This window comes from Apodemus sylvaticus, chromosome 3 (assembly GCF_947179515.1).
Source record: "Apodemus sylvaticus chromosome 3, mApoSyl1.1, whole genome shotgun sequence".
In the NCBI taxonomy this organism is placed as follows: domain Eukaryota; kingdom Metazoa; phylum Chordata; class Mammalia; order Rodentia; family Muridae; genus Apodemus; species Apodemus sylvaticus.
In genome coordinates, this window is record NC_067474.1 from 116,022,377 (window position 1) to 116,093,867 (window position 71,491).

The window sequence follows — 71,491 nt, forward strand, 5'->3', positions numbered from 1 at the left end:
TGAGTTCTAGAACAGCCAGAGCTACATAATAGAGAATCTTGTCTCCAAAAATTAAACCAAGAAAACCCACAAAGAAACAAAGAATTAAATCTTGCTGAGAGAGGACATACGTGCCTAGACTCTCAGCATGTAGGAGTAGATGTAGAAGAATCGGGAACTTAAGATCATCCTAGGCTATACCTGGTGTTCAGGATTATCTTGGACGACTTGACCCAAAGTTTCAAAAACAAACAAACAAACAAAAACAGCCAACCAATTAACCAAAGAATTAAATCTTTTCTAAATATTTGATACCTCAGAATTGAGTGAAACTGAGTCTATAAAGAAATCAAAATGGCTGCTCTGTGGGTGGGAAGGGAAAACAAGGACAGGGGACACTTGTCCAGCTAAATGGGAACAAGATGGGGGTGGGGGGTGAGGTTGTAAGCTAGGGTGGGGCTTGTCAGCAGGGACTGTCATATTTTAACAGAGCACACGTGTCCCTCTTGCCAGAGATAAGGAGAATGACTCTCCCTTAGCAAGCAGAAACTTTCTTCATGCACCTGAGAGAATGGTGGTTTTTGTCTAAATGCACTACATTGGGGAAAAAACTTTCTTGGCGACCACACAAGGACATAGACAGATCTGTCTTTCAGAGATGATGAACATTTTGATTTATACTAACCCGTTTTGAGAATATCACTTCATATTAGTGCTGGGAACTAAACTGAAGTCTTAATGCTTACACCAGAGGCACCTCATAAACTGATCGATCTCCCCATTCCCCAGAGAGAAAGTAACAGTTAACATTTCTTACATGACTTAATTGGAGAGCTAAGGTTCTTTTCTGCTGGACTTTAATCTAAATTTAAAGTTGTTCTGGGTGAAAGTTGTTCAGTGCCTCTGGACACCGAGAAACAAAAGCTAAGGCTTGTATCTCATCAAGAGGACACAAAGCCTGTGGCTTCCGACACTGTTCAATGTATATGAGGAAAGAAACTGATGTAGCCATTCAGATTAGAGGGGAGAAAGATGATGCAAGACACCACAGAGGAGAGAGTCATGGGGACAGGTGTCTTTGGGAGTGAGAAAGATAATTTTAAGTTTCTTAATATGGTTCTGTTTAGGCAAATGAGCGTTTTGTTTTTTTTTTTTTCAGGAAAGGTAACTTTAATGTGAAGATCAGAACCTGGAACCTGGATGTTCCCCCATCTGGTGGCTTCCTTGATGTATTAAGCTGCTCTGTAGCTTCAAGGTCAGCAAAGCTGGTTTGTGACGTTAGAAAAAGAGAGCAGGGATGTATACTCAGAATTCACAGTCGAAAAAATGAGTGAACTAGCTGGGTATGATGGCCCAGACCTTTAATCCCACCACTCCTATTTCAGAGGCAGGAGGATCTCTGTGAGTTGGACACCAATCTGGTCTGCATACTGAGTCCAGGCCATCCAGGGCTACATCGAGACCCTGTTTCAAAAAACAACAAAAAGAAAATTTTCTACTGGACTTTTACAATTTTACTTAAGGTTTTTATTTTATGTGGATGGGTGTTTTGCTTGCATTTATGCTTGGGTAGCACATGCATTCCTGGTACCTGCGGTGGCCAGCCCCCTTGGAACTTGGGTTATAGATGGCTGTGAGCTAATGTGGCTATAGGTGGTCTTCTGAAAGAGCAGGCAGCTCTTAACTGCTACTGAGCCATCTCTCTGCCCTAATACTGACCTTCGTGTATGTGCGTACACGTGCACTCACAGAAATATATATGTCAGAGAGAGACAGAGACAGAGACACTCACTTATGTAGCCCTGGCTGGCTTTGAAGGCACTCTGCAGACCAGGCTGGCCTTGAACTCAGAGATCTACTTGGTACTTTTCTCCCTTTGCTAGGATTAAGGTTGTGAGCCACTATGCCCAACCCTACTGGGCTCTTCAAAGAGATAAAGTTAGATTTGTGCTTTAAAAAAAAAAATCACGTCAAGGTGAACAACTCCAGGTTGTTTTCTCCAGAAGGCACTTCTGTTTGCCACCTGTCTTTTTTGAGGTCCCTAGGGACAAACTGTCAAGTTCCCTAGCAACAGGACAATGGTCCCTGTGGTGACCCATCAGAGCCTTCCTGCTGAATGAAGGACCCACAGAGGGTGACTCCCTTTGCATTTTGGGATAGGGTTTCTCATCAGTTTGGCTGGATTGGTTGGCTAATAAGCCTCCGGGATCCTGCTGTCTCCTCTTCCTAGCTCCTTTACGACACAGGTGCTGGGGAGTGAACTCAAGTCCTCATGCTTTGGTGGCACACACTTTGCAAGTGATCCACCTTCTGGCCCTCAGCAAGATGCTTTAACAAGCTCTCCAGGTGGTTCTGACGTAGGCACTTGTCTAACCATCACTGTAAAGAACTATCAGCTGTTTTATTACAGAGCATATGGCAGGAACACAAAAGATTTAAACCCCCTCACAGTACGAACCCTTTCTCTTTGTCCTTCAGCAAAAGGCTCATCGAAGGAGCTCACAGTAAGGTCTACAGCACACTGTGATATTTTAGGAAACGAGTCTATGGAACAAACGTTGGCACAAGGGCTTGGTGGCCTGAGTGTGTTGTCTTGCCAAGACTGTGTGTGGAATGGCAAGGAGGGAAGCTGGGTTGGCAAGATACCATATCAGGCTCTGTCTCCTGCCTCCAGCACACACTATAGCCAGGACTCTAGGATGCTCTTTCCCACAGAGTCCCCCACTGCCCTGCTTCTTACCATCTCTCAGCTATGCTCAGAATTCTACAAAGGATTCCAGCAAGGCAGTCGGACACACCAAGTAACAGAAATGGGTTTTCACTGTAGCAGTATTCCTCACAACTGCAGAGAAAATAGAAGGGTGCAGAAGAGAGACGTGCAGGTGATCCTCCAAGTACTTGGATGAGAAACTGAGGGCTTCCATGTAACTTGGAAACAGGCAGCGGGGCTTGGTGACCCGTCACTATAATCCTGGTATTGAGAAAGCTGTGGCAAGAGCATCGTGAGTTCAAGACTAGCCTGGGCTTTGAAGACAAGCCCTGTCTCAAACAAAGCAAAACAAAGGCTGAGGCACATAGGAGTATAGGTTGGTATGTGAGAAGCAAGGAAAAGAAAAGCCTCCTTTCGGTGGTGAGCAGAGAGTTGGGAGTAATAAATCCCCTGGAATGGTCCGTCCTTCTCTTCCTTCTCTACAGGGTGCTGGCTTTGGAGCCAATCAAGGTTTCCAAACGTTAGCTGCAACTATGGAGCCATTGATCTTTTGTTGTTGTATGTCAAGCAAACGGAAGAGCGCTGGGCCACAAGTTTTTTTTTTTTTTTTTTTTTTAAAGACTGGGTCTCAATAAGTAAGTAGTTCAGGCCCGCCCACAACTTTCTACTCTTGCCAGGGCCTGCTGTGAATACTGGGGTAAGCCACCCTGGTTTAAGGAACAGTCCCCGGGTGGTTTGATTCCCTCACAGGGATTAAACAACAACAACAACAACAAAGATGTCCACTCTACATTGCTAAGTACATGAACGAACAGTGTGTTTTCTAAGCCTTTCTGCATCGGTACCTGTAAAGGTTGCATAATAAAATCACACAGTCTAGAACTGGACACAGGGTAGGCGCTCAACAAGTTGTGTTTTTCCTTCCCCTTGACAATAGTCCGGGTCCCCAGGCGGTTCCTTTCCCTCTGGGCGTCTCCATCTCCGTTCGCCCCCGCAGCCTCGGCCTGGCCCCGGACACGCCGGGAGGGGAGAGGAGGGGGCGCGGCGGCGGTAGCGCGGAGCCGGCTCCCGGCTTACGTAAGAAGCATCGAGTCCCGCGCGGCCAGCGGGGCAGAGGCGGCGCCGCCCAGCGGGATCAGGGCTAAGTGTGGCCGCGCTCCTCTCCACCGAGGTGTGTGTCTCCCCGGCTGCTCGGGGCGGAGGTGGGCCCCTTCAGTTGCGGGCAGTGACCACTCTGGGGATGCGACAGTCACCGAGAAGCGGCCGGCGAGCTGCGCCCGCTCTGCCCACGTGCGGGGACCCGCAGTGGCTTCCCGGAGTCGCGCTCCTGGATTGGGCTGCAGGGAAGGACCCGGGTGGGTCTGACTGACCTCTGACCCCAAAGGACCGAGCTGGTGGGGGTGGGGGTGGGGGCTGCGACGGTTCACCCGCGCGGTGGGGCCCGAGGAGGTGGCGGAGGGCGGGGCCGAGGGGCGGGGCAGTCTTAAAAGCCTCTCCTTCCCCTGTAGGGGTGGCAGGCGAGTCTCAGCGTGCGGAGGGTGCTGAGGCAGGGGCTGCCGGGCAAAGTGCGCGGGCTGCGGTCCTGGTCACCGCCAAAGCCATGGCTTCCAAACTCCTGCGCGCGGTCATCCTCGGGCCGCCCGGCTCTGGCAAGGGCACGGTCTGCGAAAGGATCGCCCAGAACTTTGGCCTCCAGCATCTCTCCAGCGGCCACTTGTTGCGGGAGAACCTCAAGACCAGCACGGGTGAGGAGCCGAGGCTGGGGAGTGAGGGTAGAGACGAGTCTGGCGGGGTGGTAGAGCCGGGAGCGGGGCGATCACCGGCTGGGCTCGGGTCCCCTCGGCGCCGGCGCCCTGCCCCCGCCCGCGTGTGCCCGTGCGGGCTTGTACGTGCCGCGGCGCATGCAGCCGGCCGGCCGGCCGCCTGCGCGGCTTAACCGCGCCCGGAGGAGGCCGAGGCTGCTCGGCAGCGCCTTCGACTGCACTGGCCGCTCGCGCGTGGGGAGGACCCTGCACGGCAAGCCGAGGGAAACGCTAGCCGCTCGGCGGGGACCCTTACTGGCCTCTCGTGCAGTCTCCCGTAAGCAGAGCCCCTGGGTTCCCTGCTGTGGTCCTGCTCAGTCGTGGGTCGCCTAGCTCGGCGCGGAGCAGAGCACCGCGCCGCCCACCTGTGGGAATCGCGGCCGCCGGCGCGCTGGGACTCTGCTGCGCGCTCCCCCCACGGCCCCCTGCGCGCGCTCCAGCCTGGAGCCAAGTGCTGCGTAGCGCTGAAAGGCCTGAAGTCGCTGCAGGCGCCCGCGACAAACTGTCCCTGCTAACTCCCCTCCTCCACAAGCCCAGCTTGGCAGCCTGGAGACCCGGAGACTTGTTTTGAAAGATTGCATTTTGAGTTTAGCTTTACAGCAAGTGACCTTTTGAGGTCGACCCTCGGCGGATGCGGTGAAGTTAGGGGTCTAGGTCGCCCTATCATCTATTCTTTTAAGTGCCTCCCTTCCCCCCTCTTCCTCGGTTCCAAAGAAGGCGAAGTATCAGCGTGATACTGTGGGGCACAGACCATCCTGGGATGCGGATGAGTGCAATTAGCAATCCCCTGATGAAACGTGTTGCCCTGAGCTTGTTCCTTCCTTAATAATGTTCTCATTTGTATGCAACGTGGTTATGGTTTGTTATGGACTAATTGTTAATAAATCTGCATTTTAGAAGCACCTAGGATCATGAGCAGGTGGGTGGAGAACAATGTTGGAAAGCAGATTAAAAGCAACCACTTGAAGCATTTGAAAGGCTGCTTATTTCTCTGAAGCAGTTGTAAAAGCCAGCCTTTATTTGGATAATCAGGGGGTACTTTCCCTGATACCTGTATCTGAGATAGAAGCGTTTATATGTACCAGGTCTTCTAAGAGTCTAGGCAGGTAACACACCACTGAGTAACATCCAAAACTGGGTTTAAATTAAAATTTAAAATCTTATTTATTTTTTGAGTGTGGCCCTAGCATTGCTCATGTAGAGCTCAGGCCCTCTTCTGGCTTCCTGTCACGTGCCTATATACTTTGAGCCTCCTCACCGGCCTTTAGATTGAGATAGGGTCTTATTAAGTTACTTGTCATTTTTCTGACACAGTAACTGGGATTATTGGTACACTCCAACTCCCCAGTAAGATCCTTTTTCTCTGCTGGGGATCGACCTTCATGCCTGTGTGACTGCTCTGGAAACACTGTACTCCTGAGTTACATACGGGCTGCCCCTTATGTTCTTTCAGTATTTGCAATACAATTTGGGAGGGGGGTAATACAGTTAGAAGGGTTGTGCTTAGGGTTGGGATTCTTCCAGTAAGGCTACAGAGAAAGATAGTTGAGTCAAGGTAGCGAAAAACCCAGTGTCTTTCGTAACATCGTCTGCAATTTCCTTCTGGAATGAAGAGTTTTACACTGAACCTCTGTGGCTGGGCTATAGGCATTTTTTCTTTTTTTAATGGGGAGTGGAGGTAGCTGCCTTTATTGGGTCTGCTGTTTGGCTTCACTTGATTTCGAAGACCATTTACTTCTATATAGTTGGTGGCCATCTTGCTGAGCCAGTTGGGGGTCAGGTGAGCCTCTTGAGGAGATGCATATCTCCATGATGCTTCTCTCAGGTTGGAGAAGGAGGCTGTCTCCCAAGCTCTCCCACGCTTGCTGAGGAACATGAGGGCAAAGACTTCCACTATGATTGTACAAGTAGACCTGGATGCTGGAACTAGCTATGTAGGTCAGACTGGCCTCAAACTCAGAGATCCATCTGCCCCTACTTCGCGACTGCTGAGTTAAAGGCCTCTGCTTCCCTCCACGCATGGCTCTAAGATAAGGGATAGCTTATTTCTCTACTTAGGAGTCCGGAAAGCTTTTTATTTGGTTATCTTCTGTTTTCCCTTTTTAAAAAGGGCTAATTTATTATTTTACATGTCTGGATATTATATCTCTATATGAACCATGTTCATGCCTGATAATGGTCAAAAGAGGACATCAGATCCCATGAACCTGGATTCCAGATGGTTGACATATCATGGATATGAGGCGCCCGTTCCAGGTCCTTTTGAGCACCCAGTGCTCTTAACCACTGAGCCATTCCCCCCAGCTCCCATCATTATTTTAATTTTCTCCTCCACCCCTTTGGTTTTTCAAGACAGGGTTTCTCTGTAGCCTCTCTCGGTCTTTGAAGACCAGCTGGCCTCAAACTCAGATTCTCCTGCCTCTGCCTCCCAAGTGTTGGGATTAAAGTCCTACACCACCATCACCTGAAATGTTTCTATTCCTTTAAATGCCTTCATTCTGCCACCCTTTCTTTCATATTGAAAGCAACTTTTAAATGCTTTTTGGAATCACCTTTTCTCCCCCAGCCCCATAAACTAATTAAAAAACTTGACCAGGGAAAAACTAGAAATGAAAGACTGCAGTTTGTTTTGAAATTGGCTTGTTCCAGTTGGGCTTGGGTGTGATGTCACTGAATGTTTCTAGAGGTCTAAGTGAGGGACTTAGGGCCATTGTCTGTAATATAAACAAGGACACATTCTTCACTTTATTTTCCTGTCACCTGCGGATTGCTTTTAACCTTTTAGGAAAGCCAAGAAACCTTCTGAACACACAGTTCGTAGTTGACATCTGTAGGTGATGAGACCCAGCAAAGCCCAGGAAGTGGAATCTTGGTGACAATTTAAATTGGAAAGTAGCTCAGGCCATCTGCTGCAACCTGGATTTGGGCAGGCTCCTCACTGCATGGCTTGCCTCCTGCAGCCACAGTCTGGCAAAAAGCTGCCCTGCAGGAAAGGGCTGTCTGACCTCACTGCTCTGGAGAGGGAAGTCTCCTCACCGCCCTGCAGGATCCATCTCCTTCCTCTGCACTTACTATGCTGATGGTATCAGCTGTTGGTTGAATATGGTGACAGGAAAGCTGATGGCTGTCCGCTTTGTCTACTGTGTGTGCCTGATGCAGGGGTAATGAGGAAAATAATGTACCTATACCTTTTCTTTTGAGACAAGTCTGTGTGTGAACCATGTTGGCCTTTGGCTTCCCTAGTGCTAGATTACAGGCCTGTGCCAGGAGGAGCAACTTGATGATGTGCCTCTTGTTGCACTTTCTCCTCACAGCATATTCTACCTCTGAAGCTGGGAACTCCCAAACTGTAATGTACCACAAAGGGTTCATCCATGTTGTCAGTATTAAAGGTACAAGTCCAGCCAGAAATTGTGTGTTGTACCAGACGTTACCTAGCCTGCTTCAGTTAGAGTAGTGCTTACAAAGGACTGGAGCTTAGCTTCCTGATAGTTGTTTTTCCCTTGGCCTTTCTTAGGTTGCCTGGAGCTGTACAGGCTGAGGCTTATCAAATACCTTATTTGCGGGCCCGCCCCCAGGTCTTTAGCTTGTATTTTCTTAGCACACACTGTGAAGAAATAGGAAGACTTGCCTTAACGTTCATGGAGCTGATCCGTACATTCTCTTAGGGAATATTATGCTCCCTCTACCCCCACTCACAAGTGTGTGTGTGTGTGTGTGTGTGTGTGTGTGTAAGCACTTGTGCATAGATACACACACAAAGTTGGTAAGCTTTAGAACCTATCCCATGAGGCTGGAGAGATGGCTCAGAGTACAGAGCACTGGCTGTTCTTCCAGAGGACCCAGGTTCAATTCCCAGCACCCCTATGGCAGATCACAACTGTCAGAACAGTCCCCAGTTCTAGGAGATCTGACACCCTCAGATAGACGCACATACAGGTAAAATTCCAATGCTTATAAAATAAAAAGTAAATAGTTTAGAATGTATCCCATCAAAAAAAAAATTCCAATTTGGGGTGGGAATGTGGCTCAGTTGGTGGGGTGCTTGCCCAGTAGACAAAGTACTGGTGGGTTAGAGTCCTAGCATCGCATGGGTGAGTGCCTGCTGGGACACCCCTGAAATGTTAGGACAAGGAAGGTTGAAGTCTGTAGGTCTGGATGAATAGGGCTACTAAGGAAAAATATGTCCAGAAGGAACCACTACAAAGCTCCCAAAAACTCTGCTATTTTGTGATAGCTTTCTTTGCTAAGTTTTATCTGAAGGATATGAAGATCCGGTTTTAAGTGTCAGGCAGGCAGTGATATTAGAAAAACAGGCGCCTTTAAATACTGGAGTCTAGTGTCTCAAGGGTAGGAGAGTTGGAGAAGTTCCATTTGGAAGCAAGCATCTTGGACTTGACTAAAGAAAAGATGTTCAAGAAGGAACCTGTTTCTGCTCTTAATTAATATTAACTGCAGCTCTTGCCAGGGTGTTACAGATGGACTGACTAGCATTTTAAATGAGGCTATGAGCTGATCCTCTCTGAAAAGATGACCTCGTTCAAAGGGCTCAGGCTTTTGGGTACTCATTAAGTATAAATGCACACCTTATGTAAGAGTGAATTTTTCCAAGAATTGAGGATGGAGGGGTTTGGAGACCTTAGCCAGAGTTCAGTATTACACCCAAAGCAACTTTAAATGGTTAACCTTCTCTGGTTTATCCAGGGTCTTGCCTCGTCCCAAGATTTCTAAGGTATGCTACATTCCAGTTTCCCCCTTATTTGGCAAGACTTGGGATGAGACCCAGGTCAGTGAAGGGCAGGTGTTTTAAGAGTTTCTTGGGCTATGGAACTCATTCAATTGGTAGCCTGCCTAGCATGGGAGAAACCCTAGGCTTGATCCCTTGCTTTGTGTATATAGACATTTGGGTCTAGCCTTGGTTTGGGAAATCTAAAAAAACTGCGTTTGTCGAGGGACTTGATCCCCTGAGCCAACTCTCAGACCCCCAAACCCAGCTGGCCTTGAACATCTGATCTTGCTGCAGCCTGCTTCCTGGGTGCTGGCACTGTAGGCAGGGCCACCACTCCATTTTATATGGTGCTTGGGATTAAAGCCAGAGCTAGCTTTGCGTACTGCAAGCTGTGGGCCCGCTGAGGCATCTTTAAACTGTTTCCATAGGTTATTTTCATAAGCAAATAACTCAGTAAAATAACATTGGCAGTGTCATTCCCTAATTTGCAGACATTCTCTGAATACCACTGGCTTGTCCACTAATGTATTTTCTGTTCTAAGATCCAACTGAATAGTGAACATTTCATTGAGTCACTAAGTCTTCTTTGTCATCTGTAATCTCAGTTTAATTTCCCCTTTCCCTTTATGAGTTTTTTTTTTTTTTAATAGCCCATTCTGGCTTTGAACTGTGAGTTCTTCTGTCTCAGCTTCTACAATGCTCAGATTATAGGTGTGTGCCTTCATGCCTGGCTTTCAGACCTGGCTCCAGTCTCTAATATCTGGCTTTATGGAAGAATGCAAGGTTACCTTTGACTCCTTGAGTTTGTGCTGCAGTTTGAAGGTGATGTCACACATATAAGTAGTTGATGGAGGATCTCATGGACTCTGGAGACATATCCTGGATGCTCAGATTTCCTCAGGCTATACTCTTGAGACCCATGGATATACCTAGTCTTCCTTTGCTGGGCATTGGGGTTAGCATCTCCTGGTAGACGAGCAAGTAGCAGTGTTTTGCATTGAGTGTTGTGACCTGGGCAGTGTGGCTTTGAGGGGACAAAGCAGTGACAGGAGGTGGAGTCTCTGAAGGGGCCTGCTCAATTCAGGTGAATCAGGAAGCGAGCGAGGAGTCACAGAACTGCATGCCTCGTTCCAGAGACCACAGGGAAAAGATGGCTTTTGTAGTGTTTAAGAGGAGGTGTGATTGGGGAACACTTTTTTTTTTTTTTTAACAGGGTCTTGCTTTGTAGCCTAGGTTGGCCTATAACTCACAGTGTTGTCTAGGATGGCCTCAGACTCTAGTCTTGCTACATCAGTCTCGTGAGTATTGGGATTTCTTGCGTGGCCAGGGAACACCTTAAACAGTTATTATCATCTAAACAATTACTCTTGTGGAGTGCATTTGTCCCTGCAAGTGTGTGAATGTGTGTGCATTTGCTTGCCCACCGGTGTGTAGGTCAGAACAACTATCAAACTATCAAGAGGTTTTTTTTTTTTTTGGTCCCCCTTCCAACTTTATATAGGTTCTGGGGATCAAACTCAGGTTGTCAGACTTGTGTGGCAAGGACTTACCCACAGAGCTATCTTGCTACCCCGTGTTGGGGAGCACTTTCGAGGAAGTGTGTCCTAGTTGGGGTTACTGTTGCTGTGCTAAAGCACCATGACCAAAAGCGACTTGGGGAAAGGGTTCGTTTGGCTTACACTCCCACAATACTTTTCATCATCAAAGGAGATCTGGACAGGAACCTGGTGGCGGAGCAGATGTCGAAGCAAGGAGTGCTGCTTACTGGCTTTCTCAGCCTGCTTTTTCTAGAGCCCAGGACCATCGTCCCAGGGGTGGCCCTCCCCACCGTGGGCTGGGGTCTTCCATATCAATCACTAATTCAGAAAATGTCCTGTTGGCTTGCCTACAGCCACATCTTATGGAGGCGTTTTCTCAGCTGAGGCTTCCTCTTCTCCAGTGACTCTAGCTGGTGCCAAGGTGACATAGAACTAGCCAGCCCTGGGGGTTTCTTGAACTGAATTTGACAGATGATACCAGTTGTCAGGTGAGGAGAGCCGCTTAATAAATATAATTATTTATTATATTGTTATAGCCTACCTGGGGACTCTCTCTAGAGCTGTCGTCCACTAGTGTTCATGGACACACCTTTATAGATCACTGTTTTATTTTATTGTCTTTATTAATACCTGCACTGTTAGAGCAAAGGTTATTTTATCAGTACAGTGTTCTGCTCGTGCGAAGCCTAAGCGTTACAGCCGAGCTACCGCCAAATCTCAGGTGGGGCTGCGTTTGCTCTGCCCGCGCCCCTTGTCTTCAGCTCCTGTTTCTTGTTTTTAAGATACACATAAAAGTAGTGTATCCGTGCCTTTAGCTTTAGCTCTGGAGGATCTGAAACCTGCCATAGGGGTGCACTTCTCTCTCTCTCTCTCTCTCTCTCTCTCACACACACACACACACACACACACACACACACACACTTAAAAATCTTTTAAATTAGTACAGTGTAGGGTGTATCCTTTTTCTTCCATCCTTTTTTCTTTAATTTTTTATTTTTGAGAGAGGGCTGGCTGTCTTGGAACTAGTCTGTAGACTAGTCTGGTCCCAGACTCAGATCTGCCTGCCTGTCTTCCTAGTTCTGGGATTAAAGGTGTGCACCACCATGGCCCATCAATACAGTGTGGTTTATAAAACTTTAAACTTTCTAGAGTTCAAGCGATAGCAAATAATCATGAAATTGTGGTTCGAATGATTAAGAAATAGGCAGTTTATGAAGGTATATTGGCCATTTGCCAAACAAATTATTAAATGGTGTTATTTTATTCTGTATTGCTTCATATGTGATATGTAGACCGGGAAGTGTTATTTTCTTTATGAAGCCTTTTGAGCTTTCCCTATGGGCCAGGCATTCAAACATGGGCTTCCTCTGAGCAATTGATTTTTTAAAAAGCATAAGTAGGTGATAGACAGGTTTTAGGGTTACTTTCTGCACCCCCCCAACACACACCATTTAGTTCTGTTTGGCCTTTTAGACACAGTACAGAAGGTCTCATTTGTATGACCCCAAGAGGTCCATTTTGCATGGTTGATGTTACATTTTAACAGCCTCACCTCTAGACCTGAGAACTTTTGTACTAGAGAAATGACCTGGCAGCACGCATTTGCTTAGTGTGAAAAGACTACAGCATTAGTCCTGATCATCAGATTCTGAAGACGCTAACGATTAATTATTTTCTAGAGTTAGTACTTTAATCAACATGTAATTTTTTTTTTTTTATTTGCACCACTGACCAGGGGCCCTGCCTGGCACTTTGTAATTCTTGGTACTTGGTCCTAAGTTTGCAGTGAGTATAGCATCTGCCAGGGCCTGGGCTGGCTCTTTTGTTCCTATTATAATTTACCTGCCTATCTACAAAGTGGCAGATCTTGTTATATAATTCTAAAAATGAGCAAATGGCCCCAGAGGTTGGACACCTTGCCCTAGGTCAGACAGCTAGATACACTCATTCAAACCTGGGGCTTATCTTCAGCTTGAGTCACACTCTTTATCTCATGCTGCCTGCCTGACACTGGAGGATCTAGTAGAATGTGTTTGCCTCAAGTTTGTCGCCACTTGGCCTCCATTGACTGCTTTTATGTTTTGGTTGAGACAGAGTCTTGCCACATAGCCTTGGTTAGCTTGAAATTGTCCGTAGCCCAGGCTGTCTTGGACATTAGGTTCTTCTACCTCTCACCTGGTTAGAAATACTATTTTGAGACAGTATCTTGATCTGTTTGCTTGCTAAAACAAAATGTTTCACACTAGTTTAAAACATCAGAAATTTACTTTAACTTTTCTTGGAGCCAGTAGACAGAAATAGGGTCTTGCTGTGTAGTCCTTACTGGCCTGGCCTGTAACTCAGTGCATATCCCAGGCTGGCTGTGAACTGGATTTTCCTGCCCCAGCCTCTTATTATGCTCGAATCACAGTATGTGCCACCTTGCCTGGCTATTTTGTACATATCTGAAGGCTGGCAGGCTCCAGGAGCACGGCATCGGCATCGGCATGGTGAAGATCTGGGCTTCTGGGCTGGCTTTCTGAGTACTGCTCATATGCTAAAGGATGAAGGGGAGGGCTAGATGCTACTTAATGCTTTTGTTCTTGCTGTTTTTGAAAATGTATTATATATATTTGTGTGGGGTGCTGTGCACTCAGAGGTCAGAGGACAGCTTATAGGAGTGAGTTCTGCTGTGTGGGTTTCAGGGATTGAACTATAAGAGGTCCTCAGACTTAGTGGCAAGTGCCCTTCCCTTCTGAGCCATCATGTTGACTGCCTACCCTTTTGTGTTTTGACATTGTCTGACCATGGAGACCCCAGGTAAGGTTTAATCATTTGTCCTCCCCGCTCAGCTTCGCACTGAGTGCTGGGATTACAGACACCATGTCCAAACTGTAAGTTGTTTCTCTCACCCTTATACTGTAACTGAACTATTTATAGTTACACTGATAAACTTTACTATAAACTATAACAGCTATATCCCTAGCCCTTGTACCTTTGGTGATGGGAAACATAACCCTCTTCGTAAGGGAGATCATGAGCTAATACCTTTAGAAGCCTCACCTTGAAAAATTGTCATTGGCAATTATATTGAATCTTTAGGTACATTTGACAAACACAGCAGGTGGCAGAAAATCATAGCAACTTAGCTTTCCAAAAGTGTGTTGAGGTACAAAAAGTTGGGATGGCAGAGTGGCACATACTCAGGAGGCTGAAGAGGAGGATTGAGAATTTCAGGCCAGTTGGGCTGTTGTCACAGGAAATAAGTTTGGTAGACTAGAGATTTGTAGGGTTTTGTTTCAGAAACTCTACCTTCAAAACATTTTTAAATACTTCTATGAAGAAGGTAGCACCACCCCCATCCCTAAAAGGATGAAAGAGGTCTCAGAATAGAAACCATCTGCAGGGTAAGGAGGTAGAAATGAGTCTTCATCGTAACAGCGTGAGGTTTGCAGTGTTGTGGGAGCCCAGTGTTCCTTCATTAGGCGTTTGAAGCAGTTTCTGTGCCAGCGTTAGGCATGGGGAGGCATGCATGCAAACTTGTTCTCTGACCTTTCTGAACTCATGGCTTATGGTTCAAGTTGTAGGTCTCATGATGTTCCAGTGAGACCTGGTGCTGTGTGCGTGTGTGGGCGGAATATTGAAGTCACTGACCAGGTGGGCGGGGGACATTGCTCAGACTTAACTTTCCCTTGGAATGCCTTTTATTTTCTGAATCTGTTTTCAGCCTTGGCTTTGAAGCTTTTCGCACTATTCCCACCACAGGTGGCTCTTTTCTGGGACTTCTTCATACCATCTGTATCTTTAGTTCATTTTCTTCTCTTGGTAACAGGTTCCCTTTGGTTATTAATAATGACTTCAGTCATGGTCTCTCACCAAAAGTGTCATTTCTTATTTATTTATTTTTAGATTTATTTATTTTTATTTATATGAGTACACTGTAGCCATCTTTAGACACATACCAGAAGAGGGCATCAGATCCCATTACAGATGGTTGTGAGCCATTGTGTGATTGCTGGGATTTGAACTCAGGACCTCTGGAAGAGCAGTCGGTGCTCTTAACCGCTGAGCCATCTCTCCAGCCCCATTTCTTATGTTTTATATTCTGTGTTAAGTATATCAAGAAGGTAGCATACTACAGTGATGACTGGTCACTGGAAGACCACTACATCCAAGATGGGCAAGCATTGTACCACAGAGCTACAGTGAGGTCAGATTGAAGTCAGATCTTTCCGAAATGTTTGAACTAAGCTCCAAGCAGGGGGGATGGGAGGATCTTCTGTTCAAACATTGGCAGGTAGAGTGAACTTAAAATGAAAAAGGGAAGCATCCTGGCCTACGCTGTTCATGAGATGGATGGAGTAAGCTCAAGGTTTCCTGAGTGGTCAAATTCTTGTTATAAGAAATTTATTTCTGTTGCTGCTGGTAATATATAAACCAGCTAAACTGTACCTTAAAAATGTTCAAATTAAGGGTCAGGGAGACAGCTCAGTAGGTCAAAGTGCTTGCCATGCCAGCTTGGTGATGACTTGAGTTCAACTCCTGGAACCCAGGACCCCAAGCGAGAGGCTGGATGTGGTGGCTGGCTCGCATCTTTAATTCCAGCACTCCTACAGGCAGGTGGCAATCTTGCCCAGAAGCTCGGTGGGGCTCTTGTTGCACATGCACAAGAAGCAAGAGAGACCCTGCCCCAAAACAAGATGGCCGTAGAGACTCAACAACGTCTGATGTCCACACACTTCCCAGTGACCCACACCACAGAACAAAAATACTGTACAAATCAAGCTAAGTGTGGTGGCATAGGCTACAACCTCAACTGCAGAGGCAGAAGGCTGGGAATGAGTTCCAGGCCAGCCTGGTTTACAGTGAGAGGTCTCAGCTGATGTAATTTAGTAAGACTGTTTCAAAATAAATAGGTGTCGGCATAGCTCAGTAAGCTTGTCCAGCATGTATATGAGGCCAGCCTCTGTCTGCTCTTTACTGAAAAATCTACCTAAGTCCGCTGAACATGGGATCCTACATCTATAATCTCAGCATTTGGGAGGCTGAAGCAAGAGGATTATGAGTTCAAGACCAGCATGACTATGAGACCCCTTCTTGAAACAAACATCATCATCAACAACAAAACAAGTCAACAACAAAAACCCAAAAGAAAAGTGCTCCAGAGAAGGACACAAGCCACATAGTATTCAGTCTGTTTTACAGTGGTAATACCACTCAGCCCCTGATCATTAGCAGGTAGCCCATACCCGTCTCTCGTCTAGTCTCTGGTAATTATCGAGTACCTCGCATGGGTTCTGGCCTTAGATCTGCCTCTGCCTCCACAACACTGGCCTTTCTCTGTTTTATATTCTTCTTACTAGCAGTAAGGATCCACTACACAGTACCAACATGGAAACTTTGAGTTTTGGTTTTTGCTTCCTAATGGTGTAAAGTGGGGTTTGTGGAACTTGCATTCCAGTGCTGATGACTATATCTACACTAGAAAACCCACCAGTTCAGATCTTCTCCCTATGTTAAAATGGGTTCATTCAGTTCTGATTTTGGATATTTGTCTTCTTAGAGAGGGTGGCTATTACTTCTTGGTTAGAATAGCCAGCGTGGATTGATTATGTGGTCTAGTCCAAGTTTTTTTTTTTTTAAGTGGTAACTATAGATAGCTAAGATATTATCCATAGTTATCTTAGATAACAACATCCTTTTATTTTTCCAAAGGAAGGTTGCTTTTGGCTTGGCATCAACGCCAGTCCTTTAGTTTTTGGAAAATGAAGTCTGCAGCTTGGAGGAAGTACAAAATCTCTTTTCCACTGTGTTTTGTTTTGGGTTTCCAGAGTTCTTTGGGACTAAGCAGAATGCATAACAATGAACCTGGTGAGTTTTAAGTACTCATTTTCTTAAATGTCTGAGAATTGGAAGGGATTTTTGGGTCATTCTGCCCAAGTGGCCGGCCATTCTATACTTGCCTCCTCCTGCCTGTGGCAGCTGATGGCTGTCCCCACGGGTGCAGAGTGGGCTCTTCCATCCGTGTATAGGTCTGATTTTTTGGGAGAGTTCCCCATACAGTGTTGCCATCCACTTGTCTAGCTTCTGTCTTCAGTGCCACATAAACTGCATCCACTGGCTCTAAAGATAATGAAAATAGTTTCAAGGTACCTCTTTGCCAACTTAAGTTGTGTCTTTTCCTGATAAAAATAGCCTAGTTTCTTGCACTGTTGATTTTGAGATTATATATCTAGACCTACCTTCCTTCCTTCCTTCCTTCCTTCCTTCCTTCCTTCCTTCCTTCCTTCCTTCCTTCCTTCCAAAAGTGTGTATGTGTGTTCGCCTATATGCTTGATCCATGTATGTGTTGTGTGTGTTCTGTACAGTCTGTAGAAAAGCTGTGCTTTTGATTGCGAATGAGTCAATTTATTAAGAATGTTTTAGCAACATTCTTAAAAGGAATAAATAACAAGTAACAAAGAAGTAGCAGACAGGAAACAACATCAGATCAGGTGCTCATGTATGAGAGATCATCCAGAAGGTGAACTGTTTCCACCAGATGTTGCTATTGTCTATGCCACAGTAAAGTGGCTACAATGGGAAGGTGGGTGGTCCAGCTCCCCCAGGCGGTCACCTGGACGCACAGCTCAGCTGGATGCATGTCTAAGTCCTGATTTGATGGGTATAAGCTCTACATGCTCTGAATTGGGCTACACCAGGCATCTTCACTGGATATTGAGTTTGAACACTTGATCTGATGCTGTTATCTGTCTGCTAACTTGTTAATTATTCCTTTGCACATGTTTGTGTGCCCATGTGAGTGCTCCAGTGTGAGTGTGTGTATGTTTGTATGCCTTAAGTGTGTGCGCTTACCAGAGGTCAACTTTGGGTGTGTTCCTCAGGAACTATTCAGATGTTTTTGTTTTGCTTTTCTTTAAGGAAGGGTCTCACTGGGACCTGGGGCTCATCTGTTGGCTAGGCTGGCTAGCCAGTGAGCCTTGGCAATCCAGCTGTCTGCCCTCCTAGTGCTGTGATTGCAAGCACATGTTACCACACCAAGCTTTTTATGGGTATTGGAATTGAGTTGAAGCCCTCATGCTTGTGGAAAATGCTTACTGATCTATCTTATCTCCTTAGCTTATTTCTCTTTTCTTTTCTTTTCTTTTCTTTTCTTTTCTTTTCTTTTCTTTTCTTTTTTCTTTTCTCTTCTCTTCTCTTCTCTTCTCTTCTCTTCTCTTCTCTTCTCCTTTCTTTCTTTCTTTCTTTCTTTCTTTCTTTCTTTCTTTCTTTCTTTCTTTCTTTCTTTCTTTCTTTCTTTCTTTTTTGGTTCTTTAGTCAGGGTCTTACTATGTTTATCAGTTTATGGAGACACCGTTTGCCTGTGTAGACTGGAACTCCCTATGCAGCCTACTGTGGCTGGCCTTGAACAACTACGGTTACAAATATGAAATGTGTGCCACTATACCCTGCTAGATTTTAAAAAATGAAAAAACAACCCATTTACTATGACTCCGTTTTGATGGCCAGCACCACCACCAGTGGTTAAATGGGACCGTCTTAGCTGTTCAGGGCTGTTGTGTTCTACTTTCTTTCCATTTTCATGCTATTTCAAGTATCGTGAAGACTCTTCTGTCTTGTGAAGCTTTGTGAGACCCTCTGGCTCACATTTTCAGTCTTGTATTCAGGATGCAGAGACTGAAGGATCAGTGCAAGACAAGCCCAGCCTAGTCTGCAAAGTGTGTCCCAGGCCTGCCCAAGATGGATGCTAGTGAGCTGCTATCTTCCTTGCCTTCTTCCCACTTTAGCTTGTAGGACTCGAGTCATAAGACACCAGCTCTAACTTCTCTAGGGCACTTGTACCATCTACCCTTTGATTTAGGTCCCCTTTGCCAGGTCAAGAGTTAGGATGATTGTGTAGAATTGATGACAAGAACTGCAGGTGGTGGGGTATCTTCTAGTCAGATGCAGCTTAAATGTTGGGGGCATTGATTAATGGAACAAGCAACAGATTACAATTAGCCCAAAGTTATCTGTAATTGTTAGTTTATTTGAACTGTGTCTCATGTACTACATACATTATTTCTTATTTTGGTATGTGTATGTGCTTGTGTGTTTGAACCCATCTGTGTGTCTGGAAGCCAAAAACCAGCCTTGGGTGTCATTGATAACTTCAGGCTTCATCCATCTTTTTTTAAGACTTAATTTTTCTCTTGTATATGTATGAGCACCACATGTGTACATGGGGCCTTTCGAGGTCAGAGGATGAGCACCATATGTGTATATGGGGCCTTTCAAGGTCGGAGAAGGTTGCTGGATCTTCTGTTACAAATTATAGGCAGTGAACCACCATATGGGTGGGCTCTGGGACTGGAACCCAGTTCTTCTGCAAGAGCAACCAGTGCTCTCAACCACTGAGTTTTCTCTGGATCTCCTCTTTTTTGAGATAGGGTCTTACCTTATTGAAACTCCTCAATTAAGCTAACTTTGCTGGTTGTTGAGCTCCAGGAATCCTCCTGTCTCCCTAGTTCTGGGATTGCAAGTACAAGCCACCATGGTGACTTTTGTTATCACCGTACTGTGTACTAAGCTCAGTTCCTCACACTTGCATGACAAGCACTTTACTATTGACTGAGCTGTCTCCCAGCCCTGTATTGTTAGCTTTCTAAGATCCAAAGCTGTGTCTAAGTTAACTGTTTAGTAGCACTCACAGTGGTACCCATCTTGGCTCTGAACAGTTGGGCGAGGAGGCCAACCTTTGCTCACTTACAGATAGAGTGATGGTGGAGCTACCTTGGAGGGTTAAGAGTGTTGACAGGGCTGTAATTGTTAGTTTAGTGATTGTTAGTAAGGCAGGTCAGGCACTGTTTGTCAGGATATGAGAGATACTGAGAAATCTCAATGTACATCATAAAAAATTAAATCTCTGCACTGGAGAGATGGCTCAGTGTTTAAGAGCACTATCTGCTCTTCCAGAGGTCCTGAGTTCAATTCCCAGTAACCACATGGTGGCTCACAACCATCTGTAATGGGATCTGATGCCCTCTTCTGGCATGCAGGCATATAAATAAAAATAAATAAAATCTTTGTTAAAAACTATATATTAATGTAAGCGTTCATGTGAGTGCTGGGAGCTGCATCCTGACTCTCTGGAAGAGTGCTGCTGGGCAGTCTCTCCAGCCACATTTTCTCTTTTCTTTAGATTTCATTTTTTATTTATGTATGTGCATGTGTGTACATGTGTGGTTACTTCTAGAGGTCAGAAGACAGGTTACTGGATCCCATGTAGATGATGTTACAGGCAGTCATGGATTGCCTGATGTGAACACTGAGATCTTTGGTCCCTCTAGGAGTAGTAAAGGATCTTAACTACTGGGCAATCTTCCTGGGCTCAATAAAGTTTTTAAAATATTTATAATTTTTTAAAAATAATGTGTGTATGTGTGTGTGTGTGTGTGTGGGCATGTGCACATGAGTGCAGGTGCCCAAGAAGGTTAGAAAAGGGCATCAGATCCCCTGGAACTGGAGTTAACAGGCAGTTGTGATCTGCTTGACGGGAGAGCTGGGAACTGAGCTTGGATCCTCTGTAAGAGCAGTTCGTGCTCTTAACTGTTGAGCCGCCTCTTCATCCGTGGAGCGCGCCAGTGTGGTAGCTCATGTCTGTAATCCCAGCACTTAGGAAGCTGAAGCAGGAGGACCGCTGTGAGTTAGAGTCCAACTCAGCCCATATAATAATAAATTCCATGACAGCTTGGGCTACAGAGTAAGACCTTGTCTTTTAAAGAAAGAAAGGAAGGAAAGGAAGGAAGGAAAGAAAAAGAAAAACCTCCAACAATATAAGTAGTTTTACTACAGCAGTGAACAAAACACCAAGGTTTTGCCTAATTTTATGAGAGGTCTTGTTGCCCAGCCAGACCGGGACACATGGAGGGAGGGGCTGCTCATGGTTACACTGCTGGTATCTGGCATGGACAGGCCAGGGCTGAGAAGTCCTCTGTGTCAGCCCACGGGGCAGGTAGCCAGTTCTTTAGGGTGCACACATTGCACCCAGCTCAAAATGCCAGTTTGAGGTGAAGGACCCAGCATTTGAGAGGCTTAGTCAAGATGGGAGTGGGGAGTTTCGGGGCAGCCTGGGCTACGAAGCCATGCATGAGCCTTAATATGGCTCTTCTACGGCGGTCAGAGAACAACTTTGGAAGTGCTTTGCTTCCATCATGTAGGACTCTGGAGCAAGGACCATCATTGAGCCACCTCCAAGGCTCCAGAAGACCCAGCAGACTTGAGAACTGAGTTGAAGAAACACAAGTTAGGTCCTGTTTTGAATTAGAATTTTTGTAGCATTTTATTTTAGCTTTTGGCATTTCTTTTAGCATTGAAAAATATTTCAATAAATGGGCCTGCTGAGTGTGCAATCTGGCATCTGTAGTGGGCCCAGTTATAACAGAAGCCCATGATAGTCAGAAGGTTGAGATAAACCTGAACTCAAGGTCTGTGTGTGGGCTATGGAGTAAGTTTGTCACACACACAGACACACACCCCGCCCCCACCATGGAAAGTTGTAATAGGTCCCCTCATTACTGTTTGTCTGGCTAGTTAGGCTAAGGCAGAGGCTGTGACTCTTCTTGTCCTTTACTGGATAGAGGTGCTTTGAATGTCATTGCAGCACTGACTGCCCTGGCTGGTGTGCAGAGGAGCTAGCCAAGCCCAGCCTGCTCCCTCAGACTGCTCTCCCTGCTCTGCTGTGACTGAAAGGCAGTCGCAGATGGTGGACCAGCTCTGGCTGGAACTGCTGTTGGCTGCAGGATATTCTAGGGATGGAAGCCAGGAGCTCACTGGAGCTGGCAAGCAGTGTTCTGGGCCTTAAGAGAATATTTTTGTCCTTCTGGTTCTGCTGCTGTTTTACTTTTTATTGTTGTGGAAATAGTCTTCCTCTGTAGCTCAGTTTGGCCTGGAACTCACTGTGTAGCCTAGCCTGGGCTAGCTCTGAACCTCAGCCTCAGTCACTGTGACTGGCACTTTTAGTTATCTCTTAAATCTGTCTAGTGATGAGTGGTTACTGAAAAGCCAGAAGTTGTAAAACCAGCTCCTTAACACTCTGCTATGAAAGGTTCAAGTGTTAGGAAGTGCAGACCAGGAGTCTGCAAAAGCTTCATCATGGTCCTCTGAGGACCTGGTCCTGACTCATTGTAACAGTGTCTCCCCTTTGAGACAAGTTCTTGCCGTAGAGACCAGGCTGGCGTGAAATTCATTCTTCCACTTTAGCTTCCCATGTTGCTAAAATTGTAGTACCGTGCCCAACCCTATAATTTTAAAGCACATTTATTTTATTGATATCTACACAAAATCTTAAGTGTAGTTGCTTTTAGAAAGTCATAGAAAAGACAAAGAGCTAAGTAGACTAAATATCACCAAAGTGAACATAAAAATATCATCATTTATTTTATGGGTATAGCTGCTACTTTGCCTGCATGTACATCTGCACCAAGGCAGGAAGAGGGCATTGGATCCTCTGAAACTGGAGGTACAGAAGCTTGTTAGCTTCTAGCTGGGTGCTGAGAATTGAACCTGAATCTTCCGGAGAGCAGCCAGTGTCTTTAACCACTGAACCATATATTTAGCCTCTTAAGTAAACATGTGTGCACGTTTGCACATATATGTGCGTGCCAGAGCATGTGTAGAGATCAGAGGACAGTGTGTGGGACTTGTTTGACATTTTAAGAAAAGCAGTGGAATCTATTTATACTCTTGAAGTGGAGTGACTTTGACACAACTTAATTTTATTGGCTGCTTGCTTCACTTGCTGCCTTGGCTGGTGAGGAGTGTCTCCTGCCTGGGTTTTAGTCCTCTCTGGAGGCTTTTAGATGTCCTGGTTTTTATAATGAGAAAGGGAGGGAAGTCGCCGTTACAAATTTGTCACTCTCTCCATGCACTCTCTGGAGAGCAGCCCGGGCATTTCTGACCTGTGTGCCTGTGGTGTTTTTCTCCTTTCTCTGGCAGTGGAACAAGTGCGAACGTTTTGAAGTGTCTCTAAAATTAGTCTCCTTGGTAGAGCATTCAACTTCAGGTATGTGCTATTTGAAATAGCAATGTGGATTTGAAGACCAGAGACTTTAGAGTACGCTTATGGGTCGAAATCAGGGGGCTGGTGCCCTATAGGCTATTTCATGAATGAGGGAAATACCTGGGGCATCTAGGTGACCTAACACCTGTCGGAATATAAGGGAATGGATTGTCCCTCCAGGGAGCAGAATGGCAGGTAAGTGCTTCTCTAATTTTACTTAATGGATATGGATGAAGTATACATGTCTGCATGCCTGTTCCTGAGAAAACCAGAAGAGGACCTTGGGTCCTTTGGAACTGGAGTTAAGATGTTGGTAGCCAATGTGTTGTGTCCTCTGCAAGAGCACCCAGAGCTTTTAACCACTGAGCCATCTCTTCAGCACCTAGTTTGCTGGATCTTAAATCCATTGTCTTTTCCTCCTCCTTTTGCTTCTGGACCAGCTTGGTCTGAGATTTCAAGAGATTATTAAGTCAGCACAAATCCTGGTCACATGTTGAATCTCTCTGGCAAGGCATAATGGGATGTTTTATGTAGGAACTAGATGTCCTAACAGAACATTGACTATTCTCAAGTCTCCAGCATTGTCTGTTATGTTGAAACGATGCAAGTCAGGCTGACTCAGTGCTTAAGAGCACAGACTCTTCTTTCACAGGACCTGAGTTCGATTCCCTGTAATGACTGCGTGGATCACAACTGCCTATATCTGATGCTCAGCTTTAGGGGGATCTAACACCTGGTACCCATGGGCACCCAATACTCACGTGCATATCCCTCCTGCCTCACCCACATAATTAAAAAATATTTAAAAAACTCTTAAGTGGTACACGCCTGTAATGCCAGCTGTTTGGGTGATGAAGGCAGGAGGGATAAAGGCCTGCCATGGCTGTTCAAGGACAAGACTGTCCTTGTGAAGTTAATGAAGGGTAGGGGATGTAACAGCCTATGGAAGAATTCTTTAGCATGAAGCCCAAAGAAAAGACAGAACTCAGGCCCTCCCCTGTGCGGTAGCTTTAGGACCCCTTTTCAGATTTCCTGCTGCCTGGCATTCACCCCTGCTGCATGGTCCATCCTATGTTAGTCACTAGTCTCATATCTTCTTCCTTCAGAGTGCCTCGATACTGGAGTGCTTGTAGTGCCAGTCAGCCATCCCTAGCACACCGGCTAGCCATGGCCCACCCTGTCCTAGAGGTCAGAGTGTAGATGTCCTGCTCTGCTGTGGCTGGAGGCTCTGCTTCTTCTAAATTCCCTTTCCAGACTTCAGTACCTCCTGGTTTCCTACCCAAGTCCCCCACTGAACCACCCTTAACTCCCCGGCTCTACCTCCTGGTCAAAGACCCATCTGCTTCTACCTTGGGCAGCCAAACTAGAGGAAGCAGAAGAAGCTTGGACATTTAACTTTTTAGAAACTTGATTAAAATTTTAGATAAAAGTTATCTTCCCCATAAGGGTCTCTAAGAAAGGGAGGAGCATTATAGATATTTGAATCTTGTATTGTCATTTGTTATTCTGTCCGTCCATCCATCCATCCATCCATCCATCCATCCATCCATCCACCCATCCACCCACCCATCCATCCATCCACCCATCCATCCACCCATCCATCCACCCACCTATCCACCCACCTACCCACCCATCCATCCACCCATCCATCCATCCATCCATCCATCCATCCATCCATCCATCTATCTATCTATCTATCTATCTATCTATCTATCGTGTGTGAACTTGTGGGGCCCCGTTTTGTGGGGCCCAGTGTTCTGCTGTTCTGTGGGTTCCAGAGAACAAATGGAGGTTGTCGGCCTTGGTGGCAAGCACCTTTACCTTTGATACATTTGCTAGCTTGAGGCTTTGCCTTTCTCTTGTCTAGGGTAGATCTTGGATGCTTAGTTTACATTTATCACTGTAGTTATCATCTCCTTACTTCTTTTTTTTTTTTTTCTTTATATCATTGAACAATATTGATGGGCCAGGCATGGTGGTGCATGCCTATAATCCCAGCACATTGGAGGCTGAGGCAGAAGGGTCACTAACTAGTTTCAGGCCAACCCCGGGGTACATACAAGATCTTGTTTTGCTTTTTTTTTGTTTTGTTTTGTTTTTTAAGGTAATGGGAGCTAGAGATTTTTTTCTGTGTTTAAGAGTACTGGTTGCTCTTGCAGAGGACCCAGGTTTAATTCCTGGCATCCACATGGTAGCTTAAAACTACAACCCCAGTTTCAGGGGACCCCATGCTCTTTTCTAGTTTCTGGGTACTAAGGTGCACAGACATAACGTACAGGCAAAACACCCATACACATAAAATAACTTTTAAAAAGCAAAGGGACATCTGGTTCCACGAGGCTTTAAGTGACTTAGCTGAGTAGAGTTCTTCCCCTGAGAACAAGAAAAGAGTGCTTTGGTGAAGAAAGACTGTAGACCGAGAGTCAGCTATATGAGGAAGTTGGCAGGGAAGGCCTCCTTTGAAGGCTTTGCTCTAGTGAGGTGTCTACAGAAAGACTCTGGGATTCCATTATTTGGACTCCAAGAGTTGACAGGCATGTTCTATCTCTGCATTTGAAACTGCACACTAGGAACAGCAGTGTAACCACAGTTTAGCTCTTGGAAGAGGGAAAGGAAACTGTGTGTCCAGGATTAGGAAAAGACTGCTCTTAAAGACAACCATGCATATAGCCGAAACACCTGGGCATCACAGTTTTCCCTCTCGTAGAAATAGTTTCACTTAATGAAACAATCAAACAACAACAACAACAAAATACAGAAACCAAAGGGGGAAAAAAAAGAAGGAAATCGGGCATTACAAAATGTTTATTGGTTTTTATGTAAAACGTTTATAGTTTTTATGTAACTTGGGTTCAAGAGGGGAGAGGGCAGGGGTAGGATCTTGCTGTGTAGTCCAGGCCGGCCTCACTGTAACCCTACTGTCCTTAGTGAAGGAGCTATAGGTGTGTGCCACCATGCCCAGCTAACACACCCATTTGTTTCAAAAATCAAGTAGTAGACTTCACCATAGTTGGGACTGTTACTGGTCAGTCCTTAGATTTTGCTTTTGAAATTTATTTTAAAGGATATTTACTTATTTATCTGTGTGGCTATCTGCTATATGTGTGGATGCCTGCAGAAGCCAGAAGAGGGCCTCAAATTCTCTGGAGTGGAATTATTTGAGGTACTTGACATGGGTGCTGGGATCTGAATCCAGGTCCTCTGCATGGGCAGCAAGAGCCTTTAACTGTGGAGCTATCTCTCCAGCCCCAGATCCTTAGTTCTTAGAGATGACAGCTGTTGCTAAAGGGTGATTGACTGCAGGTTGTCCTGTCAGTGTGCTACAGGGCCCCTCTGTGTCTGAGGAAATCCTGTGTAAAGTCTTGACGACATCAATTCTTGCCCCCCTCCCCAGCCTGTTTTGGGAGGCTGTATGTATGCTAGGCACTTTTTTGGCTTTCAGTTTTAGTTCTCCGCCAGGTTATGAGAAAATTGAAGGACAGAGAGGGGAAAGGCCATGCCTGAGCAGCTGTGGCAGCTTGTGCCCCCCACCCCCGCCCTGTGCAGAGGCGTGGAGAACAGTGGATCTTGGAGCTGATCCACAGCCAAGATGCTTGCTGCTCAGGGGGTGGCTTGACAGCCTTCTGCCATGACCAGGAATGACTGGGTCAGATGAAAAATGAAATTCCTCTGTCCTCTGAATGGGGGCTAGTCATTAGACTGGGATCAGGTTTCAGGGATGGTGTTCCTTCTTTGATTACAGAGAAAGAGCGCCAGGAAGGAAGAAAATATAAGCCCACTTCTCAGTAGGGTTGGGCCTGGTGTGGCTACCAGAACAGATTTGCAGCTTGGGCCTGAAAACGTGCTTTTCAATACTCTGAGCCTAATAGACTTCAAGTTCTGGCTGACTTCCAGAGTACTTACCCTTATCTGTTTCCTTGTGGTCTTCTGCTGCCTGTTTTTCTTGGCTGCTGGAGAGGCAGTATGTGGTACTCTCCCATATGTTCATGGTCTGTTTTATGAGTGCACATGTTTAGGTACAGGGCCAAGAAAAGACTCAGGATGTAGATGTCTGCATTTGTGTGCCTAATGAAATTCTGTCATCTTTTTTATGACTTATTATGTTTTAAAAAAATGAGTGTTTGCACTGTTTTTGAAACCAATAGGAAAAGTCAAATAATTGATGTGCTATGGGAGGAGATGTCCTGTGTGTGTGTGTGTGTGTGTGTGAGCATATGGAGGCAAAAAGATGACTTTGGAATTAAAGGCATTTGTAAGATTCTTGATTTACCGTGTGGGTGCTGGGATCTAAATTCAAGTCCTCACATTGCCCAGCAAGTACTCTTAGCTGCTTAGTACTGGAGCTGTAGTCTCCAAGGAGTTACCTTTTCAGTTTTTTTCCTTAAAAGAAATGAGGTCAGGAATAGAGCTGAGACTTGAACTCAGGATGTCTGGCTATAAAATGTATGTTCTTTATCATTACACTAGACTCAGAATTTTCTTCATAGCTACCAAGGGATGATTTTAAAATTGTCTTTGTGGTACTAAGGAAGGAGAGCCTTGCTTGAATCAGCAAGGCTGACTGAGCCTTGGACCCTGAATGTCTGAGAAGACTCAGTTTGGGCTAAGTACCACAATGACTTATGGAATTGTTGCAATAATTTCTATCTCTAAAGGACTTGGGCTTGTTTGTTTGTCCTGCTTATTTTTTACACAGGGTCTTATTCTGTGGCCAGGCTGTCCTTAAACTCATGATGATCCTCCTGCCTCAACCTTGTGAGTGATGGAAGTGGAGGTGAGTCATTTCACGCCCAACCTGAGAGTGTGTGTGTGTGTGTGTGTGTGTGTGTGTGTGTGTATGTATGTAATCCGTGAGCCTGCTCATGTGTGCGGCCACATGAAAGTGTCATCAGGCATCTTCCTTGATTTCTAGACACCTTTATTGAGGCAGGCCTCGCAGTTGAACCCAGAGCTTGCTGATGGGGTCTAGGCTAGCCGAATTTTCCAGGGATGCCTTGTCTCTACTTTCTGAGCTCTGTAGTTACGGTCTGGCCACCACATCCACTCATTTATGTGGGTTCTTGGGATCTGAACTCTGATCCTCATAACTGCATGGTAAACACTTTATCCATGAAACCCCCAGCCTTGGACATCTTTTGTAAGTCAGGGCTTCTTGTAGCCCCAGCTAGCCTGAGGCTCTGTAGTGAAGTATGTCCTAGAGCTTTTGCTTGATCTCCTACATCCACCCTCGAAGCTGGGACTACAGGTGGGCATTGCCGTGTCTGGTTTATATAGTGTTGGGAGATAGAGCTCGGGGCAGGCTCTGCATACCAGGCAAGCACCCCACAGATGCAGCCACATCGTCAGTCCTGGACATCACTGTGTCTGTGCACTGTAAAGGGGTGTTGGTGATGGATGTGGGTGATGTTTCACAGGTGTGGCCCCCCTTGTTTTGTGTGGCAGAACCTCTCCCTAGGACCTAGGCTGGTTCATTGAATTAAACTGACTGGACCACAAGCTCTAGGGATCCTCCTGTTACCTCCTTCCTCAGCACTGAGATTACAAGCACATGTTACCATGCTTGGCTTTTTACATGGGTGGGCACCACTGAGCTTGTCTCTTCAGCCTGTTATTTGTGGCTGGTTCTGTGTGCCCTTGGGTACTGTGGAGGTCAGAGAACAGTTTGTATGAGTACCCTCTACCACAGGTCAGGCTTGGCAGTAAACCCAAGATTTTCTAAAATATTTCTTTCTAAAGATTTCAGATATTTTATATATCTGAGCACTTTTCTCCTTCCAGCCCCCATTTTGACCCTCTTCTCTAAGACTTTTTAAATGTTTTTAGTTTTTCGTCAGACAGGGTCTCACAATATTGCCTTGGCTGGCTGTAGCTTAGATTTTTTTTTTTTCAAAACCTACTTTAATTAGGGTTCTTTAACACTTCAACCTCCCCTCTAGCCCACCTAACAGAGGTAGGGAAAAAGAAAGGTTAATAGGACATGGGGATTATAGACCTGTTTAGAAGAAGTTCTTTGGGGAGATCCCAGGCCAGTTCAAAATATCAAACAAGAATCCATAGCGGCAGTCCAGTCTAATTGGCAAACACCAAACATGAATGTGGTAGCAGTGGCTGGTTTCAGAAGAAACTGAGCCCCTGCCAAATCAGCACGAGTCTGTGGAAGTAACAAGAAGCAGCCAGAATATCATGAGAAGTTTTTGGCGAGTTACTCTCTATAAAGTCATGACAAGCTAAGACCAGCCACACAGTGCAAGGTGAACCAATGCCAGAGTCTCATCACTCTGTCTGTGGGGTCACATTTATATTCTTTCTAGACATAACTGGTCCTCTTATATGTCTGCTTCAGCAAAACATCTTCTCACCTGTGTCTGCTTCAGCAAAACATCACATGACATAACTAAATTGCCAAAGAAATCAGAAATTTCTACTTGGCCTGGAACTTTGCTATGTAGACCAAGCTGGCCTGGAACTCAGAGATCCTCCACTCTCTGCCTCCTGACTGCTGGAATTAAAGGTGTTTGTCACCATGGCTGACTCACGTGTTTTCTTTAGCAAAGTAATATGAAGGGTAAACAGTTCATAGGAGCACTCAATATTTTTCAAGTACCTGAATATTCTGGAGGATACTCTAAATATTCCTGGAGAGAGCAAGAACTAGTCTTTAGGATCACAAAGCTACAGCTTAGGGATGCTCAGGCCTCTTAGACCTGTGCGTGTTGAAACTATCATGTTTTGTCATCAGATTTTACAAAAGGGATGCTACGAAAGGGGGAGCCCAATTTCTTCTAATTTTGTTCCTTTCGCATTGCATTTGGTGCTTACAGGGTGTGCAGCCTTGGGAAGGAATTGGTTCCTTGCCAAGGTCTTTCTTCACTGCATTGAATGGGCACAGAATGTTTGTCTTTTGTGACCCAGCTAGACATCAGAGGAAGTTTCTGTATGATGGTCATTTGACTAGCTTATCCTCTGAATTCAGTTTGCTCTCCCTTAGTCAGAACAAAGAGACAGACAGGCAGACACACACACACACACACACACACACACACTGTGTGTGTGGGTGTATTGTGTTATAAATGCCTGCTTCCCACCCTGGTCTTCCTGCTCTTGTCAGCCACTGTCCTGTATCTTATAGCCTTGATTTCCCATATAGTTTTGTAATATGTAATTCATTGTTAAAATAATTTTGTCTGCTTTCAAATCTTTGTATAACTGGTCAGATTCTTTAGGAAGAAAAAGAATCTTCCTTATATTAAGATTTTGTCAATAAAAGACAGGTGGGCATTGTATTACTTTTCTGTTGCTGTGATAAACACCATGACCAAGGCAGCTTATAGAAGGAAGAATTTATTTCAGCTTATGGTTCCATTGAGATAAGAGTCCATGGCAGGAATGCCTGGCAGTTAGCTATAGGCATGGTAGCAGGAACGGGAAGCTGAGAACTGATATCCTCAATCATAGGCACAAAGCAGAGTGCAGACTGAAAGTACGTAAGCCTTTGTATGTATAATGCCCATCTCCAGTGACATCACTCCTTCAGGAAGGCTGTACCCCTCAAATCTTCCCAAGTCACACCACCAAGTGTGTAGAGGTAGTGGTGGCAGAGGTGCATGCTCTGCTGCATATAGGAGGTCAGAGGGCACCGTGAGGGAATCAGTTCTCTCCACAACATAGATCCTGGCCATCTCTCAGGTTGTCAGGCCTAGTAGCCAGTGGTTTTACTGGTGGCACCATGTTGCCAGGGGTTTTGTTTTGTTTTGTTTTGTTTTGTTTTGTTTTGCTTTGTTTGGGAGGGGACAGGTTAGCCTTAGGTGGTCTGTATATACTCTGCATATACCAGGCTAACCTTGAACTTGTAGGAATCTTCTTCACTTTGCCTCACAAATATTAGGGTTATAGGTGTGTCCTACTACATCTGGTCTTTGTAATTTAATTGCAATAATTATGTTAATTTTTTTGCCCAATGATAGAAATTGCTGTGGCATTTTGCTATTGAAAATTTAAGCTTTAAGACAGGTCAAGTGTTAGGCTGGTGCAGGGTCTGGCATCCATCACATACCAGCTCAGTGAGTTCTTAGTGGAATCACAAACCACAAGACCAGCAACCATATCCAGTCCCAGACAGTACCGAGTGCCCCTACACAGTGCCTTCCCTAGATAAAGAGTCATTTTCTTTTCATTTTACAATTACTCACAGTGGGCTCTGCCCACTTGCAACTGGCTGTGTGGTATACTTGACCACAGCAATCTACTAGTTGATTGCATGAATGTGCACGACCGTAAAACCTCAAACACGTGAGCTAGCAGAACTTGGCAGCATGAATTTTGGAACAATGAACCACTTGGCTTAAAGCTCTGTAGATTTCAGTTTAAAATTTTAGCCAGGAAAGTGGAGCACATTTGTAATCCTGACACATGGGAGGTTGAAGCACACGATTTCAAGATAGAGGCCACTCTGTGTAACTTAGAGATACCCCATTTCTATCTGGCGTCACCCTCTCTGCACATGTATGGAGATAGATAGATGGATGGATGGATGGACGGACGGACAGATAGAAAGATAGAAAGAAAGAAAGTAAGTAAGTAATAGTATGTGTAATCTTTGGATTCCTTGGGAATTTGGACCAGCCTTTGTAATTCATAAAAACATGCTGGCATTAACTCTTTAATGAGGACATTTTCTTCTAAGTAACCTGACCAAGGCAGGTACAGGGCCAGTTTTGGGGATGACCTGTTTTATGACAAGGTGCTCTGTTCTAGAGGGCTTTCTTCTTGGGCTAATCCTGATGGCTGTGGGTCTTCGTGGCGGGTAGATGTTGAGAGCTGTGTCTTGCGTCAGGGCAGTAGACATGTTGCCTGTCATCCTGCGGGGGGGGGGGGGGGCGGGGGGGGCACAGCTGCCTGAAGTCTTTGGGGCATTATGCCGCACCACACTTGAACCCTTCTCTCAGTCACATACTGGAGTGAGTGCTGGAAGCCTTCCCTGGGGTTATTTTAAGCTTGATTTGAATCAAGCCAAGGGACACTCTCCCTTGCTGCTGCTGTTGCTGCTGCTGCTGCTGCCGCTTGCATCAAGCCTGGGACCCTCGCAGCCTCCTTTGCTTGTGCCATGCCATCCTGTTCCAGTGTCCCTGCCTGGCTCTGTGACCTCCACCTGCTTAGTTGATGCTCTGATGTGCCATCTTGACGTTTTTTGTTTTCCATGGAGTGCCCTGACTACACTTTGAGTTTGTGCCAGGCCCCTCAGTCTAAGTAGCTGGTCTTGGGTTTGGGGGGTGACCTTTCTAAAGATGCGTCTAAAGACGCCATGCCCTCCATATGTAGCCCCATGTCTTATGGGTATACCTTCTACCTGTGAGGCCTGAGGCTCCTCGATGCTGAGTGCCCTAATCACCTGAGGTGTGCTTCCCACGTGTCTTCTCACTTCCTTCCTCTGGGCCAAAGAATGGGCAGGGCTGTAAGATGCTCAGTGATATTGCACTTGTCTGCATGTGAGCCTCTGGGCTCACCCCCAGCACTGCCAATATCCACACACCTGCCGGCTGTATAGCTGGCCACTTGTTCTAGTCATTCTCAGTGACTAGCTCCTTTGAACGAGATGCTGTCTGGGATATGAGATAATAGCTCAGGGTCTTATGCAACCCAGTAGGTCTCCCAGGGAATGGTTGAGTCTTCTCCAGTCTTCCTGCCCTGTTCTTGTCATTGTCCATTGTCCCAGTGCCCAGACTGTGGCTTACCTCCAGTGCTTTTAAGTCTTTTGTGTCCCACCCCCCTCCTGATTTTAATCTTGGCCATTCTTTGTCTTGTATTTGTGCTTGTGATATCTCAAAGAGTTGCTTTTTGTAATCTACGAGGCATTTAAAAACAGTGCTTTGTAAAAAAAAGCAGAACACATAGTAAAAACCAACATTAAATAAATATTAAATAAAGCACCATAATAGTTACCCCTTCATTCAACTTTGCTACCGTGTCATGGATAATGAACCAGAAGGCTAAACTGCCAAGAGTATATTAAATTCTTTTCCTCCAATATTTTGGAAAACAGATCTCATATAGCACAGTTTAGCCTACAACTTGCTAGTAGGTGAGGATAACTAACACTGAATTTCTGGTCCTCCTGTCTGTATCTCCTAAGTGCTGGAATTTTAGGTTTGTGCCAATGCAGTCATCTTTGAAGCCTTCTTGAGTGTTTCTTTTTCCTCTCTTTAACAGAAGTTGGTGACATGGCAAAACAGTACCTAGAAAAAGGTCTTTTGGTTCCAGATCATGTGATCACACGCCTAATGATGTCAGAACTGGAGACCCGGAGTGCTCAGCACTGGCTGTTAGATGGTGAGTGGGTGATGGGCAGGCTGGACTTGGGCACCCTTGGTTGCTTTCTCCTTTTTTTCTTTTTACAGTTCATTAGCTGTTCCTTTCCCCTAATCTGTCATTGACTTAATATTATAATTGGCAACATGAAACCCAAGGTGGTTGGTTCATCTCAGAAATCATGAACCAGGGCAATGACAGACTTCCCTTGGACAGATAGAAAATTAAGAGGTTCCACCCCCTTGTGGAAAAAGTGTGGATTAGAAAATATGCATTTGTGAGAGAGGGTAGATACAGAGTCAGTGTAGTGGGACTCAGCTGAGTGTTTTTTGAGCTTGCAAAAAAAGGCAAAGGAAGTTCTTTTGATTTTGTGCGTGTTACTCAAATTTTATGTCACTCTTCAAATAACCAAGGAAAGCATTCTAGTGGAGAAAGACTTAAAATTCTTTTAAGAGTTTCATTATGGCCAGGTGTTGGTGGCACACGCCTGTAATCCCAGCACTCTGGGAGGCAGAGGCAGGCAGATTTCTGAGTTCGAGGCCAGCCTGGTCTACAGAGTGAGTTCCAGGACAGCCAGGGCTATACAGAGAAACTCTCCCTCAGAAAAAAACAAAAAAACAAAACAAACAAACAAAAAAAAAACCCAAAAAAACAAAAAACAAAAACAAAACAAAACAAAGAGTTTCATTATGAACTTTTGTACATAAATGTTTTGATCATATTTACTCTTCATCTGTCCTACTCCACCTTTTCCATCTAGACCTCTTTCTATTTTTCTGTTAAATTTTTGTTTTTGCATGTGCCCTAGTGGTTCTAATTAAGGAGCATGAGTGAGGGCTTATTTATAGGAAACTAGGCAACTTACCACCAGCTACACCACTGAAGAAAATGTCTCTTCCTTCTGGAGGAGTCCCACCAAACTGTCTATGTAAGTCGTCAGAGAGTGGCAGAGCCTTGTGAACCTCTCCAGGACAGGTCAAAAGTGCAGAGGCCGTGCCAAGCCTCGAAGGTAGCATTTGACGACCTTCCTCCTTCTGGCTCTGAGGCTTCTGAGGTTAGGGTTTCCACTGTTGTGATGAAACACTGCCACAAGAAGCATCTTGGGGAGGAAAGGGTTGATTTGCTTGTGCTTCCACATCACAGTTCATCATAGAAGGCAGGCAGCGTAGGAACTTGAAGGCAGGAGCTGAGGTAAAGGCTGTGGATTTACTTGCATGCTTGGTCTCCTTTCTTGAAGCACCTAGGAGCGTCAGCCCAGGGGTGGTACCATCCACAGTGGGCTGGGCCCCGGCCCTGACATCGACCACTAAGAAAATGATCTGCAGGCTTGCTTGCCTAGAGCCCACTCTCAATAGAGGCAGTTTCTCAGTTGAGATTCCTTCTTCAGTTCAGGTGATCTAGCTTGTGTCAAGTTTACAGAAATAGCCAGCACATACCCACTTTTCTGTGGTGGTTTCTGAACCTTGGTGTGTGTGGTTGCAAGTGTGGGTGGGTTGATAACACAGGTGTCCTGTTTAGGGGTGAATACTGAAGAGTCACTTCTCCTTAGCACTTGGAACACTTAACAGCTTCTACTTCAATAGTCACCCGTGGCAAACAGAAGCGTCTTTGACCAAACCGGATGGCAGCACTAATCTGTGGTCCTAAACATAAGTATTTAGAAGTCAGTTTGTCAGGCATATCATGTCCCCTTAGCAAAGCAGCAGTAATTGCTTTCCCACCGGGCTGTTGAACAAGTTTACAGTACCAGATGTGAATTCCTTCTGTAGACTGGACCTCACATCCAATCAGAAAGCAGTTGGTTATTACCCCGTAACAGTCATCCCACTGTGATTAGTTGGCATAGTTTTCCCAACAAGTTGCATGCAGGGGTCATAGCTGAATGACCCCCGTTCTTGCATTGGCATTCTAAGTGTGACCACTGTTCATTTCCCAAATATTTTTTTTGTGTATTAGGAATGACCTCTGATTTTGCTGATACCTGTCAGTTATTCCTTTAAACTTTGTTAATTTAAGGCCTCATGCCATGTAAAATAATATTTGTGTACTCTTTAGAGATCATACCCTTATTAAATTCTTTAGACGAGGTGGCTAGTGGGTATTTTGGACAGCCAGACTGCTCCCTAGCTACGTGCAACCTTAGGCAGCCCACTCATCTGACCTGTTCCTATATTTGACTCATCACGGAGGATGGAGTAGGATGGAGTTTAAGGATGAACCGACTGACTGGATGAAAATGCTTAGGAGGGCAATGCTTTAAGTAAATGCAGTGAGGTTTTGCTATGTTTGTCGGCTGGTGTACAGAGCCTGAATTTTTAGTAGGTTAACTACGTGAAGTATGAAGTTCAAAAGCAGCTTGAAAAAAAATGTGGCCAAGCTGAGTTGCAGACTCACGTATGGCCTGGGTTATGTCCTTTCCTCTTAGCTGCTGTCAGTCTTTTACATCTCAGGACTGTTCTTAGTGAAGTACATCAGTCTCCCAACAGACTTAGTCTCCCCCCCCCCCCCCACAGGCTCACCCCCACCTTTCTTCCGCAAAACCCATCTGGACATTTTCAGTTTTGATTTTTCTTCAAGGCTCTGGAGTCTGTCCATTTGGCACAGTGAGGGTGTAAGGACCGCGCAGTCCCCACCTTCTGCTTTAGAAGCCTCATGTTGCAGAGCACATGCTCGCGCTCAGCAGAGGATGTGCCTGTTGAGCGTGCTGAAGGTGATTGGATGTGCAGAGGCCTGGCTTAGAAGGAATTCTGGATGACGGATGACTCATCGTCTCGGTCCATATGGCTTTGGAGAAGCATCCTGCTAACCGTGGGTGGGAATCAGTGCAGTGGACGCAAGCCAAGGGAACAGCAAGTCGGTCAGAGAGATGGTGTGTGTTCGGCTGGGCCAGCTCCATCCTTGTTAAAATGTTGAGCCTTGTCTGCCTCCACAGCACTTAGATAGGAAACCCTTATTTAGTTTTATTCTCTTTTTGAGGTAGAGTCTCGTTAAGTAGCTCAGATGACCTCAAACTCACAGTAATCATCTTCCTTACCCCCCCCCCCACCACCACCAATTTCTAGGATTACAGATGTGAGCCACCATGACTGATTTTCAAAATATTTTAATTTGGCGCACTGGTCAGCTTTCATTGCTATAACACTAAGTAGAGTATAAACAAAAAGTTGTATTTAGTTTGAAGTTGTAGAGGCTGTGTTAGTTACTTTTCTGTTGCTGTGATAAGATACCACAACCAAAAGCAGTTTGTGGAAGAATGAGTTGGTTTGTGCTAGGGCTCCAGAGTCCATAATACCAGGGAAGACGTGGCAGCAGGCAGCTGGGGCAGGAAGCAGAGAGATCACACCTTCAGTGTCAGACACAGAGCAAGACAGCAAACAGGCAGCCGGGGCAGGAAGCCTAGAGATCACACCTCAGTGTCAGACACAGAGCAAGACAGCAAACCGGAAGTGTGTCTAGGCTTTCTGTATATCACCTTCCCAAACAGCATCCCCAACTGGGGACCAAGTGTCTCAGTGCCTGAGGTGTGGGGAGCAGCTGTTACTCAAACCACAAGATCAAACAGCAGAGCTAGGGCCCCCTTGACTGCATCCTATCATAGTAAATTGCATCTTAGTAAGGGTGCTTGAGTACACACACACACACACACACACACACACACACACACACACACACACACGGAGATGCTTCCTGTTGTGATTCAGGAAGCCAGAATGGGTAGGGTGCCTTGTTCCTTGATGTGCACACCTCATGGGAATTAGCTAGAATTCTCAAGGACCGTGTTAATCCTTTCCAAGAAAGGTTCACCACCCCCCATCTCTAAAAAGGTCACAAAATCTCATGCATTGTCACACTGGTAACTATGTTTCAGCACATAGATCTTTGGGAGATGTGCACACCTCATATCCAAATCATAGCATTAGTTTTTGTGGAAAAAAAAAAACACCTTTGCAGTTTGGAAAATAATTCTTAAGCCTTTTAATTCAAGATAAAGATAACTTGAAGGTTTTGTAGACAGTTTTCACGGGCACCATTTTGCTTGACTTTATGTTGCTTTTGGCATATAAGTATATAAAATAGGTATATAATGCTTGTGAGATTATTCATCTCATTCTTGGTACATTCTTGGTACATTCTTGGTACAAAAGCTAACTACTTGAGTTTGACCCTTTGGAGTTAACTAACGGAGGAGAACAGAACTCAGTCCTATAAGTTGTCCTCTGACCATCACAGGTTACCCATTTCTGCCTCCTTCATCAAATAAGTAAATGTAATATAACATTCTAAAATAGGCAAACAGACAACACTTTTGTTGGTAACAATCAATTCTCCATTCATGAGACGGGTCTGTGTAGTGTTGGCTGGCTTGGAGTTCTCTATACCTGGCTGGCCTCTAACTCACAGAGACAGATCCTCCTGCTTCTGCCCCCTGAGTGCTAGGATTAAAGACATGTCACACCATGCATGTTTCTTATAAGAACAGAAACACTGCAGTTTGCTGGTTTTGGTGGCACACTTGACAAAAGGCCAGTTCTGTACCAGCCTTAGGAATATGAAAGAAACTCTTCCTCTCCTTCAGTTGATCCAGGGTCCCATGTAGTTTAGACTGTTCTTAAACGCACTATATAGATAACTGAGGACCACTGAATCCCAATTCTAGCAGCCCTGGACCTTACAATGCTGCCTTGAGCATAGTGGCCCCTGCCGTGTAGACTGCGAGACTGCAGTGAGGCCACCATTGCTCGGCTGGAATTCCTTACACACTTGATTTTTAATTCAGAAACTTTGTCTGCTGCCAGATTCTTTTGCAGCCCCACAATCAGTTACATATGGGTTGAAACTCACATTTTAAGAAGCTGGAATTGTATTAAGCGGGTTGTATTGCACTATGAACAGTACAAGCTCACTGGATCTTTCTGAAGAGATTTCTATATATTTGTATATACTCGCTTTCCTGCCAAAGTCAGGCTATTTGAATTTGCAGTCTAGCCTTGCATGCCTGTTTTCGTGGAGCGTGATCTCAAACCAGAGGCATCCTCGTGTGCCTGCCCACCTGCCTAGCCCTTGGAAGAAGATGCATGTCCAGACACCGGACCAGGGGTCCTTGGGCTGAGGGTTTCACAGTGCATTTGCAGGGTTGTTTTCACAGGATTAGACTGGCTCTGACATTGTCCCCTGTGCATTTTCTAATTTCCTTTTCCAGGCTGACCTCTGAGGAGTGCTGTTCCACACTGGGCAGCAGATGTCTCCTGGGAATGAACAATACACTGTTTCATCATACCTTGTAGGGAATGTCCAGAGCTTTCCCTGTTGCCCTTGTGATTATGTGTGATTCTGGGTGCTTGATAGATCAATTTCGGTGACTGAGGAGTTGCTGTAGGGTAAAATAGAAAACAGCCTCACTCTCAGAGTGTATGAGTGCTTCCATGTGTTCCATAAGACGGTTCTGCATGTTTCTAAAGTATATGAAATCAGTATGTAGCTGATTCTGTACTTGACTGACCGTGAAGGAGAAAGAAAATGGGTTTAGGAGGGATTAGGGCAGAGATGGTTCCATTGGTGAAGTGCTTGCCACTCAGACCTTGATGACTTCAGTGTAATCCCTGGAACCCCCAATGGACAGAGAGCTGATCCTGAAAAGTTGCCCTTTAACCTCTACAAGTGCTATAGCACATGTGTGTGAACATACAAGAACATATGTGCCCACACACAAGAGTTAGAAGTACACTTAAGCTCTCTGATATAGCAGGGGTTGAAAATGCCAACTTTGTTAGATGAGGTGACATCCTTGTTGGGGAGATAAATGGGCTTATGTTAGAATAGCCTCTGTCACAGTCCTAGAGACTCTGTCTGATACAGTGCGAATTGTTTGGCAGTTTCTCTGTCCCTAATGTGAAGAATTTGAGCGGTGGCACTTAAATGAACATGACTAAAGAACATGTGAGGTCATATGGCAAGTTCCAGGCCATCCAGGGATACATGGTGAAACCATATCTTTAAAGTTTAGGTCACTTTATTTTTTGACATTTTTTTCTCTGTTTTGATACATACACACACATATATATAAGAATATATACATATATGTGAATATGTATATTTCTTTTTTTGTACTTACCATGTAGAACTTGATAGAGGTGTCTGCTGTGTGCTTGGTTTTCCTGAGGGGTCTGGTATTTGCTTTCGGTTGCTGTGATAAAATGCCCCGATCAATAGCAACTTAAGGATGAAAGGGTTCCTTTTAGCTTTCAGTTCCAAATCCATAGAGCTCACCATGGTGAGGAAGGCGTGGCCTGGTGGGGAAGGAATAGGTGAGGGAAGGGGAGGAGCCAGCTATGAGGCTCAAAGTCTGTCCCCTGGTGACAGGCTAACTCCTGCAAGGCTCCACCTCCTAAAAGCTGCCAGTTGGGGACCAAGTATTCAAACACTTGAATCGCTGGGGAACCTTTCGCATGCAAATCACAATGATCAGATAATGCTTTTGGGGTTTGGTTGCCTGCCCCATGGTTATTTTTATAACCAGTTAGCCATGATATTATCCCCAGATGGGTAAATCTTTCAGTTTGTGTATTAAAATCAATCACATTTTGGGGGGTGGGGGTATTTTTTCAAGACGGGGGGTTTCTCTGTGTAGCCCTGGCTGGCCTGGAACTTAGTCTGTAGACCAGGCTGGCCTCGAACTTTTATCTGCTTGCCCTTGCTTTCTGAGTGTTGAGACTAAAGATGTGATCAGCCAAGTCCTGTTTGATTCTATTCTACTTTTTAAGTTTTTAAATTTATTTCGTAACCGTATGTCTGTGAGCATGTACTTGAGGAGGTCAGCAGAGGGCTGTGGGTCCCCGAGGGCTGGAGGTGCAGGTGGTTGTGTGCCATCCGATGTGGGCACTAGGAACTGAGCTCTGATCTTCTTGGGAAGAACATCAAGTGCTCTCAACTGTGGAACCATCTCTTTGGTCCCCAAGATTCTACTTTTTAACAGGGTCACTAAATATCTTGATATTCTTGAGAAATAATTTTATTTCCATTTAAATAGTGTGTTGAGGGAAAGTACAGAGCTTCACAGGTGTCTAGTTTCATCGAGAGCAGCTAATGGATTTCTAAATAGCAGTAATTGGTGAGTTGCAGTCATCGGGGACATAAAGACACATTTTGATCCCTGATCTGGATCCCCTCCCCCTTGAGATAGGTCCTCCTGTGTCTTAGATGGCATCTGATTCCCTATACAGTAGAGACTGGCCTTGACTCCTAAGCCTGGTTCTTACTTCTTGAGTGCTGGTATTTCAGGAGTGCTCTGTCACAGTCAGTCCTTGTGATGTTGGGAAAGTGCTCAACCACAAGGTCTATCCCCCGGCACTTATTTGCCTAGGCCAGCCTCCACTAACCTACCTTCCCAGTAGCTGATGCAGGTCTGTATGCTAACATTTAAAAAAAAAAAAAATCAGGCTTGTTCTAGACATTCAGTGGGTCTCTGCATCTCCTGTGTCCTGCCATGCACTTCCTAACAAGGCTACTGGTAGACATGGTTAAATACTAGGCATATGTTATTGTTATTAATATCAATATAACTTGTGCTGGGGCATTTTTTCCTCTTAGAGTTTTTTTGAGACAGTCTCAATATAGCCCAGACTGGCTTTTGATTCCCTAATGTAGCCAAGGATGGCTTTAAGCTCCTGACCTTTTACCTCCTGGGGTTATAGGACTATCATCATGTCTGGTTCCTTCTAATGTCAGAATCACACAGCACCATGTTTACTTGAAGACTTGATCTCAGTGCCCTCGCTCCCCCCCCCCCCAGTAGGCAGACCCTGTGTGTTCATAGCTGGATTGTCAGTGTTTGCCGTAGTACTCCACATGGTAAAAGCTTCTGAATGAACTTTGTCCATTTGAGAAAGACCTCACCTTTAGCCAGGGGCTGAGCCCTCATGGGACGCTTGGCCAGCTATTTTTCCTTAGTGCAGAAATGAATGGGCTTGTAGTGAAATCCTTTGGATCCTTTGTCTTGAGATACACTGGTCCCAGTTTTACCCAATTTGTCTGTGCACAGAAAACAGAGGATTCTTAGAGGAGCCTTTGCATAAGGCTTAGCAGATGGTAGCTCCTGCTTCCACACAAGGGGCTTCTTCCCTTATAGGGGAAGGTACAGTATGGGATTTATGTGGTTTAAGAACCAGTGGAGCAAGATAGATGGCTCAGTGCTTGAGAACAGAGGATCCCACACCCTCAAAACAGCTCACAACCATGTGTAACACCAGGGTATCCTAGACTTCTTACAGCCTCTGTAGGCACTAGCCATGTGTGTGATGCTCGAAAATGCACACCAGCAAGACATATAAATAATATCTCATGCAAATAAACAGACGTAAAGACTAAGGATTAGATTGGAGAAACCCTTCCTGGGATTTCAGGAGAACTCAATGTAGACGTTCTCCCAAGAATTTTCCTTTATTTGATAAGGTCACTTTGAAGAGGCAGACTTCGTCTTTTTGTGTTTTGAAACAAGGTCTCATAACCAGGCTGGCTTCACCACATAGAACCCTGAGCCTTCTGTGTCTATATGCATGTTATCAGCACAAACCTAGACATTCCTGAGAGGAGGGGATCTCAGCTGAGTGATGGTCTGTGGGGGTGTCTGTGTGGGCACCTTCCTGGTTGTTGATTGATGTGGGGGAGGGCCCAGCCTGCTGTGGGCAGCCCCGTTCTTGGGCAGGTAGTCCTGGGAAGTATAAGAAAGACAACTAAATGTGGGCCTGGGAGCAAGCCAGTAAGCAGCATTCCATGGTTCCTGCCTCTGTTTCTGCTTGAGCTCTGGTCTGACTTCTCTCAATAATGGACTCTTGTGGGAACATGTAAGCCAAATAATAACCCTTTCCATCCTAAGTTGTTAAAGTAACCTTTAGATTAAGTTGCTTTAAAAAGTGAGCCAGGAACCTCCTACGTCCTGGAACAGGTTTGTGCTACCCTGTCTAGCTCACAATTTTTGAATTTTGAAAGCCTGGATCATGTGTCAGTTCATCACTACTAACTCAAGCTCTTACAGGCAGGGCCCCTTACACACATCTTTCATACACATCATGTTCTAGAGCAGTGGGTCTCAACCTTCCTGATGCTGTGACACTTCACCACAACGCCTCATGCTGTGGTGGCCCCCAGCCGTAAAATTATCTTGTTGTTACTTTCTAACTGTTATTTTGCTATTGTTATGAATCATAATATGAATCTGATATGCAGCTGCCAACGGGGCTGTGACCCAAGAGTTGAGAGCCACTGTTCTAGGGAATCCCAGGACACTGCAGTGAGCAAGGGGTGAGGGGCTCTAGAGCACGGGGTCCAGAAGGCAACATCGAGGCCACAGCTCTTCCCAAGCGTGCCGTTTATTCTTCCCCGCTGTCTTAGGGTGGAATGAGATGGACTCAGAGGTTAGAAACATGCACAGGGAGACATGGAACAGTTACACACGGGGCAGAGAACAGCCTCTGAGATGCAGGACTCATTGTTGTTCCTTATCCTTTGCTACTAAGAACTCTGAGCTGGCACGCACTCCCTCACTAGGGAAGGCTGGGAGAATGCCGCCTACTCCAGCCATAGCTGGTCCCTGTGACTCATGACCAGGAGCCACATCTTATCTTTTAACTGGACACCCACGGTTGAGATGATCAGAAGTGACCATAGGCGGGGAGGGGCTCTTCATGAGGTGCCATCTAGGGCAGACATGACTTTTGCCTTGCAGAGCTGCATGGCTACATGCACTAGGCAGAGGACCTGTTCTTCCTGAGCGCGTGGCAGTAGACCCTGACTGCACCTCCCTGGGAATGCTCTCCAAATTAGAAAAACAGATGCACCCTGCTTCCATTGCTCCGCCCTGCCCGCAGCTGTTGCCGAGGCCTTCCACTCCAGTTCCCCCCTCAGACTCGTGTGAAGGTTCAGAGGACCAGGCGCCAGGTCCCAGGGGCCAGAAGGAATTTAGCTACTTCTTACTGTACCTCAGAAATCCTTGAGGATCTGAGGCAGACCTGTCCTGTCGGTGCTGTGGTTAGTGATGCAGTTTGGTAGATTCAGAGAAGTTTTAGCTTCCACCTAGAGGCTGTTTGAATGAATGAGGTGACAACATGTTTTCTAGATAGGGTTAATGGCCATGTGGTGATGGACGTGGAAGGATGGGTGACAATTCCTGTTAGCTGGGAAGCCGTGCTGAAGGGAGAGGCGGGTGCTGAGTGTGGCCTTGACTCTGCTGGGATATTTAACCAAACAGTAGGTAGCTAGCATACTGCCACCCTGTTCTTTAGAACATTCATTTGCTAGTAATTCTCTCTCCCTCTCCCCCGATACTATCTCCAAAACTGGGTTTTATTCTGTAGCCACACTGACCTAAAATTCACAGCAGTCCTCATGTCTCAGCTCCTCCCAAATGTTGATTACAGGGTCAACTTCCTCGCCCAGTTGTAAATCTCCTATTAGTGGAGAAGTTGTAAATGCTGCCACCTGTTGACCAAATGTGCATGTGCATCCAATCTACTTTCAGCATCCCTGCCCAGATGGCATCTCCCTTTGTTCTGGGCAATACCCAGGTCTCAGGGGTTGTCAGCAGTCTGGTTTAGTGGGATAAGTACCACGCAGGGTTGGCAGTCTGTCCGGGGTCACCGTTGTGATGAGTAGCAGCCTGTTCAGTCAGATTCTTCTTTCCTGTCTCTCCTCCTTTCTCCTTCCCTGTCTCCCCCTCCCGTGGGTGTATGCATGTCCACATGCAAGTGCAGAGTTTTGAATCCAGAGTCTTACTTCCTCCCTCTTGCTGAGCTTCTCTCCATGTCCCCAGAAATGACTGCTCTTACTTAGCTATGGGTTTGTCTATTCAGAGAGTTTCATGGATCGTATTTTAATCTAGAATTTATATGAGGGGTTCTTTTCATGAGCTGATAACCTAACAATTTTCAGTCATTGTTCCAGGAATTTGAATCTTACTCAGTTTCAAAGTCAGATCTCTAAAAGGGAACTTGAATCGACAGATAATGAGTGCCAGCTATATAGATCAGAAAAGCCAAATGCCTACATTTCTTTAACACCCCCTTCAGTCTGTACGAGTAGCTCATTCGTATAGATGTTCTTGATTGAAAGATCTTTATACAGTACTCCTGTCAGTGTGTTCATTTCAAAAATACATGTGCCACCAGCGGTTAAAGGGCCAGGTTCCCCATACTTTCCCCGGCAGTGTTCTTGGTAGCCTATGGTGCTAGAATTACATCTGAATGACTTGTGCCTTCTCAGACCAGCCTGAGGAATATACACCACCTATCACTCTTGGGATCCAGGCCTTAAGACTTGAGCTGGGCCTAAAGCTGAGGCTAAGAGTCATATTTTTAAAAATTTTGAAAGTCGTTAAATGGCACTGCCTACTTTTTGAAGCCTCATAATCAAAGTGGCAGCCTGTTCTTCAGGACCTTCAACAATAGCTCAGATGTCTTCAGAGGCTCAGAACATGTCCAGGGCTTTAGGATGCTACACCTATCCCGATACTGCTGTTCAAGGTCTGCCATCTCTAACCACTGTTTCTGTAACAATTGGGCAGGAGCTAAAAGGCAAGCCAGGCCTCCCTACCCCACTTCAGCTTCCGTGACCGAGTCTCTTCCTCATACCTTATGAAAATGAATGTCAGTGTATATGAGCCCAGATTTATATCTTGTCAATTTTTTCCACATTTAGAAAACTGGACAGACCTGTAAATTTTGCAGCAACCAGATAGTTTCTAAAGACTAGCTGCTTTTGAAAGCAGACTTAACTTTTAGCCCTGACTGGCCTGGAACTTGACTATGTAGGCCAGGCTAGGCTCAAACATACCTCTGCCTCCCAGTGCTGGGATTAAAGGTGTATGCCACCACATTCACTCAGGCCTAAATCTTTTAGGCTAATCTTCCTTTTTCTATTCTTCCCAACTTTCTTTTTCTTTTTGAGGCAGGGTGGCCTGGAATTTACAACTCTCCTAATGTAGCCTCCAAAATAATGGAATCCTGGGTATTTGCTACCATTCTCCTGACATATTTCAAGTGTACCATACAGAGTTCTTAGGTTGCATGGTACATAAAGTGTGGGTACAGGCGTCTATTAATTCAGGATTTCAAGGCCTATAGTTACTTGTGGTGACCAGAGAATAAATAACAGGCTATAAGAGCTATAGGGACCAGATAGGAGTCTGTACCCTCCCTCGAGCAGAAGAGGAAAAGGAGAGTACAGCTTGCCCGACAGCACCAGGGGCTGGCTAACAGGCTGCCTTCAGTTCTTCAGTTCAGCACAGTCTGTTTTGATCATGTGACTCCTTAGACCAAGCATCGAAGCTGGGCTATAAAAGAGGCTGGGCTACAGAGGTAGTTACAGAGTCCCTGTTAAATCCCTTTTGGACTATAGAGATTTTATTATTCCCGGACTTAACAATTGATTTTTCTGTTTGTTTGCCTCTTAGGATTCCCGAGGACATTAGTGCAGGCAGAAGCCCTGGACAGAATCTGTGATGTGGACCTAGTAATCAGTTTGAATATTCCTTTTGAGACACTTAAAGACCGTCTGAGCCGACGGTGGATTCACCCTTCTAGCGGGAGGGTCTATAACCTGGACTTCAACCCACCTCAAGTGCTGGTAAGATATACCATGCTGGATACAGGATGCTGTATGAGGTTGGGGGGGTGGGGGGTAGGGGGCATAGAAAAGCATTGGCCAAACAGCATAGGAAAAGAGTTCAAATTCAGTAGCCACCAAAGTGGTGAAAGCCAGGACTAAAAAGCTTAGCAAGACAGGGCACTGCTGGTGACCTGGGAAAAGTGGCGCTCTCCTTATTGTTTCATTAAGCTATAGGTGATTATTGATTGATTGATTGATTGATTGATTGATTAATTGACTGAGACAGACCCCTATCTGATTAGTCCTCAAACTCAGAGTGCTGGAAAGACCCCTTCTAAAGCCAGATGTTCATGTATAGTTTAAAAAGGACTAAAAGTGTACATTTCTGCTCCGTCGACTATTGTGAGGATGGCCCAAGCAAGTGAAAAAGGAGTGGGTATTTCAGTGGTTATAGTAGCCAGAAAGCAAATAAAAACAAGTGTTCGTCTGTAAGACTTTAAAATGGGCAATACCTGCATGATCTTTGATTACAGAGTTGGACGAAAGAATGAACAGTGTTTTCTCTGCTCTTCAGTAATGGGGTTCAAAATCCCTGGGCCTTGTGTACATTCCTAAGAATCCTACCACTGAAGTAGACCTCCACCCCACTCCCCCATGCAGGTGCCCAGGCTGCCCCACACTCACAGTTCTCTAGCCTTGGTCTCTAGATGTCTGGGATTATGAGTGAGTTCCAGGACAGCCAGGGTGACAAAGAGAAACCCTGTCTTGAAAAACCAAAAAAGAAAAACAAACAAACAAAAAGCCAAAACAACAACAACAACAAAAGATATAAATCAAGTAAATAAAAGTACACACTTAAAAAAAAAGAAAAGAAAAGAAAATAGAGACAGGAAAGCAGAAGTCTAGCTCATAGAAGCCGATCAATTCTTGCAATACCCACAAAACTCTTCTTACTGGCATGCTACATTCCAAAGACCAGCTCCCCCTGAAAGAACGTGTAATTACGATCACACGTGGAAGGGCACAGCCTGCTCCCCCAGCCACCAGTGTCTTCCCGGGACAGAATGAAGCTGCTGCCCTAGTGCTGCTACTCCAAGGTGAACGCTAAGTACTGTGGCTCTCCAGTCAGGCGCGGCCTCTCCTCTCCAGTCACACCCACACAAGGCCTGTGATGATGGTGTGTATCATTACGCATCGTCAACGTGAATCCCAAAGCTCCCAGCTGCAGCAGGATTTCTGTGTATCATGGTCAGCTTTAGGGGTCCATCTGAGGCCCCTCAGTTCCTCCCCAGACTGTCTTTGCCAGATTGACGTCTGCAGCTTTCCCCAGAGAGCCGAGCTGGGAGCGGAGTTCTAATGCTGCTACTGTGCTGTGCGCAGGCTGCCATGCTTCCTAGAGGATTGAAAGGATGGGAAAGGGAATCTGTTTATGTAGCCCTGACTTGCCTGGAACTAACTCTGTAGACTAGGTTGGCCTTGAACTCACAGAGAGACAGAGCTACCTGCTTCTGCCTCTGCTGGCATTAGAATGCTTGTCTCTGATGGTTCTAGATATTAGTATCATGCCTATTTTTACTTTAGGACACATCATTAGTTTCAGAGACTACTCTATAGCAATTTGAAAGTTGGCAGAGTTGACACTGAACCAGTTTTGTTGTTGTCCTTTCATTACAGTTATTTGTTTCTATATACAAATATGCACAGGTGTGGGTGCCACAGCACAGGTGTGGAGGACTCAGGTCAGTTTGCAGGGCTCAATTCCCAGCACCCACATGGTAGCTCACAACTTTCTTAACTCCAGTTCTAGGAGTTCTGACACCCTCATACAGACACTCATGCAGGCAAAACACCAATTCACATAAAATAAATAAATCCTAAATATCATTTGTGGGATGTGTTTACAAGGACGTGAATAGTTAAGATTTAATGCCTTTTCAGGACATGAGGTCACAACAAAGCCTGTTGCATATGTGGTTGGAGTTCCCTTTGGTCCACATGGTTGAACAAAAAAGACTTTGGGAATGCCAGTTATAGTTGGCCATGTTAATTGGCTTTTCTGGTATTTTTAGGGGATTGATGACATCACTGGTGAGCCACTTGTCCAACAGGAAGATGATAAACCTGAAGCAGTCGCTGCCAGGCTAAGACGGTACAAGGATGCGGCAAAACCAGTCATCGAACTGTACAAGTGAGTGTGTGTGTGTGTGTGTGTGTGTGTGTCTCAGTATATTCACACACAGAGCCTGAGAATGGAAGAGCGCTGGACCGAGGCCGAGTGTAGAGGCCAGTACCTCTCAGAAGGTAGATGAAATGGTGGGAGGTACCCAGGAGGTAAAGACTTGTTGTGTTTATTCCAGAACTATTAGAACATGAGGACTTAAGTCGAGTTATCTGTAAAATTGTCTAGACTTCTCTCTTTGGCCGGTGGGGTTAGCAGTTGCTACTGAGGGTCCATGAATGTTATCCAGGTGTCCATCTCCCAGCTCCAGCCCTTAGCATCCCCAGCCCTCATTCTCCTATTTAATTGGCTCAGATATTTTTACATTCGTTTGTATAAATAAGTGATTCAAATAGACTAGGCCTGGCTGGACAATTATAAATAGACTAGGAGATGGTCCCTGCTTTGACCTTGGATCTTTGCCTGTCCTGATGTGATGTTAAGCAACCTAAATGGTGTTTATTTGGATTGTCTTTTAGGAGCCGCGGAGTGCTCCACCAGTTTTCTGGGACGGAGACTAACAGAATCTGGCCTTATGTTTACACACTATTCTCCAACAAGATCACACCTATTCAATCCAAAGAAGCATACTGAGTCTGCCCTGGGAAGAGCCAAGAAGACGTGGTTGCCCACTCGGTCATGCGTGTAGTCTTGGTGCCCTGGCCAAATTAGAAGCCAGCTGAGATAGCTTGCAGCATCTTTTCTAGTTTAAGTGATGAAGTAATGAGGAAAATCTAGTAGGTAGAAAGAGTTCAGGAAGAAGGAAACCCTCCTCTGCCTTTGAAAAGAGGCTCTGCAGGTTCATCACGCCCTTCACAGGAAAGAGTATAGACTGGATTTCCACCAGTGTTGAGCCGTGTGCTAGCTCTCAGAGCCTTTTTGCATGCAATGGTGGGCCCTCCAGTGTATCCCACCTTCCACAGACTAGTAAACCACAGCACTGTATGCCTGAGAACTTGAAGGGCTGTGGTCCTGGCTTGTCCGTTGCCATACGCTCTGACAATTGACGCTAATTGCACTCAGTGGTTGCTTTCCCCCCATGACTGTGTCTCCCTGGCTCTCAGACATCCTCGTTTCTATTGTCTGAATCTTCTCATCGGCTTGTACCCGTCTCAGGCTATGCAGTACCACGATAGCTTCTGCATTTACCCCCTCTAAATTCCTTTTTACAAACTGAGAAGCAGGTGACTGGATTCAGTCTTTTCCTTCTTCCTGGGAACTGATCCAGGTAGAAGGCTTACTTGGCTAACCAGCTGCTCTCTCTTGAGCCCACTCTGAACCTTTTATTGTTTTAAAAAAGAATTCCCCCAAAGTCTTCAGGGTTCTCAAAAAAACAAGGGAAATGCTTACTTATGGAAATGTGGGGTGAGTGATTGTATCCTCTATATAGAAATAGTAGTAATTGTATGGAAATCACTGGACTAATGAGATGGTTGGGTTCGAGGCAAGATGAATATTGAACATGCTGCTAAATATTAACGCTGCCAGTGTTTTTCTTCTGCGAGTGACTAACCAGACGGTGAGAGGTCAGTAAAGGGAGCAAGCCGGAGGGCTTGGAGCACCTTGCACTAGATACACATAGCGCCTGCACTGAGGAAGACAGCTTGACCGGTTTGGGAATGCAGACTCCTTTTGTTTTCTTCCTATTCCAAAGATACAGTCTATAGGTGGCCATAAAGTTCAGAAATGAAGTACTATTATTTTATCAGTCATTATGTGTCAAGAAAGCATTTGTTAAGACTTTCCTTCCGGGATTCCAGACTTGTCGGCTACCTTGTTATAATTCTTACTCTTCTCTGGGAAGAACATGGGAATGTCTTCCCACTGCCTTAAAAGGGTGTCCTGTATCTGCCTGTCCCCAGGAGGCGGTCCTTTATTACTGGTGGTGATTTAGTGTGACATTTCATGGTCTGTCTGGGGTCAGGGTATAGGGTGGGCTTAGCACTTTAGTGGTATTGAGACATTATTCCATTCTGAAGTGTCGTGTGAATCCCCAGTCCAGTGACTGCCGTCTGTTCTGTGCTCATGGCTGTCTGCCTTCCTGTACTGCTGGACTCTTGCGCTTCCTCTCAGTTGTTTTTTGTGTGCATGTTCTGTGGCTGCCTTAGTGGAGATGCAGGCGAGCATCCCCCACTCGTGTTCTCAATACAGAGAAGTAAGCTTCTGAGGTGCAGCTGCATGATGCAGGTTCGTGACTGACCATTGTCATGATGCTGAGCACTTTGGAAGCTTATGTTTGGATGTCACTTGGGTAGGGATTGGGTGATAAGAGCCCAGGCTTCCCAGGAGACGTGGGAGTGGGAAACCCTGAGATTATTCCCAGGAACCAAGGGAAGTAGAGAGTTAAAGGGATTCAGGGTAATTCAAGAGAGATGGGAAAACGTCAAACTTGTTTCTTCACCTACTGTCTGGGGAGAGCAGTAGGGTGTGAGCAGGTCCTTGCCTGCATACTCTTGTTTCTCTATGCATTTCAAGCTCAATAGACTACAGTAGCCATCACTGGGACACCAGGGTCAGAAGAGCAGCAAGGGGCAAAAACATCTTGGGTGATTTCATGTCCGTTGGTGTAAAGGTGTTTTCTGCAGCAGACTTGGCTGTTCTTTTCTAAATGATTTTGTAGAAATGGTCATTGATACTGAAGGTGACTTGACAAAGGCAGACTGGGTGAGGCATCTTTTCCTTCTCAGGCCACACATGGCCAAGAGTCTGGGTAGTCTCTGAGATTCTGACTTTATGTTCACAGACTCCTCGTTCAGTGGCTCCCCACAATCCTCTTGCTTAGAACTTGGGAAAGACTTTGTTTATTCCTCTAGTATTTATGACAAAAAGGTGCTATGAAGGAGGCCTTCTGAGTGAAGTGTGCACTCTCAGGACCTTTATAAGCATTATGGTGACTCTTCCCAGGCACAACCAATATTTCCTATAAACAAGAGTTCAGGATATGAAGTCTTGCTCAGGCTCTTCATATGAGTAAACAGAAGAACTATGACTCAGTCCCAAGTTTTCCTGCTTCAGAAACCCTTGGCCTTTTACAGGATGCTAGCTGTCTCTGTCTTGACCTAAACAACCTGACGCCATGAGCCTGCTTAGGTTTGCTTGTGGGCTCAGAGTGGCAGACCTCACTGGAGTGGCTGCATGAGCCTAAACAAAAGGAGTTGCCAAATACAAGGCTGGGTTTGGCCATGCTAATCTGCCTCACGTCTAGGTGTCAGGAAGCCATGAAGCCATATGAAGGAAAGCTGGCATCTATGGAGGCATTGAAACTAACCATGAATGTTACCCTTATTTTTGGTGTGGCAAACTGCACAATTCTTGCCAGAATAAATGCCAACAACTGCCTCAGGGCACGCCTTGGTTTGACCATTCCGTATGTGACTGGGTGTGAGGGAGACAGGCTAAGCGAGCCATTGCCCAGGACGTTATAGACTCCCTCTAGTGGCAGACAATTGTAGCAAACACAGTGTCTTTCAATAAAAGGCTCTTGTTTAAAACCTTTGCAAGGGTATTGCACCTTCTCTCTGGGCTTCAGGAAAAGGGAAGAAAAATGGAAAACCCCGGGCTTTGTGTGAACCTCAAGAAATGGTAGAGCTCAAGGCTTCTCTAATTTTCTGAGAACTTGTACTACTGAATTTGTGAATTTTGTTTATGAGCTAGACAGATCTCTGGGGGACTATGTTGAACTATAATGGCATTTCACTGTGATCCCCCAAGTTCAAGGCAGTCTTTAACCCAATGTTGGTTTAATTTCCCGGGAGCTGACACATCAGTTTTTCTTCAGTGACAGTTGTCGTTCTTGATTTTGGCGTATGTGCTTAATTCAGAGTCTGTTCTGTATATGCTAGCCTAACTATTCATTGTATTAATTGATTTTTTTTTTGTTTTGTTATCTTGCTTGAAGATTGATTTGTATTGAATTTGATAGAAATAAAACGTTTTTCTGCTTAATATGTGACGACTTCATGTATTCTTTGTGTTGCTGTTTATACCCTGTAAAGCGTCCCAGGTTCTCTCATTTGTACCACTCGGTAATTCTTTTGTTATCCACAGTTGTCTATAATTTGCAAAATGAGGCAAACAATGTAACCTGTACAAAGTAATGAGGGCAAAGCAAACATGCTTCTGGTTCTGTTTGTTTTCCTGCTGTATCGTTGCTATGTTCACGTGCCCTTGTGTTTTCTGCCCCATCCTTCACCTGTTAAAGCTGGAGCCCTTTGCAAGTTTTTCTGTTGAACTGGGGCTGTGAAAGAAATACCTGTGGAAAGGCACAGCCCTGGCCTTTTTCACCCCTCATATGGTCTCCTCATCTGGGGGGCCTTCCAGTAGCTAAAGCCAGCTGTAAGCAAGTTCAAACTCATGTCTCCAGGAAGGATGGGAATGTCTGTCTGTATAGGACGGCTCTGTGGTAGGTTGTTACATGGCCCTGAATAGGATGGCTCTGTGGTAGGTTGTCATGTGGTCCAGACCCTTGCACTCCCTTATCATGAGAAGTTTACATCCCTGCTCTCTGGTCTTCTACATACTTGGGCATTGCCTTGCTGCGGGCATTAAAATGAGTAGACAAATTGTGCCACTTTAGAGCTGATCCCGGAAGAAGAGTCAAAGGTCTTATAGTGATATGGACAATGCTATGGGGCTCTTAAGGCGAAAACGTAGAGCAGGCATGCACCCAGTCCACAATGGACAAGTAGTATCTGAAAATAAAATTGGTTTTTAAAAGCCATGGAGACCTAAGTTTAATTTAGCTTTCAAAATATTTGTGTTGTACCTGTATCAGAGGAAGAACTGGGAGTCAGTTCTCTTCCCATGTAGGTCCCAGGGTTAAACTTGGGTCATCAGGTTTGATGGCAAGCGCTTTTGCCTGCTGAACTATCTCGCTGGCTCTGGGTTAGTCTGTCATTACAAGGTGGCATAACCTATGTGGGCTAAGAGAGCTGAGCTGAAGAGTGTGGCTTGTCATCCAGTTATTGATTTATCAAACTTCATTATGTTCCAAATATACAAAAGTAAATAAGAGTTTTGCCCTTGATGTCTGGAGAAGATGTGTGTGATAAGAACTATTAGAACTAATCCATTCACTGAGAGAAAGAATAGCAGTAACTAATTCATAGCTGAGGAGAGGCCAAGGAAGGATTGATATCTGAGCTAAGTTTTGCTAGAAGGAATCCAGGCAGATGCAGTAGGGTGTGCAGGGAGGTTTGAGTGTGCATGACCGGCAGCGTGGAGCCTGGGGGACAGGAGAGGTGGAATGGGAAAGACCTTGGATTTTACTGGTGGGAGACAGTATAGACTGCCAGAAGTTATATCAAATTTACATGACAATAAGTCACCCTGCCACCTATGTGAGCTAAGGCGTTCAGTTAGGGATGGTTAGACTATAATAGGGGGAAAGAGTACATGCTTCAGTGGAGAAGTGAGGATAAGACGAGAAAATGACTGTATGCTTGAGGCAAAATGGAATGATGCTGTGTGGCAAAGGAGTGAGCCACCCCGCTCCTAGCCTATCGCCACCACTAGCATAATGTGGCCTGTTGTGGCCCTGTACTGGCTGGTTTTGTGTGTCTTCTTGACACAGCTGGAGTTATCACAAAGAAAGGAGCTTCAGTTGAGGAAATGCCTCCATGAGATCCAGCTATAAGGCATTTTCTCAATTAGTGATCAGGAGTGGGAGGGCCCATTGTGGGTGGTGCCATCCCTGGGCTGGTAGTCTTGGGTTCTATAAGAGAGCAAGCTGAGCAAGGCAGAGGAAGCAAGCCAGTGAGAAACATCCCCTCCATGGCCTCTGCATCAGCTCCTGCTTCCAGACCTGCTTGAGTTCCAGTCCTGACTTCCTTTGGTGAAGAACAGCAACATGGAAGTGTAAGCTGAATAAACTCTTTCCTTCCCAACTTGTTTCTTGGTCATGATGTTTGTGCAGAAATAGAAACCCTGACTGAGACAGGCCCCATCACCCACTTCCTCAGATAAACCTGTACTTGGTGTATATTTAACAGTTCAAAAATTTTAACATTGCATTGGCCAAGCAACAGAACCTTGTGGGCCAATTTTAAGTAAGAGAGGCAAGATGAAGGGATGAGGGTCATCTTGGTGACTAGACCAGTCTGAGATCAGGATTAGGATTTGTATGTTACAGATGGAAGACAATCAAAAAAATGGTGGCAGACGTTAGAATTCTCAGTAATATGCATGCCAGAGAGCATGGTATACTTCAAACACTGGTTTGCCCCACTAGGGTTCAACTGGGTATAACTACCCTACTTCACTCTGATGCAGGCTGGCTTTGACCTCTGTAGCAATGGTCTTGATTCAGCCTCCCATAACACACCGTGTTTCATACTAATTTTAAGCCATGAACCTATGAGCATCCCAGTAATAGGCTGCAACCATCGCCAGACTTGAGGAAACACATTTAAATCGTGTGTGTGCAGATAGGAATGCAATGGGAGACACTCGAACTGCAATCTCTGATCCCAGCAGTGGGCCACAAACCAGTGATACCCGGAGTCATGATGTGATAAGTTCACTCAGTAAATGGTTAAATAGACCTCACTTAGGACTACTAAGCGCTTCTCCCTCCTTTTGACTCCCATTATCCAGGTACTTGGCCACACAACCCAGCTACTTTGTGTCTTGGTTAAGATGAGAAGAGATGGGTTATAAAGTTATACAGCATAAATTGAGAAGGGACTAAACCATTTCTATGCCAGGCTTTTCTCTTGGAATGGGTTCTGGGGTCAGTCCTTTTCACAAGCCTGGAAAGCCTCCAATGGAGAGATTCTCTTGCATCTGGTCATGGACTTTCTTTATCCCACCATCTAGGGATAGAACACAGAAGAATACAGTTTTCTGACAAGAAGTGATCAGTAATAAAGAGATGAACTGCCAAAACCAGATCTATGAGGCTAGAGCAGCCTCTGTCTTCAGAGAGATTGTCTACATATACTGACAGTCTAGATCTATCGATTGTAACATTAAGCATAGCATTCCAGATGACTGGACACAGCGACAGCAGGACAAACAGACTACCCTGAAAATATTGGTCATAGGACTTTTCACAGTATTCTGAGCCATTGTGGTGAGTAGGAGGAAGAGGAGCATTGCTTCGACCTGAGCCATTTTCTCTTTGTGTATTTAAACTTGCCCTGCATTAGCACACTTAATTTGTTTGGCTCTACTTGTCTCAGTTGATCTGTCAGTCTTAGGTTTATCATGAGGAACTGGCACATTTCCACATGAGAGCTATTTTAGGGTTTTCCTGCTGTGAACAGACACCATAACCAATGCAAGTCTTATAAGGACAACATTTAATTGGGACTGGCTTACAGGTTCAGAGGTTCAGTCCATTATCAAGGCAAGAGCGTGGCAGCATCTAGGCAGACATGGCACAGGAGGAACTTAGAGTTCTACATCTTCATCTAAAGGCTGCTAATGGAAAACTCGCTTCCAGGCAGCTAGGACGAAGGTCTTAAAGCCCATGCCCATAGTGACACACCTACTCTAACAAGGTCACACCTCCAAATAGTGCCACTCTCTGAGCCAAGCATATTTAAACCATGACAAGAGTTATACCTAAAATTTTATTAATATTGGTATTTATAAGTTTTGTCAAGAAAATGAGGACTCTGAAAATAATAGCTACTTAAAAGTCTGAGCCGTTGCATGCATCTTTCAAAAAAAAAATACACACAAACCAACAAAAGCAGGATAATGTCATGGTTAATTCATTTATAGCCAGGACACAATACTGCAAACACCTGTTTCATTTGAGTGGAGTAAATTCCTTAGAATTAGTACCAGCTCTGTTGATCTTGTGGAAACAATGTTAGGCAGAACTTATAGGAGAAAAACCCATGCAAACAAAGATTCCAGGAAATCTAAGACACCAGATTTTCCCTAGTACTGCCCCAAAAGATACTGTTCATTAAGAAATATATTTTAAAAAAAACCAAATCCAAAAAAAAAAAAAAAAAAAAAAAAAGCCGGGCGGTGGTGGCGCACGCCTGTAATCCCAGCACTCTGGGAGGCAGAGGCAGGCGAATTTCTGAGTTCGAGGCCAGCCTGGTCTACAAGAGTGAGTTCCAGGACAGCCGGGGCTATATAGAGAAACCCTGTCTTGGGGGGGGGGGGACCCAATCCAAAGAAATATATTTCATCTGGGCAGTGGTGGCACATGCCTTTAATCCCGGCACTTGGGAGGTAGAAGCAAGGGGATTTCTGAGTTTGAGGTCAGCCTGGTCTACAGAGTGAGTTCCAGGACAGCCAGGGCTACACAGAGAAACCCTGTCTCGAAAAACAAACAAAACCAACCAACCAAACAAACAGAAACCAAAAATATTTCAGGGGACTGTAGCTGTAGCTCTGTTTGTAGATGATTGTATAACATGTTCAAAAACCTGGGTTTGATAACCGGTACCCTGGTACCACTTGGGCTCAATGGTGTCTGAAGGTTTTTGTTTTTTTTTTTTTATTTGGTTCCCCCCCTCCCCCACAGGGTTTCTCTGTATAGCCCTGGCTGTCCTGGAACTCACTCTGTAGACCTGGCTGGCCTCGAACTCAGAAATCCGCCTGTCTCTGCCTCCCAGAGTGTTGGGACTACAGGCGTGCGCCACCAAGGCCCGGCGGTGTCTGAAGTTAATAAACAGTAATATATATAAAAGACAAAAACAAAAACAAAGGTGTATTTCAGTGCACCAACAGAAGAGGGTGCTGTTCAGCAAAGCTCCATCATTGCTATAGAAACACCTGGGGCAGGAAAATCCAGCACCTTGAGAAGGAGCAGAAAAAGCAGCCACTAGCTGTAGAGTTCTACATCTTCATCTGAAGGCTGCTAGGAGAAATCTGGCTTCCAGGCAGCTAGGACAAGAGTCTTAAAGCCCACTCCCACAGTGATACACCTACTCCAACAGGACCACACCTCCTAATAGTGCCACTCCCCGGGCAAAGCATCTTCAAACCACCACAGTTGCTATGCAGGAAATAGGTTGAGATAGAAGGGTTTTACTGTGAAGAAACAGGAGAATGTGGGCATCCGTGCAGAAAGTCCAAGCAACTCACGACAGGCAAGAAAACAAGGGGATAATACCGAAGAACAGAAGCATCCAGTTCTCTGATCCTCAGTTGTCACAGACACAGGTAAGTAGTCTACAAGACACAACACATACTCTGATGCATAGTCCTCACTTTGGACTCTGTTACTACTCATTACACATGACTACATACTCCTACTGTTCCATACATCATCTAAAACAGGAGAGGGCACTAAGCAACTCAGTTGCTGTCTTAGGGTTGTGCTGCTGTGAACAGGCACCATGACCAAGGCAACTCTTATAAGGACATTTAGTTGGGGCTGGCTTACAGGTTCAGAGGTTCAGTCTAATATCAACAAGGTGGGAGCATGGCAGTGTCCAGGCAGGCATGGTACAGGAGGAGCTGAGAGTTCTACATCTTCATCTGAAGGCTGCTAGGAGAAGACTGGCTTCCAGGCAGCTAGGACAAGGGTCTTAATGCCCGCACCCACAGTGACACACCTACTCCAATTAGGCCACACCTCCTAATAGTGCCACTCCCTGGACAAAGCATGTTCAAACCACCACAGTTGCTATACAGGAAATAGGTTGAGATAGAAGGGTTTTGCTTAAAACTGACCAAGGTTTAGCCTAGGCCGAGTCTCAATAAAAACAAGATAATCAGCTCCCTTCATGCCAGGATGGTTTTGTGGAGGAAGGGAGGCAATTAGTGGGGCTGGAAAAGACAAAACTGCCTTAGTATGGAAGCAAAGGGATTAGATCGGTCACCAGGGTAGAGGTTTCTTTCCTTTCTTGTTTTTTTTTTTTAAATTTATTTTTCTTTTTATTATTTATTTATTTATTTATTTATTTTGGTTTTCGGAGAGAGGGTTTCTCTGAGTACCCTTGGCACTCACTCTGTAGACCAGGCTGGCCTCGAACTCAGAAATCTGCTTGCCTCTGCCTCCCAAGTGCTGGGATTAAAGGCGTGTGCCACCACTGCCCGGCCTCCTTTCTTGTTTTAAAGACTGAACTATGGGGATGAACGTTTAGCATTCTCAATATATTCATTATATGTCTCAATATATGTCATTAACAATCAACAAGGAGAGTCATCTTTGAATCACTTTCCCAAATTTGTGTCCCCAAATGTGAGAATTTTTGTTGTCTTTGTATAGAGTTGCAAGGAATCAGAATTCAGAGGCAACTTCAGTGTAGGGCCTGGGAGAGGAGAACGTGTGAGGGAATTTTTAAGACAAAAATTTTGCTGTTAAATACAGAATTTCTCTCAGTGGCCAACAAAGGGATGGATAAAATAGCTTCCAAAACTTTAGAACACGGAAACTAGCTCTACAGTGTGTTGAGTATTCCGCTGCTTTGGGCAGGTGATCTCAGGTCAAGAAGCTGTGTGAGAGTTATAAAAGCAGAAAATAGATGCAGCTAGTGAAGACTTTGCCAAAGAGTGACTCACTAGTGGGGAGGGAGCTACTCTCCAAATCTAACGTTTAGAAAAGACAGGACATAAACAGTCACGGTCTTTACTGTCACTGTCATCCTGGTGGCGCAAGTGACTCAGTGTTTTGATTCCAAAATGCTTCTGAAGAGAAATTAAAGGTGAGGGCTTGGGGAGGAGGAAGGAACAGGAAAAAATTCCTGAAACCACAAAAAAGAAGAGACGGTCAAGAATAACATCTAGTGAGGTTGGGGCTGAAAATCTTGAAGCATGGCCCCACCCCTTCTGTCTGTTGTTCATCTGGAAGAGACTCCTTCTATACCAGAAAAGATTCCCAGGGACGGAAATGTCTTCCTAAAGCCAATGACAAGATTAGGAAAAATGGCAGGAGTGGGTGGAGGAGAGAGGGTGCGGTCCATCTGATACCCAGCCACATCTTACAGAGATGACTCTTAGTTGCTGGGTCTCACAGGAATAGCAAAGGAAGAGGACATTTACTGACTCCCTAGATCAGGGAGTCCATTCCAGACATAGTGAGAGTTCTCAGCATCAGAGGCCAGAGAGTCAGAGAGCACAGGACACAAGGGTGTCGAGAGACAAAGAACGGATGGAAGGGGAAAGAGCGACCTGAATGAAATACAACTTTTAAAAAGGAGAAGTAAAAAAAAGAAACTAATCATAGATACATCTGAGAGTCCAGCTGGAAAAGAGAAAAGGAAGAGAAGGTTAAAACCACATCTGACTGGAAAGAGAAAGACATCAGAAGAAATTTAGAAAAAGATGATAAATACATTTTTTAAAAAAAAAAATGATGAAAGGGGGTGTCTTGGGGTTTCCATTGCTGTGAAGAGACACCATGACCATGTCAACTCTTGTAAAGGACATTTAATTGGGGCTGGCTTACCGGTTATGAGTTTTAGTCCATTATCATCATGGTGGGAAGCACAGCACAATACAGGTAGACATGGTTCTGGAGGAGCTGAGAGTTCTACATCTTGCCTTTACCCACAGAGCCACCTCACTGTTCTTTTTCTTAAAGGTAGACTTCACTGAGTTATTTTGATATTATATAGTCACCTAGATATCTTATACTGCTTAAGTCTTTATGTGTGTGTACACATATTCCAGAAGTATATGGAGGTCAGAGGTCAGTTTGAGGAAGTAAGCTCTCTCCACTGTGTAGGACCCAGAGAAGGAATCCAGTTCATCAGTGTTAGTCGAGGAGATGCTACTGCTCCAGTGTCATGCTTGCCTGTCTGCCACTGAGCCCCACCATGATGGTCATGGGCTGACCCTCTGACACTGTCACCAAGCCCCTCATATAAATGCTTCCTTTAGTAACTCACCTTGGTATGGTGACCCTTCACAGTAGTAGAATATTAACTAACACAGCACTATCCAGACTGGCTTGCAAGCTAAAACACAACATTATTAGGTATTGTGACAGTCGGAATAAAAATGGCCATCACAGGCTCATAGGGAGTGGCACTATTTGCAAGGATTAGGAGGTGTGGCCTTAGTGGAGGAAGTGCCTTACTGGGGGTGAACTCTGTGGTTGCAAAAAGTGCAGTCTATACCCAGAGTTTCTCTCTCCCCGCTACCTTCAGATCCAAATGAACTCTCAGCTACTCCTCCAGCACCACATCTGTCTACATTCTTCTTTGCCATAGCAACAATGGGCTAAGCCTCTGAAACTGTAATCCAGCCCCAATTAAATTCTCTCTTTTACAAGAGTTGCTGTCTCCTCATAGTGTTTCTTCACAGTAGCAGAACACCAAGACAGGTTATACAGCAGCCACAGCTAAAACAATTCTGAAACATGGGTGGAGTATCCGAGAGAAATGCAAAGAGTAAGAAACTAGGTTTGCCATTTTTATATGGAAGTGGAATTAAGGCCCCCGAACGATGGCCGCTGTGCAACTGACACCATCCAGAGTGAGGATGCCAGGAAAATACCTGTCTAATGGCACAGAAGTCTGTCCAGCATCAAATGTATAGGATTGGCACTTCTTTTGCAACTATAAATAATTCTGTTTATTTAGAAATAGCTCCATAAGTATGCTCTATCTTGAAAGAACATAAAAATTTTACAAGTCCATGAACTGGGAAATGAAGTATTGTTTTCTGACTTACAAAGGTCAAGAAAGGCCAAGCCAGGAGGGATTTGAGCAGGTTGTTTACTATTTTAGATTAAAGCACCTTGTATTGTGTTTCTTTCTCCCTTTTCACTTTTTCTTTTATTTTTTTCTTCTTTTTAAAAAATTTGACTCATATGAGTCTACTCTCACTCTCCTCAGAGACACCAGAAGAGGGCATCAGTTCCCATAACAGATGGTTGTGAGCCACCATGTGGTTGGTGGGAATTGAACTCAGGACCTCTGGAAGAGCAGGCAGTGGCCTTAACCACTGAGCCATCTCTCTAGCCTCCCTCTTTCCTTTCTTCCTTCCTTCCTTCCTTCCTTCCTTCCTTCCTTCCTTCCTTCCTTCCTTCCTTCCTTCCTTCCTTCCTTCCTTCCTTTCTTTCTTTCTTTCTTTCTTTCTTTCTTTCTTTCTTTCTTTCTTTCTTTCTTTCTTTCTTTTTTCCTTAAACCAGGCTGGACTTGAACTCAGAGAGTCACCTTCCTCTGCCTCTGGAATGGTATATTGTGTTTCTTGATACAGGGTAGATATTTTTTTTAAATCCATGCATTTCATTTGTTTAGATATAGAAACTGTAATGTAAATTTCCAAGAGATTAAGAGAGAGTTAATGGAAAGTGGCTGTGCACAACTATAACCCCAGCTATTCCAGAGTCAGATGCAGCAGGGGAGAAAGTTCAGAGCCTGCCTGGGCTGCATCGAGTGAAAGGCCAGCCTGGTGACATAGCCTTACCCTGTCTCAAAATCCACACATCAAATGAGATACAAGAAGAAAGGAGGAGTGGCCCCTGGTTCTGGAAAGACTCAGTGAAACAGTATTCGGCAAAACCAGAACGGGGAAGTGGGAAGGGGTGGGAGGACAGGGGAAGAGAAGGGACTATCGGGGAGTGGGGGGGGGCTAGAAAAGGGGAAATCATTTGAAATGTAAATAAATTATATCGAATAAAAAAAAAGAAAAGAAAAAGGGAAAAAAAAGAGTCTAACTACAAGAAGTTCATTTTAGGTATATTTAAACACAGCACAGAATGATGGAAACTTTCCTAGTGATAACTAATGCAATGCCAGGTACACAATAAAGCTTAGACAAGACTGTACTGAAAAAAAATATAACTTAAAAAGGGTAAGGGTAAGGCTCAGGGGAGAATGCTTGCCTACCATGTTCACTAGGCCAGTAGTCAATACCCAGTATCATAAAAAAGAAAAGAAAATTATTATTATTGTTTTTGACAGTCTCGCTATTAGCCATGACTGATCTGAAAGTCTGGAACTGCTTAGAGAGATCCTCCGGCCTCCATCTTTAGATCAGAGGCACCACTACCACCTCTGGCAGTTCATTCCCTGTTCAACCTAAAATATTATTTCCCAAAATTAATATTTAGGGTTTTTTTTCTCCCACAGAAATTTTAAAAGAACACGCCTAGGACTATTCACCTAGAGTCAATAAGTAAGCTTTCCTCTACATTTGTTTGCTTTAATTATTTGACTAAAAAGCTGATTTTTAAAAATATATATTTTATTTACTATGTGTGTGCATGTGTGCGCGTGTGTGCACGCACATGCATGCATTCGCATGTCATAGTGCATATGTGGTGGTTGGAGAACAACTTTCAGAAGTCAATTTTCTTCTTCTATCATGGGTCCCAGGGATGCAGCAAGTAAGTGCCTTTATACCTAAGCAATCTTGCCAGCCACTGGTCCAAACCTTTGAAACATTTAGATACTATGAAACTCCATCGAGATTCATAGCATCCACCAGAGCTGGAATCCTAGTATGATCGTTTTTGCATTAAAGAGCTGGGACCCACGGAATCTTCTTGGATGCTACATCTTGGTGTAATGGTGGTGTAAGGTACTGGGTTACCTCCCACAGCTAGCGTGTGGGAAGCCACGAGGGAGATCAGTGGGAGGTGCTTCTGTGAGTGGCCTGGGTCCGTCTCTTATCTCACTGAGAACTGGACCTCTGTTTCTCCACCCACACTGTGGCTGGTGCTACTCTGCCCTTAGCGGTGATATATAGTGCATTCATTTTTGCCAATATGCTCCTTCTGGATAGTATCCAGAAAGTAATGAGGCTTGCAGAAATACTATTGATGTATGCAGCTCAAAATGATGATCTTATCAACTCTAGGTTGGCATTTCATGGCCATGTTAAGTTTATTTATGGAAGCTGCAAGTTTGCTAGCAGCTGGACTCCACAGGAAGGAGTGCTCTGACTCAGCTGTTATATTAAAGATCTTGCTTGTTTACTAGATAGTCAATAACTATGGAAATAATGACATGATGCTATATTTAGAGTGTTTGAATAATGTTATACCTGGGCTTGATTTTCCTTTTGGTCAATATAACCACTCCAGTGTTTCTCTTTCAGTAAGCACATAGATAGACAGTGATTGTGTTTGGATGTTTTTGTTTGTTTGTTTGAGACAGAGTTTCTTTGTATAGCCTTGGTCATCCTGAAACTCACTCTGTAGACTCAGCAGGCCTTAAATTCAGAGATCTACCTGCCTCTGCCTCCCAAGTACTGGGATTAAAGGCATGTGTCACCATTCTCAGCCTGAATAATATTGCAAAGATTAATTTATCTTGTTTTTTAATGTGTATGTTTCTATGTATTGTTCATGTACATGGATGCAGGAGCCCTCAAAGGCCAGAAGAGGCCATTGAATTACCCATAGGTAGTTACAGGCAGCTGTGAGCTGCCTGGTCTGGGCGTGGTCCAGACCAGGTCCCCTGGAAGAGCTGCCAGTTTTCCATAATGATGATGATAATAATAATAATAACAATAACAACAACAATAATAATATAGCGATGATAATACTAACAGCAACAATCACAGTTATTCTATTTTATGTTTATGGGTATTTTGCTTCCATGAGTACATCACAGACCTACGTCTGTGATGTATATGCCTGATGTCCTTGGATGCCAGAGAGGAATCAGATCCTAGGAACTAGAGTTATATAGATGGTTATAAGCCACCATGTGGGTAGAGGGATTTGAACCTGAGATATCCAGAAGAGCTGCCAGTGCTATTAACCACTGAGCCATCTTTTTTTTTTTAAAAGAATTATTTATTTCATGTTTACAGGTACAATGTTGCTGTCTTCAGACACACCAGAAGAGGGCCTTGGATCTCATTACAGATGGTTGTGAGCCCTCATGTGGTTGCTGGGAATTGAACTCAGGACCTTTGGAAGAACAGGGCAGTCAGTGCTCTTAACCACTGAGTCATCTCTCCAGCCCCCTCACTGAGCCATCTTACCAGCCAGGTCTGAATAATCTTTAAGTGTTTTAGTGAATATGAAAACTAAGGCTCAAGTTGTGAGGACTTAAGCATTTTATCTAATTTTAAATTCACGTGGTAAGGATTGACATGTTTGCTTGCACAGCTTTAGAAATGTAGAACGTGGTGTCATGAGTGGGGCAGAGGTTAAGTAAAGGGACTAGAGAGACGTGAACAGCGACCTGAATTTGTTTCTTTGAATGCTTGGCATCTGTGGGGTAGTGGGAGAAGCCCGGCTCTTTGAGGAGAATCCAGCAGTTGTCATACTGTGTGCTGGACTCAAGAGGAACTGAGCACAGGAAACATGGGTGGCTCTTTTGAGGTTCCTCCAAGTAATCGCTTTACCCAGCACTCATAGTCACACTGTAGGATTTGGGGGGTTGTTTGTCTTTTTGCTTTTTTTGTTTGAATTTTTTCCTCTTTAATATTTTCCTACATTCCCCAGGAGCTTGCCATCCCCTGACTGTCCCCTCTAGCTCGCTGAGATTACAGAAGTGTGTCACTGTGCCTAGGAGGTTTAACATCGACTCTTCTAAAGCAAAGGAGCTTTAAAACTGGCTTTGAGATAAAATAGTCAAAGCATGAAAATTGGCTTCATTTTAGAGTATACAATAATATATTCCCAATGCTGAGGTTTTTATAATTATGGAAATATTTAATAGATACTAGCTTTTATTGTCTCAGCTATGAAATGTTTGTCACAAAGCCTGCTCATGTTGTTTTGGTTGAGACTGTGATGGTCTTTTATTGTCTGTGGTCCCTTGGGGACAAAACCCTAGAGTGGAAGAACTCACCTTCTGTCTGTGGGAAACAGGGGCATAGAAAGTGTGGTGTGTGTGTGTGTGTGTGTGTGTGTGTGTAAGAGAGAGAGGGGGGGAGAGGGAGAGAGGGAGGGAGCGAGGGAGGGAGGGAGGGAGAGTTGGGGCAGTGGAAGCTTGCTTCCTTACAGTCCTCTAATAGGGTGTTTTTTCCTTTCTTGTAAAAATCGTAATTTAACTTTCTTATGGCATCTGTAAGCTTTTTTAATACAGAGGAATTATGTTGAGTTTTTAACAAATGAAGGCAATGTGTTTGGTTGGAGTGAATACTATTTTTTGGTAAATTACCATTTATTTGGTAATTTAGAAGTAAAATTAAAATTGCTATTTATTTGGTAATTCAGGAATAACCATCAACCATTTCAAAGTACATCTGAAATAATGGACATTCTAAGCCAGAAAATTTTCAATGCAAAACGTTTTATCGTTTTTTTCTTTTAATTTTGCTATTAATTTCTAGATTTTTTGTTTGTTTGTTTTGGTTTTTGCACTGTGGTTGAAGAAGGAATTTTAGGTTTATTATTCCTACTTTAAGAAACTTTTTGGTTTTGGTGTTGGCATTCAAGCCTGTGCATCTCCCATGCTCAGCCAGCCCTGTACTGCTGAATTACAACCCTCCCCAAACCCTGCTTTAGGAAATGCTTGAGTTCTGGTACTTCCTGTGACTGATCAGAATTAAGGGTATTCCCTATTGCTGCATTTTAGCAAGGACAACTGCAGAGATGTCAGTTATTAGCTTCACCAACTGCTGCAAGTGAGAAGAACAAGATCGTTAACCAGGAGTACACTGCAACAACAGAAGCTGGGCCAGGCTTCTCTCGTGGGCCGTTCCAACTCACCAGCACAGAAGAGAAACCTTTTCCATACTCAGCAACTAACCTGCAACACCTTTGCTTTTTCACCATCTGTTGGCAACATATTATTTGGTTGTTCTTTTTCCCACCTGAGACTAAAAGGAGAGTTCAAGGAAGGATATTAACTTTGTTTCCATCTTTGAAATCATGGAAATGGTGTTTAGTAAACAAGAATAGGACTGGCGGGCTGGCAAAGGGTAGTGGTTTGGTGTTCTTCCTCTGCCCTGTTTGTACATTCCTTTCTGTTTTGTGTGGATATATGAATATTTATTGTGAACTTATATTTGCCCCTCGACCCGACCCATTCCAACCCCCACCCCCACCTCCTGCGCAGATTTCCCTTTGTTGGGGCATCTATTGAGCCTTCACCTGACCAAGGACCACTCCTCCCACTGATACACGGCAAGGCATTCCTCTGCCACATTTTGGCTGGAACCATGTGTGCCCCTTGGTTGATGGTTTAGTCCCTGGGAGCCCTGAGGCATCTGGGTGGCCGACATCGACATCATTGTTGTTCTTCCCATGGGGCTGTAAACCCCTTCAGCTCCTCTGGACCATTCTTCAACTCCTCCATTGGGTGATCCCACGCCCAGACCAATGGTTGGCTGCTAGCATCTGTATGTGTAAGGCTCTGACAGGCCCTACCCCACCCCACCCCCGGAGACATGGAATGCTCCTTTTGGTATGCACTTCTTGTGTGAGAGGTTTGGAGACTATTTATAGGATGAATCCCCAGGGAAGGCAGTCTCTGGGTGGCCTTTACTTCAAACTTTGCTCCACACAATGGAGTACTATTCAGCTATTAAAAACAATGAATTCATGAAATTCTTAGGCAAATGGATGGAACTAGAAAGTGTCATCCTGAGTGAGGTAACCCAGTCACAAAAGAACCGCACATGGTATGCACTCACTGATAAGTCAATGTTAGCCCAGAAGCTCAAAATAAGCAAGTTACAATTCACCCAGCACAGGAAGCTCAAGAAGAAAGAGGACTGAAGTGAGAGTGCTTGGGTTCCTCTGAGAAAGGGAACAAAATACTCACAGGAGCAATAAAGGTAACAAGTGCTCTTTTTAAAATGAACTAATTTTCCTCTCCTCCCAGTCCTCCCCCTCTCTCTTCTCCCCATCCCCAATCACTCCTTCTCCATTTCTTTTCAGAAAAGGGGAGGCCTCCCATGGATCTGCAGTCCTGGCATATTAAGCTGCAGTAAAACAAGGTGCACCCTCTCCTACTGAGGCTACTTAAGGTATCCCAGCAGGTGCACCCTCTCCTACTGAGGCTAACTGAGGCATCCCAGCAGGAGAAAAGGATGTCAAAGGCAGGCAGCCCAGTCAGAGACAGCCCCTGCTCCCACTGTTAGGAGTCCCCCATGAAGATCAAGCTATAGGTTTGTAACACACGCGCAGAGGTCCTAGGTCAGCCCCACGCGTGCTCTCTGGCTGGTGATTAAGTCTTTGTGAGCCCCTATGGGCCCAGATTCGTTGATTCTGTGGGTTTTCTTAAATGGTGCTCTTAACCTCTGAGTCAACTCCCCAGAGCCCTAAGATGACAATTTTGTTTTGTTTTGTTTTTTAGCAGACTACCATTATAAATCTGAGCCCATTTGATCCAGTCCATCGAATAAAGTTACGGTGAGCACTGCTCACCGCTTCCTTTTACAGAAAGGAAACAGGTTGAGCAGTTAGGCGAGGATGGCTAGGATTGTGCTGTTCCCAAGAGGCAAAGCAAGGTTCTCTCAGCTCTGCTTGTTCTGGAGGGAGATAACCCTCCAGACATCCTATATCTGCCTGCCACACACACACACACACACACACTAAGAGCATGTGCACTCACACATATGAGTAAATCACTGCACACATACATACATAGAAGCATGCACACATACACATTCCTTAAAACTTATTCATTATAAGAATTGACATTTTAGTATTTCTGAGATTGGACACACAACAACACCAATGGAATTCAGGTGCCTTTGTTTTTGTTTGTTTGCTTATTTTTTGTTTGTTTTCTCCTTGCCCCGTAAACTACATGTATAATTAAATGGGTTCATTTGGTTTGTATATTTCATATTTGGATACTTCAACTACATTTATTTGTTAATTCGTGGTATGTGTGGTGTGTATGTGTGATGTGTATATGTGATGGGGTGGTGTGTAATATGTATCATACGCATGTGTGTGTGGGGTGTGTGTATGGTATGTGTATATGTGTATGTGTGTGTGGTGTGTGTGATGTGTGAGGTGTTTATTGTATATAGATAGTATCTATGTGTGTGTGTCATGTGTATATGTGTGTGTGGTATGTATGATGTGGGGTGTGTGTGTGTGTGTGTGGTGCAGGCCAGAGGACCATTTGAAGGAGTCAGTTCTCTCTATTATTGTGAGTTCTGACAGAATTCAGTGAAGTGAGAATTTTGGAACTTTGGTTTCTTTTCAAAAAACATAGAAATATTATAAGAATATGTTTTTGTTTCAATTCCAGGTGTCTTAGTCAGGGTTTCTATTCCTGCAGAAAACATGACCAAGAAGCAAGGTGGGGAGGAAAGGGTTTATTCAGTTTACACTTCTACATTGCTGTTCATCACCAAAGAAGTCAGGACTGGAACTCAAACAGGTCAGGAAGCAGAAGCTGATTGATTCAGAGGCCATGGAGGGATGTTACTAACTTGCTTGCTTCCCCTGGCTTGCTCAGCTTGCTTTCTTATAGAACCCAGGGATGGCACCACTCACAATAGGCCCTCCCACCTTTGATCACTAATTGAGAAAATGCCTTACAGCTGGATCTCATGGAGGCATTTCCTCAAGGGAGGCTCCTTTCTTTGTGAAAACCCCAGCTTGTGTCAAGTTGACACCCCAAACCAGCCAGTGTCCCAGGTCTGGGATGTGGAGTGGCTTCAGATTGTCCACAGCAGCTGAGTATGATTTGCCTTGTGCTCTGGTGGGGGAATGATTTTTGCCAGCTGGAGATAGTTTATTTGATTGTGTGACATTTGGAATTCTGGGGACTTTTCAGAGGGTTTAGAAAATGCTAGGGATCGGAGAGGAGGAGTGAACTCTTGTTGGTTGTGACTTGTTAAGTGGTTGTGGGCAAAGAAGAAGCAAGAAGAAATTAGATAGCCTGACTTTGAAGGTCACACTTGTCCCAAGGAACTCAATGACCTTAATCAGCAGGAAGTAGTTTAACTAAAGACATTTCTTTCTTTCTTTACTCCTCCCCTGACTTTATTCAGGGATCTCCTTTCTTTCCCCTCTATTCTTTTTCTCTCCTATCTAGTGTCAGGGGGTTGAAAGGGCAGAAGAAAAGGGGTGGAGAAGGGTGGGATTAAAAAAAAACCTACAAAGTAGCAAAAGACTGGCTACAGCTCAGGCCATCATGCTTTGCTGCAAAAGCACCTTCTCTGATAAACCATCTCAGCAGCCATTCTTTCTTTCTTTCTTTCTTTCTTTCTTTCTTTCTTTCTTTCTTTCTTTCTTTCTTTCTTTCTCTCTTCCTTCCTTCCTTCCTTCCTTCCTCCTTCCCTCCCTCCCTCCCTCCTTTCTTTCCTTTCCTTTCCTTTCCTTTCCTTTCTTTCCTTTCCTTTCCTTTCCTTTCCTTTCCTTTCCTTTCCCTTTCTTTCTTTCTTTCTTTCTTTCTTTCTTTCTTTCTTTCTTTCTTTCTTTCTTTCTTTCTTTCTTTCTTTCTTCCTTCCTTCCTTCCTTCCTTCCTTCCTTCCTTCCTTCCTTCCTTCCTTCCTTCCTTCCTTTCTTTCTTTCTTTCTTTCTTTCTTTCTTTCTTTCTTTCTTTCTTTCTTTCTTTCTTTCTTTCTTTCTTTCTTTCTTTCTTTCTTTCTTTCCATAAGTTTGTTTTGTTGTATTTTCAGTGGCCAGTTTTGAGCAATGAAAAGTGATTCTTGTCCCTAAGCCTCTGAATGTGCCTCAGGGCATTTGAATTGTTTTTCCCGGCTCAGGCTGAGCCCTCTTCTCAAGGGCTTCCAGAGTTTCTTGAAGACTATTGTACCCCCTTCTCCCCTATCCACATCTATCTGTGGCTTACTGTAACTGTGGGAACCAGAAGCCTCTGACCTTGTTCCAGCTCGGACCTGGAAGAGTGTCATGAAGTCACATGATGTTTGAAAGAAAAAGGGGAGAAAAGTCCCTCTGATCTTTTCCAGACCAATAAACCCTTGTCTGCCTCTGTCTGAGGCAGGCCTCACTCTGAAGTCTAGGCAGAGCTTGAGCTGTAATCCTTTCCCCCTCTCCCTGCCAAGGGTGAAGCTAGAGATACACACGCCTGGTTTAACCCATAAAATCTTAAGTGGTGAGCAAGAGGGTCCTTCCAGGTGGAGACCAGAACCTGTGGGGATGCTGACAATGGAAGCCAAGGGGCCCTTTGGGGCTGGGATAGTATTTCAGTACTGGTTGGTAAGCTTCAGCACCTGTAGGGTAGCATGGTGGGTTACCCAGGAAAGGATTGTCTAGGTCATCTGGGTACACTCCTTTCTTTAATGACAATGGCTGTAGTAGTGACAGTTAAAGCTGTGATTTAGGAGGGGAAGGTATATGCATATTTCACAGATAATTTGGATAGCAAAAATTAGATACCAACTATTCTAGCCCAAGAACTCTTTCCCTTGAGTTAAGAAGTCACAGGAACAGGTGAAACCTTTTCTAGGGCATTAGTAGATTGCATGTGACCACTATTCCTGAATAGCTCTGTTAATAGATGATTTGTTCCAAAAGCCAGTATCTTCAGTTTGGAGGCCATGGAATCTGAAAGTTGATATGAAACAAATCTCAGTTTGGAGAGGGAGAGAAGGAGGGAGAGGGAGAGAGAGATCCATCTGCTTCCCAGTCTCTCCCACTTATCTTTCATTTTGTATCTATACCCTCATAGTCTGCATTGCTAATTAATCAAATAGAGCTGCCCTGTATTTTTATAGTGGGTTAATCATCTAGACCACTGAAGGCCTCTTTGAAATCAGGGAGGTTGGGCACTTACCCCTGTGACTTCTCAGAGTTATCAGGCTTCTACCTTAGAGGGCTGCTGCCTTCCTCAGGGGACCAGGGATGGTGAATAAGCCAAACGTAACCATGGAAACACGAGCCTAATGGCTCCACCTTATTTGATATACTGGATTGAACTGTCTGAAATTCAGATGTGTTCTCTGTATCCTGACAGAAGTAAGAGGATCTCTGTGAGCTCGAGGCCAGCCTGGTCTACATAGCCATAGGATAACTGACAACATAGAAAGAAGCTATCTCCAAAAAATATATATATATTTTTATTGGTTTGTGTGTGCCATAACGTACACATGGAAGTCATAGGGAATTGTTTCTCTCTCTCTGCCTCGTTGAGACTGGGTTTTTCTTCTTTCTGACTGTCTTTGTACTGTAGGCTTGCTGGGCTGCGAACTTCAAGCTGATCTCTTTGTTTTTGCCTTTCATTTCACAGTTGGCGTGTTGGATTACAGATTGGAGCCGAGGCAGCACCCAGTTTTTTGTTGGTTCTGGGGATCAGGTTTAGATTGCCAAACTTGTAAGGCAAAGTGCTGTCACCTGCTGAGTCCAGATATACATTTTTTGTTTGTTTGTTTTAGAGACAGGGTTTCTCTGTGTAGCCCGGCTGTCCTGGAACTCATTCTGTAGACCAGGCTGGCGTCGAACTCAGAAATCCGCCTGCCTATGCCTCCCAGGTGCTGCGATTAAAGGCATGCGCCGCCGCCACCACCACCCGGCTTATACTTTAAAAAAATTTTTTTTATTTATTCTTTTCTTTCTAATATTGCCCTTGCTGTTTTGAGACAAGGTCTTTCTACGCAGCCCAGGCTGGACTTGCACTTGTCATCCTCCTGCCTCAGCTTCTCCAGCACTAGGATTGTAGATGAGTACTACTAAGCCAACCAAGCACACTGAGCTCCTTTGAAGTCAGTTGGGGACATTTCGGAGGGTGTGACTTCTGGTCTCCTTATTCAGTTTGATCTATGTGCCTTGTCCCTTTGCAAACACCACACTGTTTTATTACAGGGCTGAGAACACACTGGGACTTTACATGTTTACAGCGAGC

General features: G+C 44.9%; 1 protein-coding gene across 2 annotated transcripts; it reads left to right on the forward strand.

Annotated features, from left to right (window-relative positions):
- Positions 1-3,810: 3,810 nt before the first annotated feature.
- On the forward strand, positions 3,811-51,844 carry Ak4 (adenylate kinase 4). 2 transcript variants are annotated; one of them, XM_052176845.1, is made up of 6 exons: positions 3,811-3,860; positions 4,198-4,434; positions 32,984-33,103; positions 45,525-45,697; positions 47,749-47,867; positions 48,377-51,844. In XM_052176845.1, the coding sequence occupies exons 2-6, from the start codon at positions 4,290-4,292 to the stop codon at positions 48,489-48,491; spliced, it is 672 nt and encodes a 223-aa protein (XP_052032805.1). In that variant the 5' UTR covers positions 3,811-3,860; positions 4,198-4,289; the 3' UTR covers positions 48,492-51,844. The 2 variants fall into 2 exon arrangements, with proteins under 2 accessions (XP_052032805.1, XP_052032806.1); XM_052176846.1 differs by lacking the exon at positions 32,984-33,103.
- Positions 51,845-71,491: the final 19,647 nt, after the last annotated feature.

Excerpts from the sequence above, each read along its gene's own strand:
- Ak4 (XM_052176845.1), top strand. The coding sequence starts at position 4,290 with ATGGCTTCCAAACTCCTGCGCGCGGTCATCCTCGGGCCGCCCGGCTCT. Across the intron at positions 33,104-45,524 it reads TCAGCACTGGCTGTTAGATG|GATTCCCGAGGACATTAGTG; the intron begins GTGAGTGGGTGA and ends TTTGCCTCTTAG. Across the intron at positions 47,868-48,376 it reads CCAGTCATCGAACTGTACAA|GAGCCGCGGAGTGCTCCACC; the intron begins GTGAGTGTGTGT and ends ATTGTCTTTTAG.